Below are 72,089 nucleotides of genomic sequence, written 5' to 3' on the forward strand. Positions count from 1 at the left end.
GTAGTTATGCCTAAAATGTAAGGATTTTACAAAGAACAACATAACTGACCAATAATTATTTTGTGAGGGATATCTTAAAATATTGCATGATTGCCTGAAGCCAATGTCTCGGATAAAAAATTTTCTCTCCCTATTAATAAACAATGTATTGAAATAGTAGTACATTTCCACATTGTGCTAGTAGACCTGCTATTTGTATCTTTCAGTGAGTAAACTCTTTTTATAGTTGTTAATATTGAAATAATCTACATTTAAAACTACAAACTACAGTTTAATTCATCCAGTCACATTTCTAAATCATATATTTTTGCACATACTGCCTAAAATGGCATTTGAACTTTTAACTTGCCACCGTGATCAAGGCTTATTTGATACGACAAGCTAAGTCGGCTCATTTCCTGCCTTGTGGACTGCTGCTGACAATTTTTAAACTAATGGAAAACAAACAATTGCATGTGGATTCTATTTGACAACTACTGGTATAAACGATCGGCTCATTAGTTATCTAAATTCACATTAATGCCACCTGCGCTAAGTAGAAGTAGTAGCTCTTAGAATGTATCCATTGCATTAACTACAATGCCAATAACAGCAATTATACTATAAGTATACTGTATTTTCTTTGCATAAATTGTAAATAGTGTTTTCAAGCATTTCCCAATACCTCTCCCACTGCTCCTCGACTTTGGTGACATTTATGCACTTCCAGTCTAACCTTGACTGTCCAGTAGTTAGTTTTGTTTGATGTGTTGTGCGTATAAAAATGACATCAAATATCTACTCTTTAACATTCAAGTTTGCAATAGACTACTGCATGTATGTGTAAAGAAATCATTCATTACCAAATTCCTAAACTGACATGCATTTGAAAGTTTTAAAGGAAAATGGAATCATATGCTCTAATACTAAACTAAATTTTAATTTACTATGTATTTGTTATCTAAAAAACTGAAATGGATATACAATAGTAGCATAAACCTTAGGTTGTTATTGCTTCTGCTTAATTAATGACTTGTGTGACCCACACAGCCCCCTAGATGTTCACCATTGTTGCTCTTTGTATGTAATCTGTATGAATTATGACTTTCTTTATGATCCATTGCTGAATCTTCCAATGGGCTATATTTCCATTTTGGATATTATTTCAGTGCCTAAACCAGTTTGTAGTAATTTGTTAAACCAATATATTGAATCTAACATCAGTATGTGACTCTCTTAGCCTTCTTTCGTCTCACTTTTAACTATGTAGAGGGTTTTACTATTGCTCGGTAGTGGACAAAAATTTTTTAGTCGTTGTTAAAATTTTGACATTCTAGCCAGTGCAGGCTATCTTCAATTGTCCATTGACAAGAATAGCTGTTCCTCACCAGTAATCCTTCATTCCCTTCTTCCCTGATTGATCAGCTTTGTGATTTTGCTTCAGACTACTCTCCCACCATTGTCTCCGTAGACTTCCTTCATTTATCATCCCCACGACTTTAAGAAAGCCCTATTAGTGAGGCAGATGTTCCATTCTTGTGGCACTTGCTTGAGAATGTGAGTGTCGTAATGCAGATTTGGAGTTGGGATGGTGGGGGGATTGTTGGGGAGAAGGTCCTTCTTGTTTCCCACCCTTTGGGATAATAAACATGTTCTAGGGGTCTTGTAGTAGCCCCAAGTTACTTCTATTGAGTCCATGAAGAGAACACGGACGGGGAGCTGGCGTCAGGGTCAAGGTGGCAGACCGAGGCTAATGAATATGGATGCATTGGTCCATCTGCTGCCTGCAGTGCATGTAAAAACCAACTTTTTGGCTGGGAGAGGGAAGCCACACTCTAGCAAAGTGACCCTTATTGAATATGCTGGAGTGAGGATCACAACTTTCCCAGCCTTGCAAAAGAAGAGCACAAAGCAAACACACGCTATATGTGCACATTATGCAAGGAATCCCGATCTGCTTTGTTTTAACAGTGTTACATACTCCAATCTTGTTCTTGTTTTGTCATAATGTCATTGTTCTAATAATAACTAATCTTATAAACTGATTTCTACATGGATACTGCCCTATAAAGTTGTAAAAAAATCTTTTGATTTGTCTTTGTACTGACATTTTGCTGCTAAAATGTATACCTGTAAGTTTATTTACATAAAGATAACAACCTTAAAAAAAAAACTAAGAAATGTGGATTTGAAAGCTATAGTAAATATAGTAAAATAAAAACCATACTGTAAAAATATGAGTAATACAGTATAGCAGAAAACACAGTTGCAAACCACTTAATGTCCTAATGTTGTTGTGTTCTGCATTGTGCTGTGTCCAATGAGGCACAACGAAAAGAAAATCAAGACAGTTCAGTGAACAAACAATAGTGTAAACAGAATAGCAGTTAAAATTCTCTCTCTCTCTCTCTCTCTCTCTCTCTCTCTCTCTCTCTCTCTCTCTCTCTCTCTCTCGCTCTCCCTCTCGCTCTCTCTCTCCCTCTCGCTCTCTCTCTCCCTGTCTGTCTTTTCTCTACACTCTTTTTAAAGTGAAACATGTGAGCGTTGCAGTGGATAAAATAAACTGAGTGCACATATGGAAGATCTACTGAATATTTAAACTACATGCCTGGGCTTGTATACAAGGAACCATCAGTGATCCAACAAAAGAAGTCATTTCTCAGGAGAGCAGATGATTCTTTATGCACATTGAAAAGCTCCAGTGCACAAACAGATCAGTTATCCTTAGTTACATTGCTGTGAACCACTACTATATTATGCATTTAGCCTACTTCGTTAGCCTCTTTTGTTAAATTTTAAATACATTTTCAGATATATAATTAATATTTTATATATATATATATATATATATATATATATATATATATATATATATATATATATATATATATATACACATTTTTTTTTTTCAAATGATTAAACATATATAATATATTTGTAAAAATACAACAAGAATTGACATTCTAATAGTGTCAAATATATTTTTTTTCCAAAAACATTTTCAGACAGGCATTCACAGGCATTTAGTCAGACTCATCTGACTAAAGTGGTGCATTGTAAAACTATAGGGGTACTAGTTTAAATCTGGTGGATACCAAAAACTATTTAGATTTATACCATTAGTTGAGAAATGGTGTCTTCTGAAATTTAATTGATGGTAAATCTATGACTCATATATGCAACTTTTTGTTAAAATGTTTTTTTTTTTTTGTTTGTTTGCTTCATTCAAACATCATTAATGGAGCATTTATAGTCATCCAGTCTGATGAGTATAACAAACATGCATGGCTGCTCTGTACATATTGCATACATATGTGCATATACATATACATATACATATACATATACATGATTAGCTTAGCCTGATGAAGCATGTCACCCCATGCTGTAATTGCATATGATAAAACAGAAACACAGAAAGTTGAAAAGAGATATGTAGAAAATGTTAAATTATACAATAATTAAGAAATCCAAACATTTTTCCTGCCTGGAAAAGAACCCACTTTTCAACCTAAATCAAGCTAGCTAATTTTGTGGCAACAGATTGTTAGAATGCAGTGCCTTGTGTGTGACTATGAATGCTGTGTGTGAGAATTGCTGTGTCTAAAAGCATTTCCCCTAGCTCCTATTTAACCCTGTGTCACCACCCTGCCCTATCTTCTATAGAAAAGGTCAGCATTCTCTTTTGACCCCAACACAAGAGACATTGTCCTTGCCCCCTCCATTTCTATCTGCATCTTTTTGGGTGGAGTCTGAATAAACACTCACATACAGCTGACTAGAACAATTGGGCACCTTTCAGAACTCTTTTTCTTACTAGCCTTCCTCATACCACATAGAATACATAACAAGTGCAACAAGCCTAATCACTGGACTTAAATGTAGAATGCATTATGGCTGCTAATGGCCCTAGGATTAATCATTTATACATTTAAGTGGGCTCAGGTATGTTAATTTAAAATAGATATTATGCAGCCACTTGCATTTTTTTTAAACCTTGCTTTTTTATGTGACTATTATTAATGCTATTCAAGCACCCCTATTGTATAGGAGTAACAGCTTTATTTGAAGTATTTGCAGGTTGTATTTTAAACATAGTCTGGGATTTGAACAGTTGCATGTTGTTCAGTTGAGACTTACCATATTTACACCAGACATTATATTACCATAGTACCATCTGGAACACTGACAGGGCTGCTTCATCGTTTCATGCCCAGGTTTTAGACATGGTGTGGTAAAGTGGTGGCAGAAAAACCAGGTAATGCTACAATATCATTTTAACAGTCATGAATGCCAATCAAACATATATAATCTGTTATTGTCCAGATGCAAACAGTTTCTCTTTTAAATGTGGTTCCTATGAAATTTTTCTTCATAATTTGTAATAGAGTGCTCAGACATACAATCTGAAGATGAAGTTTGATAGGCAAGAGGAAAGCTTGTTTCACAGGAGTCATTTGTCACCCCACCCATGTGGTCATGTTTTTTATGGGAGCAGAAAACCTTTTTATATAAATTTTCGTCTCTGTACTTGATGTGTTGAAATGAGCTTGCTTTTGCACTGGTGGTTGTTTAAACAACAGCAACAATACTTGTTATTTTTTGTGTAATGTTGTTCATGCAAAAGACAGGTTGGTCTTATTGTTTTAATGGCAATTGTAACCCTCAAGCCAGAATCTCCAAAATCCCTGACCACCACTTCTTGTGGTGGAAATGTGCAGAATATTAAGAGATTAGATTACAGTAGAGTTAGAGAACTTGATTCAGGAGCAGAACTGACACTATGTTGCTTCAATAGAGATATACTGTGCAATTTATCATTAAAATCTTCCCTGAAAATAAGGCTGTTTTTCTAATTAGAGAGTACCAAAGGTTTTTTTCTGAGAGTGTTAAAATAAAGTTGCAGTAATGTGTTTTTTTTTCACTACCTTCAGCTGGCATACAGAAGCACAAAATTTATGCACAGCAGGTTTTGAAGGTTATAATAATGTTAACCCTGTTTTAATGAAAACAAAACATACAAAAAAATCCAAAGCACTACAGCAAAAAAAAGTCTATCTTAATCTCCTCTTTGGTTGCTCTGCTTTTGGTGTGTTCTAAATGTCAGATCCACCATGCAGGTACAGCTGTTATTTTTTTAAATAATGGTCAAGTATTCTGCAGAAATACAATCCAGGACTATTGTAGCTCTCGTTTAGTAACCTTTAGTTCCACCAAAGGGAATATGCGTATAAATAAGCACTAAATCAATCCTGACCCAGTCATATTTAATTTTTTTCTCTATCAACCTTGAGTGGAGGGCACAGATTCCCACACCCTTTAATCTATCTTCATTACAGCCTGTGATGGACAGCTAGGAATGAGAGATCTGTGACTGCATTTTCCGCTGTTTGGTATATCTGTGCCACATGTCGCAGAGAGAATAGCAACAGAGAACAAAAAAGTCTCTCTCTCTCTCTCTCTCTCTCTCTCTCTCTCTCTCTCTCTCTCTCTCTCTCTGTGTGTGTGTGTGTTTGTGTGTGTTTTGGCATTTTGGAAATGATGCTGCAACAGGATGAGATATCATGGAGATATCATGATGTGGTATGATGTTTGTCTAGCAATTAAACAGCTCATTAGTCCAGGTATAAGACAATTTTTACATTATTTACCATACTTTTTCTTCTAGATTTAGTTTTTTTATTTCACTTGTCTTTACAAATTCAAATCAATGTAAAATATTTTTTACCAGAGGTGAGAATGGAAGGTCTAATAAGTAAAATACTCGTTACAAAAACACTAAAATATATATAAAGTGTAAAATGTTATAAATTAAATGAAACCAGGTAAATGCTATCTGGTTTTAAAATGTGTGTGTCATAGCTTTGTGTCTGTTTAAACTATTGTGTATGAGACGCAAAAAATGTGTTTAAATTGCAATGCAACCTACCACATAATTATTGAAAAACTATAACATAACCCTAGAGTAGAAACAAAATGAGGGATTGTATTTTCCAAAACAAGCTGTCTGGTAAAAAAGTGCAGCTGGTACCACAAACCCATTATACTGCATGCTATTACTCAGTTTAGCTAGCATTTTTTTATCTGTTTATTGAAGTATCAATGTTGCTGGGAATTCTCAATATATTCAAGTGCTACAAAATAGCTAAATATAACTGTAACTGTTACTTGGCTCATGGGGGCAATGACGAGACAGAAGGCAGGCTTGAATAACACAACACTCTTTGAATCACTCTTCAGTGCTCTTTTCAACACAATTTCGTGCTTCCTCTTAATTCTTTTTTTTTTTTATTTTTTTTTTTTTATATATAAAAGAGCACTTATTGCTGTGTAAATCAAACCTATCATGAACACTTCTGATTTGGCAGGGGAATGAATTTGGTTGACTGATTACTTTCCATTATTTGACTATGACTTCCAAACCCCAGTGGCTCAAACTGTATTGAACACTACTGAGGCCTTTTTTTGTCTAGTCATGGTTAGAAAGAAATTAAACCACAAAGCAAGGCTTTGCGAGATCCCTGTGGACTGATGGAGGTGCAGATTAGCATTCACAAAGAGACTTTCTCTGCAGATGAGAAAGAGCTTGATAAACAGCACTGTCTAGTCCTCATCTTATTGCCACTAATCAATATCTCCTATCAATATGCATAAGTGTAATGTCATGGGCATTTATGCTGGGCAGGCTTCCAGAACAGCCCATCTCTGCTAATTCAGTTAGCTACAGGTGGCATAGTTGTGTGTAGTATATGCGTTTTATATTATGTATAGTATAGCATTTATAGTATATGTTTTTTAGCTTTGTGTAAGGATGTGTGAGGGGAGATGGCTGCTGAAGGCATTTCCACAGCAGCACCTGCACATTAAAGCTTTCAGGTTATGCAGACACCCACATTCATGACAACATCTGACAGGCCAATCATCTGTCCCATTGTTTATCCTTGCAATATCACTGACATGAGGAGATGAGATTCAGGTATTTATTGGGTTCCGATGTTGCTTGAGGAAAAGTCCAGTATTTTGTATCCCTTTTTCATTTCATCTCTCTCAGATTCTTTCTCATCATTCTCATGAACTGCTCATGTTTATACACTCATAAACTAGCTAATATAAGGATCTCGAGTGTGGCCTGTCCTCTTCCTTGTGCATATACCAGAACAACAAAGGCAGTTTAATCTTCTAGGATTATTCACACCATATGCTCAAACATTCTTCACACTCCACCACTAAATTGCTAATATTGGCACAGGCTCTAGCTGTTATTCTGCCTTCCTGCAGATTTAATATACAGTGTGCCATAGAACAGTACTTAGCTCTCACATGTTATGCAGTAGATACTTAAAAACAGTGTATATGTTTATATTACTCGGCTAAAAACATGCCTAGATTTTATAACTAGAATGAAATTGTTGAGTAAACAATTCATCATAGACTATAGAAGATAATTTATTTATAATGGCACCATCCAGTGTCATCCAGATCAAGAATGATTCCATTTAAAGTCTGGTTTCTTTAAGGTTTTTCCTTTACATAGTTGCTTCTTGTTTGTTTATTAGGGACACTTTTAGATGAATACATTTAAAAAAAGACGTATATGCTAAATTTTCTGCACATTTTTGTGTTTGTTTGCTTAGATAGCTGTATACTGGTGTCATTTTATAGGGAAAGATTGGGGATATGGGGATGGGTTGATACAGATATAAAGCTTTCTGTGTTAGTTAGTTGTCAGCTTTCAGAAATGTCTTGCTGAAAAGGGGGAGTTTGGTGGCAGGGGGTGATGTTTTGGGGAATTTTTGTCTTCTACGCTATCAGGGAAGTTCATAAATATTAATTAGGCAATGAACTGAACATGTCATTGGCTGAAGCATCACTGAGGCAACAGCTCCATGCTTAAGTTTGTTAGCTTGACTGACAGGTTGATCTCACAAGAGAAGTGAATGTTGTGCTGTGAAATAATCCAAAAGGAGGAGTAGCATAAGGGCTTGCTTGAGAATTTATTGAGAATTTTGAACAGCCTGTAAACAGTTTTCAGAGAAACAGATGGTGGAGTCGCATGAGTTGCTCGATGGAACAATGATACAGAATGCACAAGCTGGCAAATAGAATTAAAAGGTTGTTTTACAGTAACAGTAAAAATGGGTGTTTAATCTCATCACACCGTATATACTTAATATGAAATCATCAGCAAATACTGATGTATAATCATTGTGCATAAACATTAAATGCTGTACGTACTGCTAGAATGCTAGAATGTACTGTAAAAAAAAAAAATGTATATATGTCTCTACAGTTCAGAGGTGACAAAAAAGTTCTGTCTATTTTTATCTTCATTGCACAAGAGATTTACTGAAACACCCCGAATTATATCATTGTGATTGGTCTTTGCTGGAATTTATGCTGAACAAATGTCAAATAATAGGAATCATTTTAAATAATTCTCTGTGGTTTTATGTCGTGTGGTTTTAACTGACACTCAATTTGACAAGCATCTAACAGACAGGAATATTAATCTAAAACAATTTAGTACATACCGTATGAACAGGGTTTTATAAGTCACCTAACACTAATATAAATGCAACATTAGCTTTTATTGACTGGCCTGTCTCAAAAACAACCCCAGTTCACTTCTGACAATTGTATGCATTTAAGAGGTTACCAATAATGCACTGACTTTTTAACCTGGATTCAAATTGTGGTATTTGGATTTTTGTACCAGTATTATTCTATATGCTATTATACATGTATGCAGTCAATACACAGTTTGTGTACATGTACATGTCTTAATAAATCAGATTTGTGTGTGTGTGTGTGTGTGTGTGTGTGTGTGTGTGTGTGTGTGTGTGTGTGTGTGTGTGTGTGTATCCTTTATAAATACATGGAAGTTATTCCAACTGATGTTGACTAGCTAGCTAACATTAAAGCTAAGGTTCCTGAAACTGGTCTGTGGTGCAGCAGGTTACTTTAGTGCCTCACATATTTAGGTTCCCAAAAGTTCCATTCATAGTTTTTGAGAAATATGTTTTGTTCCTTTTCTTTATATTCAACAAATTATGTAATTTAACTGTATAAAGATTTACTGAACCAAGCAAATACTGTATATAAATGTATAGATGCTAAACTTTATTTCTTTTTTAAAATCCTCCCTCAGGATAAATAATAGCTTTACACACTCTTGGCATCCTGACAGTTTGTTTCTCCAAACATTCATCTATAATACTTTGCCATGCCTTTTGTAAAATTTGTCAGAGGTGTTCTTCAGTAGTTGGATATTTCTTCCAGACCTTCTGACCCAGGTTCTCCCAGAGCAGTTCAATAGGATTTAGGTCCAGTGACTGGGCAGGCCATTCTATGATAGATAACACTCCATCAGACGCTTGCAGAGCTTTGACATATGCTTCAGGTCATTGTTTGCTGAAACATGTATATGATTTTATAAAGAAAAAATGATATACTAAAGTAACAAGCATATGTCTCAAAAACAGTAAATGAGTAGGTGTTTTTAACATTTATTTTCTTTTTTGACAGGCACAGTATATTGACAATTCTAATCGACCTCTATATGCAATTGGCCTTAGTGCCCCTTGCACTTCTGAATAAATGAATTCAATTGCATAATGGTTTACACAAGATGCCAATTTTAAAATTGGCATAAACTCTGTCATACCACAAAGAGTTCACACATGCAGAAAGGATTTAATAAGCTGTAAGACTTTAAGACTCTGAAGACTCAATATGGTAAATATTACAAATATAAGTGACAAAGTGAGTTTATTTTTACCTAAATAATAACATTAATGCCAGTGATGGGTGCAGTACAAATATCCTGTTTAAATATTGTTTCAGTGAATGTGATAATACTCCAAAAGTATAAATTGCTATTTATGTAGTTAAGTATTAAAAATTCTGCTCTATAAGCAATATTTGTCATTAATGTATGAAATTCAGTGCTTCTCTTGCATGCATTGAATTATCATTCAAGGAACTCAATGAGAGAACCTTGAGAAAAGCTGTGGGGTTGTGGTGGTGGTGATTTTATGGTTTATCCTTTATCTCAATGTATGTATGTATGTATGTATGTATGTATGTATGTATGTATGCTCTTCTGAAATGTAGTGGAGTGAAAAAGCTCAAAACCATCATGAAAATGGGAATAATGATTAAAATGTAGTGAAAGTAAACATTTCCCAACATGATAATAAGTACAGCTACTTAATAAAACGAACAGCAGAAGCACAATCAAATACTTCAGTAAAAAAATAATAAAAATTCGTTCCTGTCCATTCCTGTTTATACAATAAATATAGCAATTGGCCCCTTAAACTGTTTACTCTTTAAATTATATTTTGCACAAACAAACAAACAAATGTGATCAATAACAGGGTCAGGGTTAGAGGACACCTTTCTGTAAAAAAAAAAAAAAAAAAAAAAAGTGCTTTCAGTCGCTAAACAAAGAGATGCTGTCTCATGGGGACTGGAAGAGCACGCACATGTCTTCCATCACAACGACAAGGAAAAAAAGGGAAATGAGGGGGGGACAGGGACAGAAGGCTTGGAGGACGCTCTCGGTGTATTGCCCTCATTCGGGCTTTCTCCCCTCAGCGCGTCTTTGTTCGAATCCCAGCAGCTCTCGCGAAACAGATGGCGTCCCGCTCGCGCTCCCCTCGGCCAATCGCGCGCGCCATAATCAGCTGACTCGCGCGGACAGCGCCAGGTGCGCGAGCTCCGCTATTCTGTCTGCGAAGCGCGTGCTGCTCCAGTGTGCAGAGACCACCGGTGGCGTACCGCTGCTCCTCTCTCTAACCGGACCATGCTCTTTTCTATCAGGGGGAATCCGCGTGGACATAACGAAACGGGTGCCCGAATAAAACATATGGCTTGAAGGCGTCTCGTGGTGTAAAACTAGGGAGCAACGCGATCACAAACACACACAGGCTCATATCGCCTTCTGGATTTGTCCCCTTGTTTGTTGACGTTTCGGTCTGTAAGGACATTGCATGCACTGAGGGAGGAGGCCGGTGTAACTGAAACGTGCACGCCAAAAAAGGTAATATATGTTTTCCAGATTTCTTTGTGCACATATAATGTTTTACTTTTAATGCAAAATAATAAACAAAAAATGCACAAGAATCCACATACTGTAGAATGTATTCGTACAGAAAAAACAGTACCTCTTGGAGATTTGGTTTGTTGCAGTAGGAATTATGCGTGGTGCAGTACATCGTGCATTATCATATTAAACTATCATCTTTTACAATTAAGGTTCATGTGTGTATTTACAAGTATATTGATTGTATATCCATCTGAGGAATTGGTTGTCCCCACGCAAGTCCACACAGCCTTGCATTCATTCTGTAGTTGCCTTTGATCTGCACTCGTAATGTGATTTGCATCCCAAATATGATGGCACAGGCAGATGTCTCGACGGCTCCCTTGTTCGAAATTCAAGGAGACGCAAGAACTTTGGAAGAAAAGAGCAGGAACCCCGGACCATGTTAAACGTGGAAAGGCGTGTTTAAGTGCATGGCAGGGATGCATAATAATAAGGAAAGGATTGTGAGTTGTTCATATTGTCCTTGAGGGACGCCTCCGCCTAGCTGCAGCTGTTGCGTCTGCAGAGCTTGCAGAACTTCTGGGAGGCGGTGACGAGCATATTAATGAAACTGGCGTCCTGAGGCAGCTGGGCTTATATAAACAGTGCCGGGGTTTTATTAAACATGGAAGCTGCTGTGAAAGACTAAGAGAAGTGAGAAGATGCATATATAGGAGAGCATTAATGCTTTTTCTTTCATGAGCTATTTTTGAGGATTTATGAGGTTATGTTCATGCTTGACTGCAACAAATGTTGTTGTTTTTGTTATAAGTCTATTGCTTTTGTAAACAGTGTGCAAATTACAATAACACATCTTTATCCAAAATAGAATTTGACAAAATACTTGGATTTTTGAAGATTTGAAAGGATCTATAAATCCAGATCCCTACACATAGGCATTAGCTTTACAATGCTTACCATTTATCTAAAAAGATTTGCATTTCTATTTTATTTGGTTCTAGTCTATGTAATTATATTGCAAATTTAATTTTTAATTCTACCTTTTAACTTTACTTTTCTAGTACTCTTTAATTTTTATATTTTATGTAATGGAGCAGCTGTAAAAAGCATTTTACTGCATGCTGTACTGTGCATGGTAATTTATGTGACATAATATGTGAAATCTAAATTTGGGAGAGACAATAGTTAGTATGCCCAATTAAATACAAATTATTACATATTACCTTTGAAAATATATCAAGCAGCTTTAATGAAATATTAGTATGAACATGACGTTGTGCTACTCTATTCACTTACAAAGCAGAAGGGTTTTGATGCATTCCTTTAAAAAGACTATGCATTGTCAACATGGTACTGTGCAATCCATTTCTGCTTTACGTTCCATTAGACTTTTTGAGTAAAACAATTTAATTATTATTATTTTATTTTTTTTACATTTTCTGCATTGGCATCTATGACTACTCACTTCACTCAAATTGCACATACAATGTGTGTGATATTCTTTTTACTCTGATAAACCTAAATTTTTTATGCTGATGGAAGTGCTCATAAAAACCTAGTGCTACACAGAAAAAAAAAGAAACCGAAGCAGAGCCACGACTGCACCCAAATGCTTGAGTATTGTATTACATTCTACCCAAAAATAGAGGCGTGTGTCATTTTACACTATAATGTACAGGCGTACTGCCTACTGACATAGATGAGCTTTTTTTATGAGCACTACTGCACTGAAAATTATATTATTTTTGCATTTTTATGTATGATTTTTTATATCCCTTTTGAGAAAATGAGTACCTCATAAAGAAAACTCAAGATTTTAAATCCTAAGAGTACAAAAAAAAAAACAGGCAACAAACTTCCAGACTAAAAAAGTATCTTCTTATGTTCTCATTTTCTCTCCCCTTTTATCTGCTAGGGAAGAACAATCCTTCTTCCATGATGTAAGAGATATCTGGGTGACAAAAACCTTTAAGCATAAAGAATGTAAAACAAAAAAACAGAATAATCACATCAAATAGTAAAGATAGTGTGTAGGGGAACAATCCAGGCTGTATTCTTCTGTATTATTTCCCTAAGAAGTGTGTGTTTGTTGCAGAGACAGGGAGTAGAATAGACCAGGCAGCAGATTGACTAATTCAAGCCATCATGATGTGGTTGAGAAATCTTTTTGTTTAGTGTACATAAAAAAAAACCCACAATGGTTCTTGCAATCAGTGCACCCCACAAATTATTTCACCATTTATAGATTTATTGTCAATATATTTACATATAAAAATAATCATATCTTGGTATTGTATTTTTAGTTTTATTAGCAGCATGTTTGTGAGATACTCTGTTTACACTATAACAGAGTGTTTCTCTTTGGAGTTGTAAAAACTCCTTGAGACTCTTGAGTTTATATCGCCAGTACCCTTACAGTATGTATTTGGTAAAGTGTTCGCTTGAATCAATGTTCTTCCTGTAATGTACTTCCTGTAAGACCCTCCTCCATGAAAACATTTAACATTGCTTTATATGATTGTTTATATAAATCTTAAGACTGAGATAATCATCCAAAAAATCCTTGTTGTTGGTCCTTCGACTACTTGTGGATAATCTAAACGTGTGTTTGGGCACATAATCTTATTATAAGATTCATTTAAGGACAAGTCTTGATTTAGACATTACATTCATCCTTGCAAATCCTGTCAAAGGTTCCCAAGATTAATTCTTTCCCCCATTGTTACCAGAATTGTACTTAATATATATATATATATATATATATATATATATATATATATATATATATATATATATATATATATATATATATATATAATATACCTTTTGAGGGGAATAATAGCCCAGTGGTTAAGGCTCTGGGTTACTAATTAGAAAGTCGGGGTTTCAATCCCCAGCATCACCACATCACCATGCTCACACTTTTGGGCTCTTGAGCAAGGCCCGTAAGTCTCTATGCCCCAGGGGTGCTGTATTAATGATGTTTTTGCGCTCTGACCCCAGTTTCTTAATGTTGCTGAGAAATGCGATTCAAAGGTGATTCAACATCTCGATATATTTGATGTATATTTTACATGCTATTTTTTTACTATATTGACAGATGCCAGTTAAGATACTTTAAGTTCTCAGATTTCTTCAAATGACAATACAGGCTTCATACAGCACAAAGAATCCCGACTCCTTGTTTCAGTTACGTTTTCAGTAGCTTATAATGTATAAAGTGCTAGAAAAAGACCCTAGGGATAATAAGATGATTTTTTTAAAGGACAAAAATAGCTAAAGCAATATTGTGAAAAAGAAATTAGATTTGGGCGTTTAGAGACCCTTGAGGCTTGCCTGTTTTCCACTTTACCCTTTAATTCCATTGGTCTGCTGTCATCTGTAATCAATGAATAGCAAATTCCAATACTCTTGATCAACAAATGTACCATTTGACCAAAGATATTTCTAGTATTTAATACTATAAAGTGTTAATCAATGAGAATCACGCGTAAATACGCTATCATCTCTGTTCCCCTATTGAGATGCCTCTGGGGTGCTGAACAGAATTCCATTATCATTCATTTCACAAACTTCACTTCTCTGTAATGGTATCAGCTTCAACCACGACTCCTTTTTTTTCGTTCAGACTGTGCTGTAGATCTCCCTTGGATTTCATTCTCTCCCTCTTTTTTTCTGCTTGCTTAGGCAGTGTATCATTGCTTCATTTCCAACACATTTTTGCCTACATGGATTAGTGTTTAGACAAGCATGGATAAATACTCCTTCCTGAGAAAGGTGAAACATGTTCAAGGTTATTTTTGGACCCGAGTAGAGGATAGGGGACAATGGTTCCTCAGCATCTTTCTGCCCATAATAGCAGTGTATTTTACAGCTCAGGCTGCACTCTATTCACAAGTGACTTACTAAAAATGAGCTTGAAGTGTGTTTTCATTACAGTTCTTTTTGCACAAGTTGTTTTACTGGTGTGTTGCAGTTGATAAACACAGATCATTTTGGTACCAGATAAAAGGATCTGTTTTGGAATGGATTATAACTTTAGCTTGACATAAATGCATTTGTCATGCGCTTTATTAGAACACAGGCACTTGTACAGATTTAACATTTTAATACACATTTTTGAAAGTTATTAGCAAGAGAGATCAAAGAAAGGTCAGTATAGGGTGTAAGAGAGAAAGAGTGAATGCTCTGACTCTGTTTTTAGTTTGACAGACACAATGTGATGCCCCCCCCCGCAATCCTGAGGGGGACAGAGGGGAACAATCAAATGGCAGATGGTGTCAGCAGATTTTTTATGGCTGTCAATTATGATTTAAAGCAGAAAGATGCATTGGAAAATGGACAATTATAGTAAGAAGTCATTGTGTAAAAGACCAGCCTAATAAAGCTTGAGTAGTATAAACAATCATTTACTTCTATTTTTCTCAATTAAAGGATGCCAACTTCTAGCATTCAACTATTGAATGGATGATTGATTTACAGTGTTTTAGGTGTATTTAAGAGGTGAGCAGCAATACAGAAATATACAGTGTTATACAGTATATATTATTTAGATTTGCTTGGATAGAACAGTGAGCTGTTGGTGTAGTATATATTTTACAAATGTGTCTTGGTACTTGAGGCTTTAACTACTTCACATCACCAAAAATCAATGTTCACGTTGTCTACTAACAGGTTTGGAACAAGTTCAAACAAATCAATAGCTCTTTCCAACAAAGCACTAAAAGCCTTTTTATTTTTTTTTTCTGGGCTGCTGCCAGACAAGTCCAGCCTCAAGGTTTACACTATATATCTAACTACAGATTTTAACTATAGGTTTTATCATACTGTTTGGCAAAACTTCAGAACGCACTGGATCAGAAAAGAATTAATTTGCTTTAATGTACCATTGCATTAAATACATTCATTCATTTTTTATCTGTTCATTGGAATTCTGGCAACACTGAACAACTCCGCTGTTAGCTGTTTCTGTTTAACTGACTCGGACGCAAGAAGAGTCTTATTAACTAATAAACCGTTAATTATTACTATTCCTATTTTTTACTAATCAAATGTATAAACAATATTTCTTTCATTCAATCTTTTTGGTCAGAATATTCTGCAATACTAAGCTTTGAGCTAAAATGCTGGACCCATTTCCAACCGAAATTGTGTGGGATGCTTCGCTGTATCGTTTTTCATCCTTCCGAGTGTTTTATTCCTTTTTGTGTTAAGTACCTGAGCCAAAGTGCTGAATCTGAGATTAACCTCACTATGAAGATATTATGAAGATTAACAGGCAGTGAAATATTAATACTAGACATATTAAAACAAAATTATTCCTATAGATGATGCTGAACATAATGGCATGCATAACTCTTGTTTCAGACTGGGCATACTGAAACTGGTAAGCTTTAGTTTATCCTCTAGTGATTATGATTCAAAATACAAACAAATGCAATATTTATTTTAATGTCTATCCCCATTTAATAACATTACACAAAAAACTGCATGAGACTACAACGCCTTATGCTAACGAAAAAGGCAAGCTTTCTGAATTAATAGGCATCATGATCTTGATAGGCATCCATGTCTTGATTGATTGTCTGTTGTCATTTATTGTTTACAGGGCTCTGTTGATTTTTCCTACAGTGCATCTGGACACTAAGGCACCGTAGTACAATGTAGCCAGAATCCTTCAGGAAAATTAATAAGATTTGATTTAGGAAACAGAACACATGGCCAGATATGAAGCAAATAGGACCTTTAGACAAATAATGCATTTCCAATATCAGGATTTTTAGACAAGTCACACAGCACACATGGTCACAATTAAAGAGTGACAGATTCTTTCATGTGCTTTTACATGGCACATTCATTCCTTGCTCTTGATTTGCTTGATTTCTAAATAGTTGATCTAATTATATTTCAACTCTTAAAACCAGTACATACAATTTTGCCATATTGCCATAGAATGTATTTATTTATTTATTTTATTTATTTACCCTTGCTTTGGCAAAAAAATCTTTTTCTGCAGATTCAGCTAAAGCAAAGGTTAGACTTGATGTGGACACAGTTAGCACAGTGGAAAGTTCAATACACTGCATTGGCAAAAGACATGGAACATGGAATTATGCATTTGTGGTTGCCTTCACTTTGTGTAACCATAGACATTTAGTATACTTAGAATTTGCAAATACTAGTTTTGGGTTAGGCAGAAAAAAACTTAAGCATTTCACTTTTCTGTGTCAATAGAAATGAATTAATTGTTGCTTTTGATATGCATCTTATATTTTTCTCATTTTTAGAGTATTTTTTAAATAATAGCTATTGGAAAAAAAATAATTTTTTGTTGTATGTACAATATATCAATGAAAAAATTATTTTTATATTTTCAAACATTTGTTTTAAAAAATGCATTACAGAAAAAAGAATATTAGTAAAGCAACATCAATCATCAATCCAAATAAAAATCAGCGACTTCAGTTCTGCTACCTCCAGCTCAACCTCCTGTCTTTTACTCAATGCCACTGTCTCTAAAACATACAACATCTCAAGTCTCACCACAGTCCTATAAACTTTCTCTTTCACTATTACAGATACCCTTCTATCACAAATCACTCCTGCCACTCTTCTTCACCCACTCCACCCTGCCTGCACTCTTTTCTTCACTTTTTTAACACGCTCTTCATTACTTTTTACTGTTGACCCCAGCTACCTGAACTCCTCCACATTCAACCCTCTTCTCCCTGCAACCACACCACTCCACTGCCCTCCCTCTTTTTCACACACATGTACTCTGTCTTACTCCTATGGTCTTTCATTCCCCTTCTCTCCAACATGTACCTTAACGTTTCCAGGCTCATCTCAACCTGCTCCCTCCCTACTCTCACCACAAATCCAAAAATCATAGTCAATAGAGACTCCTGTCTGACCTCGTCCGTCAACCTGTTCATCAGCACTGCAAACAGGAAAGGGCTCAAAGCCGATCCTTGATGCAGTCCCATGTTTTGTAGAAATATGTAATTTTAGTATTTTTACAGATATCTATACATTACAGCATTTCATAACATGTTCAGATATGTGAACAGTATATTATAAACAGGATTACATTTCAGTGGTTCACAATATGGTAAACTATTAAATGGTGCAAAAATAAATGTTTTACCTGAATGGCAAATGTAAATACACTTAATATATTATTATAAATGTGTCTTTTGTTCAAATAAGTTTTAAGAACATCAACAATTTACAGAATTTAACTAAATTATGCAATGGATAATCCAGTTTGTCTGATTGGGTATAAAATTTGTTTAAATTGGACACAGACTTCTTTAGAGAATATCTTATCCACAAAAAGTTGTTATAAAATAATTTTTAAATAGAATCTTTTGGTTACATTTTTGCCTGCATTTTCCGTATATTATTGTTCTCTACTTAATATGCAGCTGTAATAAAATAATTCTTGCTCCGCTAGGTTTGAAAGAAAATCTCCCTCTAGGTAAAATCTGATTCATCACTAACTAGGAAATTGTGTTTGGATATTATGTGCAATTCAGTGTAGGCAATTTTAAACAAACTCTCTTGGGCTGTTTTGGTCTTGCACATGAAAGCATCTGTGGAGAAATAATCTACATTCAAATTTGTAAGCTAAAAACAGTCTGGGTGTTATTATGTGTTAGACAGAGCAAGCACCTGGCTGGTGAGAATGGACATTTGCTCTACCATATGGCGCTGATGCTGAGTCAATCATTTTAGCAGCAAGAGTATTAAAGCAGGAGTCTTGGAGGCAGTACTGAATGCCAAATGTTATTTGTGAGATGAATAAACATAATTGTATTTTACTGAACACGGGACCAAACCTATTGTTTTTGCTATGATATTGATGCTCGTGTTATATTAACAGTTTACTCTGATTGTGCAGCTAATGCACAAAATGTAGGCAATGAAAGATGATTCAAATTTAAGGTGGTGATGTTTAATCGTTACATTCAACACCACGTGGATGTGATATTGGGATGAGTATTATGAAATGACAACCTTTAACTTAAACCATAACCACATTAATGAGGCCTGGTGTTAATCGCAGTTATACAAAGTATTCAGGGGGTTTATTTCATTTTCTTTTTTAATTAATGTCATCTTTGGCAAACCATGTCCTAATCAATCTCACTTTGTGCACAAGTGCATTGTCATGCTGGAACATAGTTGGGTCCTATAATTTAGTAAACTGTAATGCTACAGTACTCAAATACATTCTAGACACTTGTGTGCTTCCATCTTTGTGGCTACAGGTTATTTTTATTTTATATTACATACATGTACATATTCATATTTAGTTTTGATATATACAGAAGTTTTCATTTTATATAATCTGTCATATAATGTTATATAATGTCATGTGGGCTGTTTTATCCTGTATTTTGACAGAACCTTTTCTTTTGTTTCCAGACCCAGTTGTGTCATCCTAAAATCAGACTGTGGATCAGAAACAACCCTGTTGGTGTCTACAGGGATTATAGTGGGAAACTACCGTTTGAATTTCTGTGCCACTGTTGCTCAAGTTTTTACAGTAAAAAAGGATGATGCAGTTCTGAACACTTGATGAAAGTCTCACCGTACAGTCCATATCTTTTTTGCTTCTTTGGGAATTCAGACCATTTTTGATCAGAGTGGGTAAAATGGCTATAGGGACTGCATTCTGTGTTGCTCAGCCTTGCTTTATTTTGCTGTTGGCAGTACTTACATTCTCTGCTGTTGAATCTACAGAGTGTCCTCAGCTATGCGTATGTGAAATCCGGCCATGGTTCACACCCCAGTCTACCTACAGGGAAGCGATCACTGTAGACTGCAATGACCTACGTCTTACACGTATCCCTGGAAATCTGTCAAGTGACACACAGGTGTTGTTGTTGCAGAGTAACTATATTGCAAGGACCACTGAGGAACTGGAGCAGTTGCTAAACTTGACTGAACTGGATCTCTCCCAGAACAACTTTACCAACATTCGTGATATAGGCTTGACCAACATGTCCCAGCTCACCACACTCCATCTGGAGGAAAACCAAATTGTTGAGATGCCTGATTTCTGCCTTCAGGACCTTACAAACCTTCAGGAGCTTTATATAAACCACAATCAAATTAGTTCCATTGCACCTAATGCATTTGCTGGGTTGAGCAGCTTGCTAAGGCTACACCTGAACTCAAACAAACTCAAAGCTATTAATAGCCGCTGGTTTGATTCAACACCTAACCTGGAGATCCTTATGATTGGAGAAAATCCTGTAGTTGGTATTCTGGATTTGAATTTTAAACCTCTTGTTAACCTTAGAAGTTTAGTATTAGCAGGGATGGAACTTACTGATATACCTGGCAATGCTTTTGTAGGACTTGACAATCTTGAGAGCCTCTCTTTCTATGATAACAGACTTGTGAATGTTCCTCAAAATGCACTCCAGAAACTACCAAACCTGAAGTTTTTGGATTTGAACAAAAACCCTGTACACAAAATCCAGGAGGGGGACTTTAAAAACATGCTAAGGCTTAAAGAACTTGGCATTAATAATATGGGGGAGCTTGTATCCATTGACCGTTTTGCACTGGACAATCTGCCAGAACTGACCAAACTTGAAGCCACCAATAACCCCAAGCTCTCATACATTAGCCGATTAGCATTCCGTGATGTTCCATCTCTTGAGAGTCTAATGCTCAACAACAACGCTCTAAACTCAGTTTACTTGGCAACAGTAGAATCTTTACCAAACCTGCGGGAGATCAGCATTCACAGCAACCCACTGCGGTGTGATTGTGTTATTCAGTGGATGAGTTCAAATAAGACAACCATAAGATTTATGGAACCTCTATCAATGTACTGTGCAATGCCACCTGAGGTCAGAGGCCAGCGAATAAGAGAGGCACTTTCACATGAATCTGCTGAACAATGTTTGCCAATGATATCCCACGATACGTTCCCTAATCATCTTAACCTGGATATTGGCATGGCCGTAGACCTTGATTGTCGTGCAATGGCAGAGCCTGAACCAGAGATATACTGGGTAACACCATTAGGCAACAAGGTCATGATGGATACTGTGTCTGATAAGTACCGTCTGAACAGTGCTGGAACACTGCATATATCAAACATTCAGGCTGATGATTCTGGTCGCTACACATGTGTTGCTCAGAATACAGAAGGTGCTGACACTAGGGTGACTGCGATCCGAGTCAATGGTACTCTCCTGGACAACACACAGCTTATGAAAATGTATGTGAAACAGACCGAGTCCCACTCAATACTCGTCTCCTGGAAGGTAAACTCCAATGTAATGACTTCTAATCTCAAGTGGTCTTCAGCCACCATGAAGATCGACAACCCTCATATCACCTACACAGCCAGGGTCCCTGTAGATGTCCATGAGTACAATCTGACCCACCTTCAGCCAGCTACTGAATATGAGGTCTGTCTCTCAGTGTCCAATATTCACCAACAGACTCAAAAGTCTTGTGTAAATGTCACAACTAAACATTCAACATTTGCTGTGGAAATATCTGACCAGGGCACCAACACAGCTCTTGCTGCTGTCATGGGTACAATCCTCGCTATCATCAGCCTGGTGTTCATCTCTGTCTACATTGCCAAGAGATGGAAAAGGAAGAACTATCACCACTCTCTCAAAAAATACATGCAGAAAACCTCTTCTATTCCCCTTAACGAGCTATACCCTCCCCTCATCAATCTGTGGGATGTAGACACTGAAAAGGACAAAGATGGCTCCCTGGAGCCAAAGCCAAGCCAGGTTGACACAACAAGAAGCTACTACATGTGGTGAAGTCCATCAAAAACTTGTTTTGGAGCACAAAGACACATTTTATTATCTGTGCGAAAAATGAAAGTGAATTTATTCTCTGCATTGCTTACTGGTAACAACTACACTGCCAGTCAAAAGTTTTTGAGCACTGAGTTTTTTTTTACAGTTACATAATTAAACAAGTGATATGATTATAATGCTTTATTAAAGGCAAAAGCACTTGTTTGGTGAACCGGTCACCTCAAGCTTATAGTTTAGTGTGAATTGGTTCCAAGCCACAAAAAAAGGCAGTGGGAGCAAGTGTTTTTTACGTTCATGTGGAAGAAATAACAAGACCACATTTACATGGAAGTGTAGCAAGTGCTCACATTGCACAGTGTTGATTTATTAATGTTCGGTAACTGTTCTAATTTACGGTGATGTTGGTTTAAGTAACTAATTTGTACATATTTTGAGAAATAAATCATGTGGTCTGCAGGAGCAGCCAGAATTAGTCACAAGTGTCTGCAGGTAATAATTAATAATAATTTCTTTAGGAGTTTATGAAAGTGGTTAAAATAAATACAACAACAACAAAATCCCCCAACCATTTCTACTACAAGTGCCTAATAAGGTTTTCCAGCCTTTTTCTTTCAGTTAGATCCAAGTTTACCCCAATAAAAGAAAATGTTAGAAATCTTTTTTAGTTCATTTATACCTATTTTTATTTAGATTTTCTTACTTAATGCTAATTCTAAAATATTTACCTTGAACCATTTTTTTTTTATGTTCAACCAAATGTTTTCAATTTGAGATTCAGAAACTTTTGCTTGGCAGTGTAAATAGACTAATGATTCACATATTTTGGTAGAGCATCTTTTTTTTCCCCTTAGCTCAGTATTGCAGCTTTGTTTAGTTTCTGAGAAATGTTAGTAGCTGTGCTTTTTATGTTCCATATATTTAACCAGCACAGCATAGATATTGTCAAAGATTATTTTTGGGTCAGTTGATGCTATAACAGTTTGATCCAGGACTGTACAAATGTCTTTGACAGTATTCACATAGAATGTACATTTTCTTTCTCTCTTTTGTAAAACAGTTTATCTGTTGTGCACCGAAATATTTGAAGAACTCTGTCCATGGACTACAGTGTAAGCTGACAAAATGATTTTAGACTTGAGATCTATTGTCTATTAAATGATGTTAGCAATTGTTCTGTAATGTTGTATCAACTATAATTTTAACTTTTTTTATCAACATTAAAATTTGCGTTAGAACTTAAAGGAATAGTTCTTCTATATATTATTTTTTTTATTACCTATTCATATTCAATGATTAATAAAAAATTTATTAGTAGCATTTTTTACTTTTATGTATGTAGTTTGATTGTCAGGGTCTAGTTCTATTGCCACCAGGGTGCTTTCTTGCTGAAACAAGGATGCTTATTTCCTAGAATACTCAAGTCAAGTCAAGTCAAGAAGCTTTATCAAGAATACTAAAAGCAAAACTGTCACCTTGTGACCATAACTTCACAGACGTAGCCAATAAATTGTCGAGGTACATCACAGTCACATCATGGTAAGTATTCATTCATTTTTATTCATCACTGACTCAGAAAGCAGTCGCGTGGGTTGTTTGTGCTAACATGCAGCAGCTTGGAGTTAATCTGAATTGATTAATATAGGTTTTAAAATTCAGAAGTAGTTTGAAATTCAATTTGAATTGTAAATTTGTTTATATTTTCAAATTTCTTGATCTGATAGGAACAAACAATAAACAAGCATATTCAACAAACATTTGCCCTAATTGCAGAAGTATGCTAATTGCAATACAATAAGCATGCCTCACAGGCCTTGGATAAGGTGCTGCCTATTCAGCAAACATCCTCTATTGCCTTGGGATTTGCATGACATAGCAGGGGCCATTTATAGGCTGCACAATTGTGGTCATAGTTGTAATTAAGAAGTGATTTTATTAAATCATGTTGCTATTAGAACTCACCTAAGAACACAAGCATAAAAAGCACTACAATTTTTGAAAGAAAGCCACCCTGGTGGTCTACATGTAAAATCCACTTATAAAAACACATTTTTTTTTTTTAGCTTAGTTTCAATCACAAGTGTAGTTAGAAGTTTAGTTTGTAGATAAGCAAAGAACAATTCATATTTTACAAGCAATTTTTATGCAAAGTTTAACAGTAGAGGTTATGCTGGCATTACTTAAAAGCTGTCATAGTTACATACTGTAGAGGTATAAACACCTACAGTTGTTGTAAATGCATTTATAACATGGCAGAAGCTTAAAAATTATGTTTTCAATTTTTGTATAAGCTTCACTGAAATGGACACAGGATGTTTCTTTTTGTGCTTTGCTAACTAATAGGTAGCGGTCATACCGGACATTTGTCTTTTTTATTTTCTTTTATTTAAGTACCCAATTGCAGGCTTATGGCAACATTCTTGATGCAGATCTCTCTTTCTCTCTGATGTCGATTCTATAACATTGACATGGTCTAGAAAAAAAATAGAAGTGTTGTGCTTCATAATGCTCTTGACCCTTTGGCTAAAAGCAGCAATGCAGCTTTAATGGAATTTCTCCGCCACACATTCCGCCAGGATTCTCTGCAATGTAACCATTTGTACCACACAAATCGGACAAAATTGTCCATTGTAATGAATGGCATAGTGGAGATGCACATGGACATGTGCTATTACGGTCGCATGGAACACAACTACGGAAAAAAGAGTCAGTTGTAAAAAAAAATTATACTTTTCCAATTTGGGCAGGCAGGTTTGATATTTCCTTTCATATCAGTTGTAAAAGTGTAAATAGCAATTTTTATACTGTATCTTATGCTCAGATCTACAAATGTCTACGAAAAAAAAGTAAAACTGTTTAATTTCACTTGTAGACAGTGTATTATTGTGGATTATCTGACATGAATCAAATTCTGTTAATTTTGTTATAATAAAGTCAGCTCCTATTCGGCTGTTTGCTTGTTAATCCGTGCATTCTAAATATTAGTTTAATAACCTATGTTTTATGAGCTGTTAGCATGGACTTACTTTGTCCACAAACATGCGCCAAGGTTTTTGTGTTAGAATTTTTGACTATTTGCCTGCTATGCAATATTGCCACCTCTGTCACCACACATTACTTATTACTTATTACTTAGTGCACTGTACCTGTTGAATAAAACCTATATTTCTGTAATAATATTGTCAGTTTATGCATTTAAGTAACTACATACAGACAGAAAGAAATAGAGTACCTGAAAGAACTACCCTGAACACATTGGGAAAGATTAATTGCTTACATTAACATGCTTGCATGTTAAGGTCCAAACGGAAATAAAACACTGTTTTCTTTTGATATTTCCATACCGAACATTTTTCAATTGAAGTGTCAGTTTTCTTTTGCTTTGCATCATATTATTTATTGAGATTTCAACATCATTAATGTAGAGAGAAAATAGTCCTGCAGTCACCATACCTCTCACCAGATTAGTGACTAGTAGTAGATGAACCATGAAATAGAGATTTATACCATCTGCTGAAACTTATAAAAAGGAATACACTGAAGGTGTCATTTAATTTACATGGTTATATCTTGAGAATAAGCATTGGCTGCAGATATTTAGTTGAATCCTTAAGGTGCCATTAATCCTTAATGACACCTGTTTTGTTCTGTTCTTATACAAACAGAAATTTGAAAATGGCATCTACAACATTTCTTAACCATTTCCTTTAAAGCTGCATGGCCTGTCGTGAACACAGTCTTGTGTCTGCTTGGTTTAATTATTGAACTGAAAAACTAGATGAAATTAAATAATGATGCAGGAATGGTACCCATAATGGTCATAATATTAAATAGTAAAACAAAGCAATAATTGCCCAGAGAGTGCTTATAATCAGTCAGTTAGATGCTCCTGAATTCAAATCAATTGTGCACATCTCAAAGTCCTGCCCACCATTAATAGTCTGTTTAAGCATTTAAATCTAATATGAGAAAGAATGGAATACATCTATGGGTAATGTACTTCAATTTGTGCAATCATCAGTGACCATACTTAAAGAACTCCCCCAGTAATAAAAAAATTAAAACAACAGGATTTAATCTTTGATTAATCAGAAACATCTCAACTCAGCAGTGGCATCTCTTTGAGCTGTTGTTTCAGATAGAAACAATAACCTTTACTTTTTTTCCAAGAACAAGAGGGCTTTCATATAGCATTGATGTCTTCAGATACCTGCAATGCAGCATATTTATTTGAAGTAAGGGGAATCATTTGGGAAATGCTGGACAGGAACAGGATGCTCTCTTCTTGTTTTTTTCGAAAGCTGGATGCTTTTGTGAAATGCATAATTGAGCCCTGGATAATTTTTAAACTACAATTACTTATAACCCACTTAATGTAGCAGATGGAGACTATGAACTCACAGAATGGAAATAATTACATTGACCACTTATTTTACATTCATATCTTAAACATAGTCTGTGACCAAAACATTATACCTGTGTATATATAGTAATAAGAAGGAGTTCTAAAATAATTTTCCCCTTTGTTTCAATAGCAAGGCATTAGTATTTGTTCTGCTTCTGCGCTGGTGCATTTGTGCCTTTTCGCATCACGTTTTAGTGTCAGACCAGTGAAAGGTTTGAAATGCTACATTTGCCCACGGGCTTTGTTAGCATTTGACCTAACACCTGGCTGGGCCGGAGAGCTTCACTAATTGACAGGTTATGCAGACTGTTGTTTTGTAGAGCTGCCAAAAGAAAAGGTAAATGAGTTCTTAATACAGCTGGATATGTAGGTTGTGACCTCAGATTCTTGATTTTTTGCTGAACTAGCCTCCACTTTATGCCGATGTTGATACATACAAATACATAATAAAAAATAAAAAAATCTGTATGGCCATACACTGTAAAAACTAACATCTAAGCAAGTGAAAATATTGTGAATAAAGTGAACCAAATATAAGATGATCAATATATTCTAGGCACATTTTACTCATTCGTGGTATAATTTTTTGTTCCCTAATTCCATGCATTTATTTTTTGAAAGAAGTAAAATGAGAAACAGCATCTAAAAACACACTGCTTACTTTTGTATTTTGTTGCATCAAGAACTACTTATTATATTTAAGATATTTTCAGGTGCTTAGATAACCATTTTCTTGCTTTCAAAATGTCCAGATAAAAATGAACACACACACACACACACACACACACACACACACACACACACACACACACACACACACATATTGAAGTGATTTTATAGCAGGCATAGGGGTCATGGTAATGATATAGTGATTATAACTGTGATCTTTTATGGCCCATTATGGTCCTGATTCAACATCATTGTCATGCAAATAGGTTCAGGTCATGGCCATATCTTTGATATATGTGATAGATGTGGGAGAAATAGGTAGCTGGGGTTCTGGATAAAGAAAAAAATATATATGTAGAATCTTAGAAACTTACTTGTACACATACAAATGACATGATGTATGTATACATAGGCAGCAATTGCATCTCTTCACTGAGACCACTTTAAATATGCTACTTCAACTATTTATTGCCTAATGTGTCTGGAATAAGAAACAAATTATAGCTTGTACTTAGTAAAGTACTTTATAATTTCAGCTTTTTAATGATCACTATGTATTTTGATAGTGTTGCTATGGATATTCTCCTGACACCATGATATTTTTAAATGTCAGAAAATATCACAAATCCAGCTGGGAGAAAACGAAAAGCTGACAAAGGACTTTCGTACTGTGCACAAAAGGCTTGTCTGTCCTTAATACAGAATGGTGTATGAATATCTATCTATCTATCTATCTATCTATCTATCTATCTATCTATCTATCTATCTATCTATCTATCTATCTATCTATCTATCTATCTATCTATCTATCTATCTATCTATCTGTATAAATAGACAAATTATAAATTATTCTGGAAACCAATCATAAGATTCATATGCTCGTTTTAAACATTCCATTCCACATTTAGTCCCCCGAACATCCACTTAACCTCCATTTTTCTGGGAAGATGTTCCACTAGATTTTGAGGGGAGATCTACTAGTGTGTTTGATCATTTGTGATCATTCAGCCACAAGCGTATTAGTAAAGTCAGGTATTGTGCTAATGTCGGCTGAGGACTCCTGGGGGGCAGTCAGCATTCCAATTCATCCCAAAAATGTTCAATAGGATTGAGGCCACTGCTCTGTAGATGTCAATTCAAGATCTTGCAATTCAACCCGTGTAAACCATATCTTCATGGAGCTGGCTTTGTGCACAGGGGAATTGTCATACTGGAACAGGTTTGAGTCTCCTAATAAAAGTAAAGGGAAAATGTTATGCTACAACATCCAAAGACATTCAATACAATTGTGTGCCTTCTACTTTGTTTGGGGAAGAACCACATACAGTATGGCTGGAAAATTCAGAACATATATACTAGTTATATACATGTGAGTAGTGTAGCAGTGGTAATTTTAATTAATTCCAGTAAAAGAAACATTTTTCATGGTCCCATGGTCATACCAGCAATTTTTGTTTACCTTTTGAAAATGATTGAAGCTGTTCTGTAATTCTAAGAATTTGCTGCATTTCCCTTTTCTGGAGGCCCTGTTTCCTAGGCAACCCTTCATGTCTCCACTTGCTAGAACTGGGAGCAATGTCTGCAAGATGCCCCTAAGTGCACAGACAGAAATATCACTGACAAGGTCAACTTGAGCCAGGTAAGGAGTTGTGAAAAACACCATGTAGTCTTTCAAAACTGTGAAAAAAAACCACACATTCACAGAAGAGACAGCCTGAATGGCAAAACAAAAAGACTAATTAGACATTCTAGCACATGTCATGGCTCTATGAACAGTAAAAAGAAATTCCAGGGGGAATGTGGTATATGGTACAACCGGGATTTCATGGGGATGGCAGGTGTGTTAGAACAGAAAAAGTTGAAATATGCACCATGGATGGAATTAGGTACATACACTTAGAAGCTCTCACAGCCTTTGTAACTGATATAACCAGGCAGTCTCCGTAGCATAATGGAACATTTAATTACTGTAATAAATTAGGAAAACATTTCAACATTTTAAGGAAGAATACACTATATGGGTGGAATATCATTGATCATATTTATTAGGCAAAAGTGTGAATAGAAAAAGTTTTCCCTCATACTTTATATATAAATACTGTAGACGTTACATGGTTTAGTTGACCTCCTGGCTACTCTCCGGATTACAGCCATGCTATCTCATTTCAGAAACTAGGCTGGAGCCAATGGCTCAAGATGTCAAAAATTAATCAAAATTTAATCTCTCTCCACAGTGTGTGTGGGTGGGGGGCAAGACTCCAATCCACATGACACTCTTCATTAGATCACCATACTTATGCACATGAAAGAGAGAGAGAGACAGAGAGAGGGGAAGATATGGTCTGTCTCAGTTTTGTAAGAAGGAGCGACTGAATCATTATATGAATGCAAAAGATACAGTATTTTAATAATTCTCTTTGTGAACTGGGGCACTGCAGTAGCTGAACAACATACTGCATTAAATACCAGAGTATATACACCTATCATCTATAAATAGTTTTATATGCACATACAGTGCAAACCCATTAATGCATAAAGACAAACACCACTTCTATGAATCATACTTTATATTTGCAAACCAGTAAATGCATTTCTCAACACAATTTGTACAAACAGCACAACACATTGGACTTCTTGCAAAAGCCTTTACTTTTCTCAAAATCCTTAGTTCATCTCTCAAAAGTAAGTGTCAAGAATGTCAAGTCCTTTTATCATTGTTCACAAACAAGATCTTCAAAATGTTCAATCATGGTGTCAGTATGACGGTGCACAATTTCAGTATTTCCTGATGTAAACTATGATTTGTATTACAATGATTGAGAAAGCACAAGGCAGATTTTTGTTCTGTAAGGCATCTATGGATTTCAAAAGCACAAATGTATTAATTTGATTGCATATTTGATATAGAATATTTGCAAGAAATTGTACAGGATTTACACGTTTACTGTACTGTAAAAGTGTCCGTACTTTTCTTGGTAATGCTTCTATGAAATTGTAATTGTCTGGTGCATATAATATAATGGTGCAGCTTGATAAAAGAGACTTTTCTAGGACATGGGGAGCGTAATAACACTTTATTATAAGATTACAATTTTTCTCAGTTGCTTTTGAGGGTTTCTTAGATCAAAAATGAAATTCTCAAAACTACCTATTCAACCTCCACATCATTAAGTCACTTGTGCACATCATAAAAACATTCCTTGTTGCTTTGATCAAATTGCAAATGCTTTGGTACATTCATTTAATTGATTGTGTACAATTGTCTGCTATTTTCTACATTATCACTGTTTGTCATAAAAACATATTATACTGATTTCACCTGAATAGTCTTAACCCCAAAAACATCTCGGCATCAGTTCATTGCATGCAAAATGGTTAAACCTGTTGTCATCATGTCATGTGTTTTTATTGCAAATGTGATTTGAATTGATTAACTGGGCAGTATGTATGGCATCAGATCAACTAGTCCTGTAAAATAGGTCAAAGGTGAATCTTGTGAGCCTTCATTAGCAAAACACAGAATTTCTGAAAATATATGAACAACCAGGAAATGAACAGACACTATTACAGTTCAGTAAAAAAATAAATCCTATCTTGCAATCAATATAAATTAAATATGCAATCAAATAAATACATTTTTGCTGTTGGAATTCATAAACGCCAAACAAGAAATTCAGCTTTGAACATTGTCAATCATTGTAATCCAAACTGTAATTTATAGCAAGAAATACTGAAACTGTGCACCATCATACAGACAACATGACTAAACATTTGACAATTTTGTTCATGAACAATGACAAAGGGACTTTTCATTCTGATGGCAATGAGATGTTCATTGACACAAATACTTACTTTTAAGAGATGAACTAACTTGTTGAATTGTGCAGATGAATCTTGAATGTCACTAATAAAGGAGAGTGTATGGCATCAGATTAACCAATGGTCAACTAGTTCTGTAAAACAGGTCAAAGGTGAATCTTGTGAACCTTCACTTAGCGAGCATATGACAGACAGAGCAAAAAGAATTACAATTTCTGAAAATGGATGAACAACCAGAAAACAGACAAAAACTATAACAGTACAGTAAAAGTGTAAATCCTCTCTGCTCTCTTGCGATCAATATAAATCAAATAAAGTTTTTCTAAGTTGCTTTGGAGAAATGAACCAGTATGTGCAATTTGATCAAAGCACGAGAAATGCTTTTATGATGTGCACAAGTGACTAAATGATGTGGATGTTGAACAAGTAGTTTTGAGAATTTAATTTTTTTTGATCTGAGAAAATGCTCCAATGCAACTGAGAAAAACTGTAAATAAATTTGTGCTGTTGAAATCCATAGATGATTGTAATCCAAACCATAATTTATAACAGGAAATACTGAAACTATGCACTGTCATACTGACAACATGACATTTTGATTAAGTGGTTTGTGAACAATGATAAAAGGACTTTATAATTTGAGATTATGAGATGTTCACTGACACAAATACTTACTTGTGAGAGATGAATTAAGGGTTTTGAAAAAAATACAGGCTTTTGCAAGAAATCCAATGTGTTGTGCTGTTTGTACAAATTGCTTTGAGATTGCACTGTAAAATGCTCCAAAGCAACTAAGAAAAACTCAAAGAAAAAGTGTAATGTAACAAAGTGCAAAGTGATCAGCAGAGGCCGCTATGAGGTCTAAAGTGTTGACAGCTTTCTTCTTAGCTATCTCTATGGCCAGATAAGTCTGTGTATAGCCATGCCTTATCTAACAGCACACACTGCCTGAGTTGAAGACCATAGTTCAGCCATTTCATACTGTGGCCTTGCCTTCCTGGCACCATAGCACGGTAATATATCATTCTAGATTCTTCAGTTCAGAAAGAGTCCACAAATAATGTAACATAGAAGTGAGGTGCAAAAACCAGCTGTTCTAAAGACAGGTTAGCCCGTTGGGTAAAGTAAGGGGATGCAATTGTGAGCACAGTGCAATTAAATTTTATGTGTACTGTGGCTTCCTATACAGCAGTAAAAGGCAGATCTTCAGATTTTGTAGACTGAATGTTGCTTCATTACTTTGTAGTGAGTTTTAGTGTTTCTCCTATTTAAAAGAGTAGAATACCAGGACTTTGAGTCACAATTCTCATCTATAATAAAGAAAAGGAGAGGAAAACAAACACATTTTTACATGGCATTTTTATTTGTTTTATTATTGAAAAAATATATATTGTTTTACTTAAAAATCAAAAGTGAAGTTGAATTTTTTTAAAATATGGAATAAACTATTAATACATTTTGTTTTGTTTAACGACAATAAACATAGTTTGATGTTCAATGAATGTCACCATTTAAATATACTATACTCCTGCTGTGTAGTGAAACTGTGTTGAATTTATGCAAATAACTTGTCATTTGTAAACTTGTAACTTGTAAAAATTTACATTCATATAAAATCCAAGCTTACCTGGTATTTTAAACTGTTAATAAGAATAAAATGTATAGTAATGACACAGTCAACACATTTTATACAAATTTAAATGAATTTTAAATAAAACAAAAAAGTTGATAGTTTTCTTTAAAAATGTAAATGTTTAAATTTTACATGGCCTAAGATGATAAATTATGTTTTAGGAATCATTATTGTGATTGTGCTTTTGAGGTAGTCTCTCCAGGGGTCTAATTAAAAAGTTACTGTGTGTTTTTCCTCTCCCTAGAAATACACTTAGACTAATCAAGCATTCATATGCAGCCTGTGGTAAGATAATGTGCCTAATGTATTCCCATCCAATGTGAAAAACTTTATCCTCCAACATAAAAAAAGATTTAGTGTTTAGTGGCATGCTCATTTCATACTTTCACACTTCATAGCATAAATATGCATGCGAAACAAAGTTTACTCTGCTGAATGGTGAAATCTTGTTTACTGTTGGCTGTTAGATCAAACTGATATTATAAACTGTATAAGAAAGCTGCTTATATGATAAACAATTGTGCATCTTGCTAGAATTAATGAATCATAAAACCGGACATATTTGATAGAACATTAACTGATTTTGAATACATCGTACAACAACATTGTACAAGAACATTACATTCTGTGGTCTGAAACTTACATAAAATATTATTATTGGGCACAGTATGAACAATATTTGAATGTGTTTTTATGTGAAAATAAACAGCATAATAATGCATGCATGTAAGTGTAAATATATAATTGAATGTTTAACACTTCTCTGCTTAGTAACAGAATAACATTTCAGTTCAAAGCAGAAGTCCGACATCTTAACCACTGAGCTACCACTTCCCTCAGGAGCAGGAGTTGTACAAGATTAAGATAAAATAATACAGATGAAACCATGCATATTTAAATAAATCTTTCACACCATTTCTGAGCAAAAAAGGAAATTAAATCTTATTTGTCCATGAAGTTTGACCTTTATAACAACGAAAAACTTCATACAAGTCATCATGACAAAAAGCAGAAACCTGGTCTCAGACACAAACGCTGTGTCAAAGGCAGGAAGTTGCCAAATAGTTCTGGGATGTAGAAAAAAACTGGAAAACCCAGGGGGGAACATGAAAAAAACATGAAATTCCACAGAAACAGTAATGCAGAAATATTACTAGCTGTACAATCAGTTGATTGGCTGCTTAATATCTCCTTTACAACAAAGCATTTTTGAAGGGATAAATTATTATCATAATTGGAGATTAGACTGAACAAGAAGGGTCACAACAGAAGTGAGCAGAGGTGTTTTCATATTTGGAGAGAAACAAAGGTGAGATGAGACTATTTTGGAAAGAGTAATGCATCCACAGTAGTTTATTTGATACCATTTTTATTAAAGAATTATGCAGACAGTTTAAATGATTTTTAGTTGAGCTATTATTTTCAGAAATATTATAAATTCTTACATGACAGAATGCAAATTGTGGAGCTTGATTATTGGATAGGTTAAGTAAGTTGGAAAACTGTTTTTTTTTTTCCTCACAGGTCTACCTTAATGATGAAACTGCCGAAAAATGCAGGGGCGATTCATCAATCCTCACCTCCCACCTTCGTGTGGAACTGTCACTCATACCTGTTTTCCTTTCTGCACTGCAGTATTTATGGCTAGGAGGCTGAATGAGAGGTGGCTCCATTACATTACATTTTTAAATCCCCAATTCCAAAGGGAAAACAGAAAACATTTATGTCACCTATGAGGGAGATGGGAAAAGATGTCTTGATGATTTGATCAAGTTGATTTTTCTTTCTTATTTCTCCTTTTTTCTCTCAGTTTCTAAATGCCTGTTTTTAGCCTCTGTATGTGTAGTATTTGTGTGTCTTTAATAGCATATATAGGCCAGGGTGTAACTTTGAAAGAGTCCATGGAGTGGCTTGTATGCCCTAGTTTTGCTTAATGAACTCTGCACTTGCATTCCAAAGCCAAAACCTTTGCTTAACAGTGAATGCAGGTGTTTACAGTGAATAGGCAGGCAGCTGCATCATCCATTCCACAGAAGATTAATTGTCTAGTCATCTGCAAGTGCTGACCACAATGTCCATTATAGCATCCATTTCAAGTCGCATAATCATGTTAAGTGAAGTGGCCAGTTTTTTTTTTCTTTTTCAGTGCACATTACATTTCTTATAGCAAGATTTCATGTCTGATATCAGGATTGTTTAACAGATTCAGCTTCTCTCAGACAGGGTGTTATGCTGTTCTGCAGTGAGCTTGATCATTCTTGTGAGGGCATAGAACCTGTTGAGGAACAACTAACCTTCAAAACAATCAAAAGGTATACTAAGAAAGGATACCTTGGAGTTCTGAATACCATAAGATGTGGATGGAATAAACCAGGTTTGGAAAGATATCATTATTGAATAAGCTTGCAGAGCCATTTGTCACTGGACTCTTTCATTGACCTGGCCATTTGTCTTGATTAACTGTTAATAGAGAGAAGACAAAGTGCCATTACTCAATGCTTCTCCCTCCAAGGAGAGAATCAGACTCACTAAACCCACGAACATTAGTCATACTCAACTTATTCTGTTTAAGCATCTACAATACCCAGCAATGTGTTCTTGTTTTTACAGTTTTGACTGTGCTTTGTGCTCAAACCACCTGCTTATATAATGGGGCAGTTTTAGTCTTTACCTGCAAGATAATTTTTGCTTAATGAGGTATTGCAACATTTATAGATCACAACCTGGATCAACAATTTTGTATTGAGCTGCAACTACTGGAAACATTTAAGTCCTTGTTTGTTGACCCATAGGAAATGGAGTCATCAATTACAGCTCTCTACCAACTGTTCTGGAAACAAATGTAATAATTTCCTTCCAGTTAATCATATCATCCTAGGATTTCACTGGTCACACAATCCACCCGGGGTTAGAAGATCTTTGGTCATTTATTAAGGTCTAAACCAAAAAACTATATCCCATTCCCATGCCATTTGCCCTAGAATGGAATTCAAACTGTAAAAAAAAAAAATAATAAATATAGCTGCAAGCAGCGATGGCGGGCCCTCGCACATTTGTGTATCGCTATACGGTGCCTCCCAGAAAACAATGCACGGTGGGCAAGTGCATCAAGTGGGTAAATATCAGTGGACTATTGTATGTTGTTACTGGCCTATTTGGGGACTGTGGGTAAAAGAAACCCCACATTTAAAACAAACGGGGGCGCTAGTGAGACACTTAAGAGACACACACTTGTCCGACCTTTTTGTCCACACCTAACAGCCGACAAATGTGATGTATGTGTCAAATTTCAAGTTAATCTTAGCATGCCAAAAGCCTTAAATATGCCTCAAATTAAAGTTAAGTTTGACGCGTTGCCATGAGAACAGCGTTCGAGATATCAAAAATCACATTGCAGTTTATCATCTACAATGTCTCGGCATCATGTTGCTTAAGTTTGGTGTCAATCGCATGAATATTCTAGGAGGAGTATTTAAAAGTTCACCGCATGCACTTATAAAACAACCCAACATGGCCGACTTCCTGTTGGGCGGAGCTAATAGGTTTGATTGTGAAAGTTGTTCGGGTCTATGAGATCTATATGCATACCAACTCTTGTACATGTGCGTACATGTTTGCCCAATTTGTGCACCGATCATTTTTTTTGCATTACAGGGGGCGCTACAGAGCCCTATTGCCACGTCTGTGCCTAATCTCCGGTGTTTTTGAGCATGTTAAGGCACTCAAAGTGCATGCCAAGTGCTTAATTACGCCTGAAAATGAAAGTAAAGTTTGACGCGTTGCTATGGGAACAGCGTTTGATATATCAAAAATTCCTCCTCAATTTATCATCTACAATGTCTCAGCATCATGTTGACCACTTTTGGTGTCAATCGCATAAATATCCTGGGAGGAGTATTTAAAAGTTCACCACATGCAACTGTCAAAAAATCCACCTTTTGTGACTGAAACACTTCCTGGCGCCTGTTGGTGGCGCTATGCCCGAGATTCACAATAGGCACATTGATGCGATCGGAATCCTTGTCCGAACATATACACAGCATGTCATCCAAATAAGACATTTTTTGCTTTAGATATTAGACACTAACTTTTTCACTGAATTCGCCATAAATTTGTTGCCTCGCCACGGCAGCACCGTTCAAAATATCAATTTAGCAAGGGCAATGTCTCGGCATCATGTTCTCCATGTTTGATGTCAATTGCATGAATTCCCTAGGAGGAGTATTTAAAAGTTCACCAAATGCACTTATAAAACAACCCAACATGGCCGACTTCCTGTTGGGCGGAGCTAATAGGTTTAATTGTGAAAGTTGTTCGGGTCGATGAGATCTATATGCATACCAACTCTCTTACATGTGTGTACATGTTTGCCCCATCTGTGCACCGATATTTGTTTTTGCATTACAGGGGGCGCTACAGAGCCCTATTGCCACGCCTATGTTCCAGCCTTCGACCGGTCCTAATGGCAGACGATTTTGACGTCTGTGCCAAATCTCCGGTGTTTTCGAGCATGTTAAGACACACAAAGTGCATGCCAAATGCTTAAATATGCCTGAAATAAAAGTAAAGTTTGAGGCGTTGCCATGGGAACGGTGTTCAAGATATCAAAAATCCCTTCGCAATTTATCATCTTCATGTTGACCACGTTTGGTGTCAATCGCATAAATATCCTGGAAGGAGTATTTAAAAGTTCACCACATGCAACTGTCAAAAAATCCACCTTTTGTGACTGACACACTTCCTGGCGCCTGTTGGTGGCGCTATGTCCGAGATTCACAATAGGCACATCGATGCGATCGGAATCCTTGGCCGAACATACACACCGCTTGTCGTCCGAATAACACATTTTTTGCTCTAGATATTAAACACTTCCTGTTCTCCAAATTCGGCATAAATTTGTCGCCTCGCCATGGCAGCAGCGTTCAAGATATCAAAAATCCCTTCGCAATTTAGCAAGTCCAATGTCTCGGCATCATGTTCGCCACGTTTGATGTCAATCGCATGAATTCTAGGAGGAGTATTTAAAAGTTCACCGCATGCACTTATAAAACAAACCAAAATGGCTGACTTCCTGTTGGGCGTAGCTCATAGTTTAGAGGGCGAAAGTTGTTCGGCTCGATGAGGTCTATATGCGTACCAACTCTCGTACATGTGCGTACATAATTGCCCGATCTGTGCACGAATGTTTGTTTTTTAATTACAGGGGGCGCCACAGAGCCCCCCTGCCACGCCTGTATACCAGCCTTTCTAAGGCCCTAGTGACAAAGGACACTGACGTGTGTGCCAAATTTCAAGAGTTTTCGAGTATGGTAAGGGACCTCTAATGACCAATGTGTGTAAAAAAAAAAAAAAAAAAAAATAAATAATAATAATAATAAATTCTAAGGAAACCAATAGGGCTTCGCACCTCTGGTGCAGGCCATTCTGGCCTGCTCCTCGGTGCTCGGGCCCTAATAATAATAATTTCAGAGGAAAATGTAAATGTTTATAACTCTTATTAGGTAGCGGGATGATTGGAAGGCCATCTAGCACAGCCAAAGTGCATGCTATCATAAACAAAAAAAATTTGTAAAATTACAATTTGTAAACATTCTTGAGCTTTATAAATTTAAATTTCATAAAAGTGGTTCATCATCAGTTTTAAAATAATCGCAATGCCACTCACTTTGCGGTGAAACACAGAAATGAGTTTGTAAACCAGTATATTGGCTAGCATTTTAAGGCATTAAAATCCCTTACTACCACTGTGACTTGAAGCATCCTGACCTCCATTCTGTAGTAAACAATCCAGTGAAGGCCCAGACATCTACATACAGTGGGGCAAAAAAGTATTTAGTCAGCCAATAATTGTACAAGTTCTCCCACTTAAAAAGATGAGAGAGGCCTGTAATTTTCATCATGGGTACACTTCAACTATTAGAGACAAAATGAGGAAAAAAAAATCCAGAAAATCACATTGTCTGATTTTTAAATATTTTTTTTGCAAATTATGGTGGAAAATAAGTATTTGGTCAATAACAAAAGTTCATCTCAATACTTTGTTATATACCCTTTGTTGGCAATGACCGAGATCAAACATTTTCTGTAAGTCTCCACAAGGTTTTTACACACTGTTGCGGGTAGTTTGGCTTATTCCTCCATGCAGATCTCTTCTAGAGCAGTGATGTTTTGGGGCTGTCACTGGGCAACACGGATTTTCAACTCCCTCCAAAGATTTTTTATTGGGTTGAGATCTGGAGACTGGCTAGGCCACTCCAGGACCTTGAAATGATTCTTACGAAGCCACTCCTTCGTTGCCCGGGTGGTGTGTTTGGGATCATTGTCATGATGAAAGATGTTTTAACAATGCCCTTGCTGATGGAAGTAGGTTTTCACTCAAAATCTCAAGATACATGGCCCCATTCATTCTTTCCTTTACACGGATGTACACTGGTCCCTTTGCATAAAAACAGCCCCAAAGCATGATGTTTCCACCCCCATGCTTCACAGTAGGTATGGTGTTCTTTGGATGCAACTCAGCATTCTTTTTCCTCCAAACACAACAAGTTGAGTCTTTACCAAAAAATTATATTTTGGTTTTATCGAACCATATGACATTCTCGCAATCCTCTTCTGGATCACCCAAATGCTCTCTAGCAAACTTCAGATAGCCCGGACATGTACTGGCTTAAGCAGGGGGACACGTCTGGTAGCCTTTGTTACTTTGGTCCCAGCTCTTTGCAGGTCATTCACTAGGTCCCCCCGTGTGGTTCTGGAATTTTTGCTCACCGTTCTTGTAAACATTTTGACCTCATGGGGTGAGATCTTGCGTGGATCCCCAGATCTAGGAAAATTATCAGTGGTCTTGTATGTCTTCCATTTTCTAATAATTGCTCCCACAGTTGATTTCTTCACACCAAGCTGCTTACCTATTGCAGATTCAGTATTCCCAGCCTGGTGCAGGTCTACAATTTTGTTTCTGGTGTTCTTTGACAGCTCTTTGGTCTTGGCCATAGTGGAGTTTGAAGTCTGACTGTTTGAGGTTGTGGACAGGTGTCTTTTATACTGATAACGAGTTCAAACAGGTCCCATTAATACAGGTTACAAGTGGAAGACAAAGGAGCCCCTTAAAGAAGTTGTTACAGGTCTGTGAGAGCCAAAAATCTTGCTTTATTGTAGGTGACCAAATACTTATTTTCCACCATAATTTGCAAATAAATTCTTTAAAAATCAGACAATGTGATTTTCGGGATTTTTTTTTTCTCATTTTGTCTCTCATAATTGAAGTGTACCTATGATGAAAATTACAGGCCTTTTTCATATTTTTAAGTGGGAGAACTTGCACAATTGGTGGCTGACTAAATACTTTTTTGCCCCACTGTACTTTTCCACTGACTATTCAAATCTGTATCCAGTTACATTCTTCTCTAGTAAACTTTCTATACTACTAAATTTGAGGCAAGTTAGACAGACCTTATACTTCCAATTCTTCCAACAGACAGATTTTGATCAATGAATGATGTTTTTAAGTCATAACTTCCCATACTAGAGAAATATCCCATCACTCTTTCTTATTGTTCTGACAACCACATGCTTTATATATGCCAATTAACACATGGTGACACATCAATCACCTGGGCTCATTTATAGATAGCCACAGGATATCCAGGCACTACCAAGCCCGACTAGCTTCTTATAAGTCATCATGTCAGATATACAAAAATGGATGAAATCATGCTCCACATGCATCATATGCACAAAGACAATTTTTTTATGTTGCAGAAAAGCTTGTTCTACTTGCCTAAATGTTCTTGTTCTACCATTGCGTTTGATACATTTTCCTTCCTACAGCATTTGAAACATCTAAAATATTTTCAAATACTTTGACTTTGCTGAAGACATTGTTTCAGAGATTCGCAAATCTGAAAAGCATTTATAGAGGACAAAATATTTCTCATTGTCTTTAATTAACATTCAATAAGAAGCTTGCTGGATGAGAAATTGCTCAACATTAGATTAGATTATACCAACTATAGAGTGGCATACTGGATTGAAAACACCAGTGTTCATGCATTTGTTCATTCATCTTCAAGAAACACTTCACCCTAGTCACAGTCACAATGGATTTAAGTGGGTACCATTAACTGTCCATGAGACAGAAATCCACCCTGAATGGCACAAAAGGCATGACAGAGCACAATGATACATAGATTTACACACTCTTTGGTGTAAATCTCTCTGGGCAATTTAGAGTCACTAGCAAAACCTGGAAAACATGGAGATATGAGGTGGCAAAGCTTCATGTTTCACTGCCATGCCACACATACTCCAAGGTTTATCAATCCACTGTCGATCAACTTTATCAGTATTATACTATATGGACAAATACCAAATAAAAAAAGCAATTAGTTGTGGTACTTGTTTACACAACCTGGTATTGTATGAGAAAGAGAAAGAGAAAGAGAAAGTCAGGTGTGTCAGAGAAGTATGTGAGGGTGGTGCAGGACATGTATGAGGACAGTGTGACAGCAGTGAAGTGTGCAGTAGGAACGACAGACTGGTTTAAGGTGGGGGTTAGATTGCATCAAGAATCGGCTCTGAGCCCTTTCCTCTTTGCAGTGGTGATGGACAGTTGATGGACGGTTGATGGACGAGGTCAGACAGGAGTCTCCATGGACTATGATGTTTGCGGATGATATTGTGATTTGCAATTAGAGTAGGAAGTGGGTGGAAAAGAGTTTGGAAAAGTGGAGGTACACGCCGGAGAGAAGGGGAATAAAAGTCAGTGGGAGTAAGACAGAGTACATGTGTGTGAATGAGAGGGAGGGCAGTGGGGTGGTGCGGTTGCAGGGAAAAGAGGTGTTGAAGGTGGAGGAGTTTAGGTACCTGGGTTCAACAGTGCAAAGTAATTGAGAGTGTGTTAGAGAAGTGAAGAAAAGAGTGCAGGAAAGTCGGAGTGGGTGGAGAAGAGTGGCAGGAGTGATTTGTGATAGAAGGGTATCTGCAAGAGTGAAAGGGAAAGTTTATAGGACTTTGGTGAGACCTGTGATGTTGTATAGGTGTATGTATAGGTGGAAGGTGGAGCTGGATGAATCAGAGCTGAAGATGGGATTTTTATTAGGAGTGATGAGGATGGAAGGGATTAGAGCGCATGTAGGACGTTTTGGGGACAAAGTGAAACAGGCCCGATTGAGATGGTTTGAACATGTGCAGAGGAGGGACATGGTGAATAAAGACATGCAGGTAGTTGGTGTGGAAGAGGCAGATGTAAAGGACAGAATAGTATGGAGATGAATGATCCGCTGTGGCGACCCCTAATGGGAGCAGCTGAAAGAAGAAGTTGTTCACACAACCCAGATGACGGAGATAAGAATGAAAAATGATGGTGCATTCTTTTAGTATTTTCAGTGTGTTAACAAACTATTCATATTAAATGAAGGAACATTAACCACATTAACAGTAACTCAAAGGATATTTAGTGCTACTGCATTTTGAGAAATAGAAAATAATGTGAAACAGGCCTGCAATGCCCTCAAACCTTGCAGCTTTGTCCTGTTGTTTTTGCTGACATCGTCATGATCATTTACATACTAACCTTGGGGAATTCACACTTGCTTGAGCAAAAAACTTTTAGTGCTTAATGTCAGCGATACACCAAATACACCAAAAATACACCATGACTTTATACAGTATATGCTTCATAAAAGCTCTGTGTAGCCATTTAACCCGTAATAGTGGACATAAATGTAATTTGCTAAAGGTTTTCACATGTTCTTCTTGCTTTCATTTAGGGTTCTCTGGTTTGCTCCCTTATACCCTCTAAATATTTGAATCTGTGCAAATGACTGTGCACTTGTGTTACTGTGAACATTCTTAGCTGTTAGATAACTGCTAAGGCTTTGTTATAACTGATTGTTTATCGTATTGCTGACACTGGATCTAACAGGCCCAGTGCTGCCCAGCATAAACATTAGTCATACTTCTCAAATTTTTATGTTCTCAAATGTTTGGCATTCATTTGTGTTAGTTGTAGCAGCTATAAAAACCGTTTACAACTCATTTTATGATGTCATTATGCTGCAACAATTTCAATATGCCTGTAAGTAAATCTTATTGACTAAAATTATTTAATTTATTTTGCTTCCCAGTCCTACCTCTTCAAAGCTGCAATGCCTTCAGTTCATTGTATATGAAGATTTATGAGAATAAAGAGAAAACAAAAAAGAACTACACATTCTTGTCAAGTGGACACTGTGTGTGTGTGTGTGTGTGTGTGTGTGTGTGTGTGTGTGTGTGTGTGTGTGTGTGTGTGTGTCTAAAAACCCTACTCTTTTATGCTGAAATGATTTAAAAGCATGTCACTTATTAATTTAACATTTATTCATATGATATATTAATTTTAAAATGTTTTAAAGTGTTTTAGAATCTTTATTGAACCATTTTAACACAATTGTAAAAGCTGTCACTGAGCTAGTTTTTTATATGCTACTATGAGTTTCACAAATTGCTGATTTTTCTAACCACTATTTACAGACAAGAAAATATACTGTACTCCAGCTGCTGACAATAAATCTCTTTAGAGGACTCAACGCTATTCACTGGCATAAAATACAATAAAGTGATCCTTGGTATCATTTTGGCCTGGCATGGTGTATTTTACCCTTTAGAAACCTTAGATCAATTTGAGCAATTTGTTACATTTACAGAGCCCTTGCCATGTATGTCCTTGCTGCTTCAGAGCTGCTCTGAGTGCAATGACTGGGTTGTGATTGCTTTAGACTGTGAGCAAGCTTCTTTAATCATTAAAGGTGCTTTAAAGGACAATTTCAAGACTTCTACAGTAAGTAAACTTGCTGCTGCCTGCTGAACTTACTTAGAGCCTTTTTTATGTTGTGAGCTTAATAAATAATTTATAGATAAATAATAGATAAAATAATTAACTAATTAATAAGTAGCAAATACAACTGTTTATTTAAATAAATAAAACATGTAAATAAAAAAATCTTATAAATTTTTATATAAATAAATAAAAAGTTTTGTGGTCAGATGAATCGAAATTATAAATTATTCTTGAAAACCATGGGCTCTGTGTGCTTTGGACTAAAGAGAAGAGGGATCATTTGACTTGTTTTTTAGCACTCAGTTCAAAAGCCTGTATCTCCCAAAGGAATGGGCAGCTTGCACATTTGGAAAGACACCATCAATGCTGAAAAATATATACAGATTTTAAAGCTGGTCCCAAAAAGTGGTACAAGAAATGTGCTGCCCAGTTTATAGATGTCCATTGAGACAGCTTTATCGAAGCAGTTGTCTCTGTGTTTTTCAAGACAACCACCATCTTCCCTTTAATGAAGATGACATGATTGTGGGCCTGTTAAGAAACAATGATGAGTCAGCATACAGGGAGGTGTGAACCAGCTTGCAAAAAGATGCAAGACTCCAATCTATCTCGCAATCATGGTAAGGGAAAAGAGATTCGGGAGAACACAACCACTCCCCACTGCATGTAATTAGAAATTCAAACACAATAAAAGCTTTTTTGTTGTGCACATGACAGAGGACATCATTTGGACTCAAAATCACTTGCCTGGCCAAGAAGTATCACTTTCAGGGAGGTTGAAGTGGTTGAAAACACCAGCCTTGCTCCTTCCATATTCACAACCTGTTTGGCTCAGGAACTAAACAGTATGCCAGCACTTCTTGCAGCAGATTGTGAGAACCAACCCACTAACCATAGTCACCTTGTATCTATAAACACTACATCTGCACCAGCATTGTGGATGATCCCTCCCACCACTCACATGCAATCCTCACACTGTGGCAAAAGGTATCACAGCATCAGTGCCAACACCAACAGACTCCAAAACAGTGTCCTCTCTGAGGTGGTCAGATTACTCAGTACCCTGCTGCCTCCCAAATGCTCATGTGGGCTAGTCAAAGCTGTAGCCCAGTATGACTCAATACCCCTACACACCTGCGCTTTGTAGTGCTGCATCAGAACATTTATATTTATATGAGAGGTTTTTTAACTGCTTATATTGCTGCTACATTTTTTCTACTCCATTGCACTAGCTTTCCTAAACAAAACTGTAGTGCTGTCACTGTACTGTACTGTATATTGTGTATTCGCTATACTGTGTGTTTTGTCCTGTATATTTATTGTCTCACTCTCGTCTCACACTGTTGTCTATCTGCACTTTATGTAATCTTTTGAAATAAACTATTATACTGGTTCCAGTGAAACAACATTTAATTCTGATGTATACTAGCTTTATACCCAAGTAGCAGGTAAGACTTCTGGCCCTTAATTGGCATGAAGCCGGCACAGCCGGCATTCAGTCGGCACTGGCATACAGACCCTGAACCAAACATGGCCTGGTTATGGTGGAGATGGAACCCTTTTTAAGGTGGCAAACAAGATATGGGTCAGTTGTTACATGTATTTTTTAGCCCTGGTGTAAAATATGCAATTGTGGGCCACATATGTGTGGCCAGTCTTATCCCACAGTTAAAATTTAATTTCAGATATTTTAGATAGTAAGGTATTTTCATACACACAGCTGTTTCCCCTATTTCTGTTTGCAGTATAGGTTTTTTGCTCTCTATCAACAAGATTTTATCAAACTTTTTATCATTTTAATTATGAATAATGGTAATTTATTGATACATTTTATAGTAATTTAATTATAAAACACTTTATAGTGTATAAAAACATTAAACTTTTAATATTTTTTTCTTTTCAAGACAAGGCCATTTTTCATAGTTCTCTCTTATAATATTATGGCAATAAATAAATAAAATATATACATTTTATAAATCAGAAAATTTGGTTTAGAATGCTTTAACCAAGATTTTAAAAAAGACATAAATCTAATGAGAAAACTGCTCAAACCAGCGCTGCTGAAGAAGTGAGTGTTCACTAATGCACTCTTGAGGCTGCACTTTACTAACCGTTGTGAACTTCTCAACTCTGGAGCAAAGCACGAGAAGTTTGGTAAGTGATAATTGAATATTTATACGTATTTGTGACTTGTTTGGATGTTGAATTATGTGCCCAATGCCACTTGTTCATGAAATTTTCAAGAGCTTTTTCATACATTGCATTGACATTCAAATATTGTTTTTTTTTGTTTGTTAAAGTGTTAAATGTTGTGTTTAAATGTAAAACAATAAATATTTATTTTAGAATACAGTCGTTCAGTTGTATTTCATCTGGGTCAAGCATGTATATAAAGTGACTAGATTAAGTTTATGTTGAGGCTGACATGTGGAACCAACTTGTTTGGTCCTACATAGGACCAGAATGGGTCCAGCTAGCGTCATACATTTGGCTGAGATATGGCTACGCCATGGGCCACATGTGGCCTGAGTTCTGGCAACCAGACCTGGTCCAGGTATGTATCGAAATTCATTGCTGTATTTTGGCCAAATGGAAGTAGTTTGTGTAGCCAATCACTATGCCAAACGAATTTTGCTATGTGGGTAGAGGAATAACAATAAAATAAAAAATAAAATCCTCCATTACTCATGACTAGGGATGGGTATTGTTTACATTTTATCAATACTGGTACTGATACCGATACTGCTTATCGATACCGGTAGGCATTGATACTATTATCAATACTAATCTATAATTTGATGCAAAAAAACAAGATGTGAAAAGATGTTGAAAAAAGTACTGCAGTTACAAATGCTCTAAGCAAACATAAAAACAGTACATAAAGCACATTTTTTAAAATAAAAAGGCTCTTCAAAAAAAAAGGAAGAGAGAGAGATTTCCTCAGCATACCACAGCACAGCATACAGTATTTGAACAGCATGCACATAGGAGCACAACAGAACGTAAAAGAGAATTCTGGCATCTAGCAATTAGCCTTATCTGAGGAATTAAACTTATCTATTGCCTACTTTACCTTAACCTACTTGACTCTGTTGTAGTAAAACACACCACTATGGTGAATGGGCTGCTCCTGGGTGTCTGAGACTATCTGAGTTTTTTTTCTCATTTCTCACTGATGGTGAAACCCTTTCTACCCTAGTGTTTCTTGTGGGGTTATTATTATTTCAATTTACATTTTAAAACCGATGTGGTTCCCCTAAAAACTACTACTAACTAGAGGTCAACCAATAGTGGACTTTACTATACCGAAAGGTAGGTTAGATGGTAATTGCAGATAGTTTTATAATAAAATATATAAATATAATATAGAGCTGTCTGGGCACCATGCGCTCTCCAGGCAGCATGTAGTCTCACAAAAAACTATAGATTTTGTTCACCTCAAATACTGACTAAAGACTTATTTTATAATGTTGCATACATTGGAGGCTGTAAAGTTGACAGAGACATAGTAAAGTCAGCACATTTCTTGAGGTGGATGGCACGTTTTGTTTGTGATTGTTTCATTATATTACATGTTATAGTACACTATTTCTAGTGTAGTGTACTCCCATTGTTCACTATTACACTACTGCATATATTTCATCTGACACTGGTGTCTGCTTAGTTTTGTAACATGAGACCACACTTTTGAACCTTGACACCATAAACTGATTGCACACAAACACGCACCCACACGTACATCGAGCAAACGCCGGCCATGCGATGACATTATTTAGGGATGAATAATAACAAGACGGCATCTTCTAATTCGCCATTAACTCAGAATTATTTAGAGATAAAACAACACAAGTACCGATAACGGTATCATTTGTCCTATAGGTAGTCAGGTATTGACCCAATTATGTACCTGTTCAAAAAATGCCGGTTCTTGGTACCTATTGCTAATCATGATTTATAAAATAGCGGATTAAAAAAGATTTAAAAAAGATTTTTGTTTTTTAAACCACCCAAGCTGATGTTTCTATAGCTGTGTTCATGATAACAGACAATAGGTAAATAGATTTGTGTTCAGAACTGTGATGTCCTGAGGCTCTGTCTCCACACTCACACAGCAGACAAAATGAGTAAAGCCTCTGGCAATGTCAAATGTAAAATAAAAAAATCAATAAAAAAAGTTATGGTAATTAAAAAAAAATATATCAGCACATGTAAATACACTGCAAGAAATAAAAAAAAATAATAAAAAAAAAACATATAACCCTTCATGCAATACGGTTTTAGCTACATTTTACAAAACCCCCTGTTCTGCCTGATCAGGAATGCGTGGGTGTGTGGATCGCATACTAACTGCCGTGTCTTCTCAGCCAAGTAAACAACTTACGATATGCACACGGAAAGTTCTAGCACCATGACCGGTAAAAAAAACATATAGGAACGAGAGAGCGGAACTTCCACATGTTGAGCTGCAAATTTTGTGGTTTGTGTGCACTTTAAAACTAGCTTAATAAGCTACAATGTTTAACAGACCATTGCACTGCACCTTGCAGAAGCAACAATTTGTTTTTGGTTAAATTTTTATATATATATATATATATATATATATATATATATATATATATATATATATATATATATATATATATAAGCTTTACCTCTATTCCATTTAACCATTAAGTGCATGGCCTATTAACTGCTTTGGCCAGGAAAAATTCAGAAATCTCTGAGGGTGGAAAAACAAACAAAAACCAAAATTGCTATACCTTTCACAAATTTCTAAAAATAATTAAATGAAGGAGCTATAGATAACAGATACATATCTTTTTATACAAGCTTTCATTTCTTTAGCACAAAAGACATATATTGCTCTCTAAATAACATGAGCATAATAGTATACTCTGGAGAATATGCTCTTGATATATGTTCTTGATGCTTTCTGTGCTTTTTTAATGTAACAGTAAAAAACCCTAAATTAAAGATTGAATGTTTGTTGGTTATAATTAATATTTAAGTACTTAAATGTAACAATTATTATGAATGATTTCAAATTCTTTTATCCAAATTCAAGTAAATACATGACAAAGTATCAAGGCAGCAGTCTCTATAACTTTTTATTTCAATTCATCAGGTAATTACTTCATATATCTCCATCAAATCATTTACCACATTTGCTTTTCTAAACCATTTCTTTTTCAGCATTAGCAGAGTTGATGGATCTTGTTATGAAAAACATCGTTGGATGTCCAACTTGTCCCATTTGCACTGTCTTAAAATGATGTCATGTGAGAAATGATGCGTTAGTTGCTTAGCAGCAGACCACCAGAGGCAACCACCCAGGCAGATATCAGCCTTGGTCATCTCCTGTTAGCACATTTAAAGCAATGGTGCAATTTATAATGTGTTACGTTCATTTCTCTTTCATGTTCCTGCTCTGTAAATCAATCTACTCATCTACTTATCTACCTTACATCCTAGCTATCTAGCTTTTCCACTTCCTTTATTTTTTCACTGATTGTTTCTGGTATTTTTTTACTGCTACTATATTTACATTTGCTTGCTCATGTAACAAAATACATTATGAGCAGCTTTGGAAAAACACAAAACAGCCCTTTTTTCCTACATGATGGGGAGCAAGTGGCATCTATAAAGTACCTACGTGTTGAGATCAGTCGAGACTTAGCTACATTAACAAGAACTTTGATGGCCTACCACCTATTCCACCTATTTCTCTTTAAAGGAGAGAAGGTTAGAAGTCTCAGAGAGGTTTGTTCCCTGATATTATCATCTCTAGCTTGTTAATTACAGATAAACATATAGGGATTGACATCTGAATGTAAATTGTATTAGTAGTAGTAGTGTTTTTATTCTATTACTTTCTGTAAGGCTTTGTTGTGATAATCTTCGATGTTTAAAAAGCACTATACAAAGAAAATCTATTTAAATTAATTGAACTGGTCACCAAAAATATTTGACAGGATTATACATGCTACAAGACGTCCCTACCTAGTACTGTTCTTATAAGACAGGGGTGTCAAACTTAATTTCACAGGGGGCCAAAACTCAAAGCACACTTTAGGTCACGGGCCAAACAGGAAAAACATTTAGTGATCACACTAAAACTAAATGTTTTTTTTTCTTACATAAATATGAATAAAAACAGACAGGAATATTATTCCAGAATAAATCAACTTAAACTTTAAATAACTTCAAATATTTTTGTTAGAAATATGAACATGCCGCAAAAAAAACCCTGAAAAAATAAATAAAAATTGTGCTTTTATGTAAACGTTAAAATAACAACAAATCAAAACAATCAGATTTTTTTGCTCCTATGCCATTTTTAAAAAAAAATACATTTAAACTTGAAATAACAAAACATTTTGCTCTCCATAAAATTATATCCTGTCAAAATTACACAAATTCAAAATATGAACATGCTGCAAAAAAAACCCCATTAAAAATAAATACAATTTATGCTTTTCAGCAAAAGTGAAAATTTTGCTCTGGTGAAAAACGTCCGCTGAAATGTCAGATTCTTCTTTAACTCTTCTACTTTTTGTATCTTCTGCTCTGCATTCAGGTTTTTCAGTTTCTCCTGATGTTTTCTTCCGTAGTCTTAGCCATCTTAGATTTAATTCCTTAATTACAGTCACATTCGCTCCACAAATAAGACACACGAGTTTACCGGCAGTGTCAGTAAACATATACTCAGAATCCCATTGGTTTTGAAAGGCTCTGTTTTCAGAATCGACTTTTTTCTTCTCCATTGTGAGGGGCTTCACAATAACTTTAAAATAGGGTTCAATACATCAACAGAAGCTTTACTTGATTGACGCGGGAATGTTCCCAGGTAGCCTAGTGTTCGGTAAGGCAGCTGAAGCGCTGCATTGTGGGATCTGTAGTTTGTGTGTTATCACCGCTTCATATCGCCGGGCCATTAAGAACAATAATAATAGCTCTTTATAAAATCATCTCGCGGGTCGGATATAATTGTCCGTCGGGCAGGATGTGGCTCGCGGGCCTTGAGTTTGACACATATGTTATAAGGCCTTTTACCATCTCAGTGTTGCTGCTACTCAATATGGAGCAATAGGCAATTTGTACAACAATTGTGTCACAAACTCATCGTACCTTTTTTCAGGATGATAATATAACTTTTTTCTAGATATCTAGAATTCTAGATACATCTTTACATATGTTCTTATACTAATGTGTTATGTATACTTGTTTTCATTTTATTGCATTGTATCAGTGTTTATTAGACTTTCTGTCTGTTTGTTTTTTTGTGTTATTTGAATGTACAAATCATTTTCATTTATGCACCTGTATGTCATTGTGATGTTTTCTTTTCTTTAATTTGAGCTTCTTTATACCTGCCCATCTCTCTATTATTGACATCTTTTTCAGCCTTCAGCAGCAATAATTCTGAGCTGATACTCCCTGTGGATCACCAGCAGTGGATCCAGGATCTGTGAAGTACTTGAAGGAGAAGCTCCACAGGAGGCTACTAAGAAAAGCTAGAGCAATTGGCAAAGGGATAACCAATGTAATCAGCTTCTCAAGCTAATGAGGACAGACAAGAGAGGCTTTGAAACCCTGTTTCTTCTCCAATGGCTCTAAGATCACTGGAAAAGGATTTTGTTTGTAGAGATTTTTTTATAGAGGCAGTGCTTCCAGTAATTTGTGGTTAAATCAATCAGCATGGGAGGGTGATGCTTGTTCCTGGATACTACCAGACGTTGATATCTGTCTACGGAGTTAAAACTATTCATCTTTCTTTAGTATTTAAATGATATTTCACGTTGATTTTAAAAGATCTATCTTGTGTGTATTGTAATAGCACAATAAAAATGTCATTTATAAAAAGTGGATATAAAAAGTCATTTACTAAAATTGTAGGTTTTTGTGAGGTTAATAAACAACTAAATAAATAAATAAACAAATAAACAGAGATTAATTATATCTATTTTTTCTACCTTGAATTTGATACAGCAATAAAAAAAAAGTTAAGGTCAAAACAAATAGAGGGAAATGTAAAACCTTACAATACCCTGGTTGCATAAGGTGTCCATTCCCTTTATTGGAAACATGGAAACTCGTGTGCAAATGTAATTATCATACATCTGTCATCAATAAAGTAATTTTGATTAAAGCCAAATAACAATCAACTGCTTTTGAAGGATTTTCTTGACATCCTTTTTTTATAGTTTCTGTCTGCTTAAGCCATTGTGCTCGAAAATCTTACAAAGGATATACACTGTAAAATGGTATTGTTCACAAGAGGGGTGTAAAAAACACAATAGATTTCTACAACATTAGCTATACCATGAAGTACCATGAAGGCGACTGTCATGAGAGCTACAGAAATTTATTTTATTTTCTTATATTCTCATACATTTTTACATTTAAAAAATTAAAGTCCACCTATATGACCCCAAATCGTTTGACAAAATTTGTTATGGTCTGAGGAGACCAAAGTAGAGTTAATATCATTCTTAAATATTTTTGGATGCAAAAATGGCAACATGATGACACGATATGGAACCACGTCTAACCTTTGGCTGGCTCCGTAAAGTAAATAGACAGAATATTAGATAGCTCCAAAACCAACATGTTTTGGCACAAAAATACAGGCTACTAAGAGAAGATCTAGAAATAGCAGAAGATACAGCTGAAGATGTACTTAACCTTCTAGCACAATAAATCACAAGTCCAAATCCAAGTAAGGAATAGCTTCAGAAGAGAAAGGTCAACATGTATGAATGGTCTAACTCCTGCCAGAACCCTGTAAAAAGACTCGAGGTGGGCTGAGGAGAACCTTGCAATTTGATAGATCTGCTGCACTTTGTAGGTAGAGTAGAAATAAAATTACCAAATGCTACATTGGTAAACATTTCTCCAGAAGTCTGAGTGCTGTTCTACAAGCAAAAGTGTTGTACAAGTTTTGTCCCTTCGCTATAGCACATGAAAAGTTGAAAAATATCTGAATCGATTTCGATAGGTTTCATGAAAAGTAAAGAAATATCTCAAATTCTTTTTACAGAGTTACATCACAAAAAAATGCCATTGTATCTTCTGAAACTATGGCAAGAAACAATGTCACACTCATTCAATTTTCAAAAAATGTAATCTTCCTTATACAGTAGCTGAAAAAATCTGTTTACATCTTGATAGTTATCAGTAAAGGAGATGGAACAAGATGTCTCTCTGGCTGTCCTGGGCTCTGTAATCAGCTGCATTAATCAGGAACAGTCTCATGAAGTTAATCCTCTCTTCCTGTGAATAATGTTGTGAATATTTAATTGTGAATGAAATATTTATTAGACTGACTGGATAGTTAGTAGAATTCTGACAGTCTTAGATTAGACTGAATGCTGGCGCAAAACTGGTTGTTGCTGGTCTTGAATTTGTATAATAGGTTTACCACTATAGATATAAACAAGTTTTTTTTTAGTTGCCTACTTGTAATATAAAGAACACTGGATTTTCTAAATAATGACACCCTGAGGTTCCAAAATCCTCTCAACACTGGCTGTTTTCTTTAGAGTGGTTACCTTTTTTTTTTTTTTTTTTTTTACTCATTTTCTTGTAAAAAGCAACACATTGCAGATAAATGTAAACAGCAAACTTTTGAACAGATGTCAATATGAGCCATTAAAAAAATCTTCATACATGATTTATATACTGTGCAATATTTTTTATAAAATAACGCAAACCTAGAAGCATTGGAACAGTCCAAACACAGCCAATATCGGCACTAGAGGAGGGTATTACGAGCTTGTACAATTCCTCTGTTTTGCTGTAGGCTAATGGAATAACAAGAGCAAACTGGTTCTATAGAGAAAAAAAACATGAAGATGAATCTTAACCTGAGCATGACAAAGTGCTAGCAGTGGCTAATTCTGTTTTCAGCCTTTCCAGTTACCATTATTCTCCATAGCTGTTCTAATGAAAAAGAGAGGAGATCTAATTGAACGCAGGAAAGTGATACATCTTTGTCATTTATGGAGAACAAGCACTAAGCCTTTACAGACGGAGAGCCAAGTATAACCCCTTTTTGATTTGGGGCCTCTTTTTCTGAGTGTTCATGGCTCAAAGCTTCATCTCTGTCAACATAAGCTGAAAATCAGTTGGCTCCTTGTCATTTCTGTACCTGCACTCCACAATCACTGCAGAGTCAATGCATTACTCAGATTACAGGCAATGAAGTAACCAAAAGAGTTTACTTCATTTTATCACCTAACTGATCTTAAGTCATAAAATATAAGCAGGTTTCACGTTCGTCTTGTGCATTAAAGGAACTTGAAGCAAATATATACAGTGAAATTCTTGTAAAACAGTTGCACACTTGTTCTCAGACTGTTCTACAGCTAATTATAAACATTGGCTACAGACAAATGGCAGTGCAAAAATTAGGGATGTGCTCTAAACAAATGGAAATAATAATACATTGTAAGCTTTGTGAACATTGTGTACACATACAATACAAGGAGAGTTAGAAACTGATATCTTTTTAGCCATCCGTCTGAGATGTAACTGTAAATATAAATGATTACACATGATAAAAAACAGTGAAGTTATGACCCTGGTCACTGCCGCTAGGACCAAAACATTCCTAACAAGTTGGAACATGTGAGAATATGAGAGTTTAGTGATGTAACAACCCCTGGATAATCTGTATATTAAAGAATCCACCATCATACATATTTTATCTATGACTAATACTGATGGTGAATAAACTAGACCATAGATATTATTCCAGTAAAAGAAAAAGTTCCTCTTTTAGCCATTTTAACTTGCTTTTGAATCGATCCCCGGTCAGGGAAACAACCCCAGCCATTAGGGTTGCACAAGCCTTAGTGCCGGTCAACAAGCCCGGATAAATGGGGAGGATTGTGTTATGAAGGGCATCCAGCGTAAAAACATGTGCCAAATCAAACATGCGGATAATCCGCTGTGGGGACTAACGGGAGAAGCCGAAAGAAAGAAAGAAAGAAAGAAAGAAAGAAAGAAAGAAAGAAAGAAAGAAAGAAAGAAAGAAAGAAAGAAAGAAAGAAAGAAAGAAAGAAAGAAAGAAAGAAAGAAAGAAAGAAAGAAAGAAAGAAAGGAGGAAAGAAGAAAAGAAAGAAGGAAGGAAGGAAGAAAACTTGCTTTTGAATGTTATGATTATCAAAAGTAAAAGTACTAAATTATGAGAACTATATTTTAATAATGAATGCAATTCAATGTTCTATCCTCACATTATAATGTTTGTAAGGAAAGTGTTTTCAATTGTTACAGGCACACAGTGAGAGCACACATACTCCACATAAACTTCCATGAGAATTATGGGGTTATGCTTTTGGTTATGTGGCAGGTAATTATTAAATACAGTCTATATATTTACTTAGTTAAAAGTAAAGTATTAAGCATTAAAAGTCAAAGTTTCCCAAAATAAATATGATCTGATAAAATACAGATACTTACAATATTTTAAGTACAATAACAAAAAAATAATAATTTCTAACTGTCTACCACCTACTAAGAAACATAGCATAACAAGGAGAATGGCCTTAAACCCAGAATCAGAATGTACATGAACTTTAGCAGGCCTGCTTTTTCCCAAGCAATATTAGGTTTATGAAGGTTATAACTGACTCTCACCTAAGAAATACTAAATCACACTGCACCAAAATGTATTGTTTTAATGTATTTTTAATGTATAATATACTATTGATTAGTGTTTCAATGGACTCAGAACCTATCCCCGGAAATGAGAGTAAGGAGGGAATGGGACACCAATCCATCACAGGGCACTATGCTCTCACACATTTGCATACATGTTCATACCCAGAGGAAATTTAAGGCTGCAATGCTGCCATCTACATCATTCTGCTGCCCTGGCAATGTATTATAACATATAGTCTGTATTATGAATTCTACTTTGGTTATTCACAAATCCTGGCATTTATTAAGCAATTGATGTATACAGTATGTATTTGGCTAATTTGTTAACTTGTGAAAGATGTGACAGCTATTAATTTCAATTTGTTGACACCAGTGGATATTTTAAATGTTTTGATTGTCCGAAACATTATCATCTTACCTTAGGGTTCGTAAGTTTGAGTTTATAGATGAGTTCTTTTTTGCTACGTTGCCTTATTTCATTACTCCACTTAGAACAACAATCTGTGCAGAGTTGTGATCATCGATTCAATTCAATTTGGTTTTATTTATGTAGCAACAATGAACATTGTCACAAGGAGCTTTACAGATTTAGAGCCTGGTGACAAGGAAAATTAACATGATGAAAAACCCTTGAGAGGAATCAGACTCAAAAAGGAATCCATGCTCATATGGGTGACACAGTTCTAATTTATTACGCTTCCTCAACTGCATGCTATAAAGTCAAACTAAGTGTATCGAATGGATCTCCATTACCAAAAAAACGAAAGCTTTTTATTTAAATTTGTTTAGAGTTTTAGCTTTAAATCTATAGTATCCAAGTGAAGCTGTCTAATGAATAATGTATGAGAGTTGGGCATACACTGCCTTCAGTAAGTGCAGTCTTTAGGCTGTTCAAGTGAACCAATCCACAGCAGTCTTTAGAGAATCCATGTGGTACTGTTCACATCAATTTTAAAGCTATCAATGTGGGGACATCCTCAATAGCAGCGAGTGATTCTCAGATGAAGGAAGCTAAGAGAGGAAGAAGTGTGTGAGAAAAAGATGGGGTTTAAAAACAGATTATTATGTGTGATTGTGTCCTATGGTAGTTGGACAGAGTATGTAAAGAACTGTGCAAAAGCTTAAGCAAAACATACCAGCCTAAAACAAGACATATTGTGCATATGACTACTGGTTTTGTCAATTTATTTCTGTTTACAGCTTTTTAACTCATTTTTCTATAATTTTAAGGGGTATCTTGCTTTATTGCATTCCACCTCATGTATTTTTGCACAGTACTGCACAAAATAAGCAGGGACTCCATGTGAAATCTGTCATTGTTAAGGTAGAAAATTGACACTGGGCCAACAATGTAAAGGGAAGGCCAGCATAGCCAGCCAAAATAGATGGTGAGCCAGTGTCAGTTTGCTACCTGGGAAAGTGCTTGAAAAGATAATCTGCATCCTTTCCTTTGCTGAAAAAAATCAATAGCAACTATCACAAAAATTGTAATATTTTCCACTGTGAAAACCATTACAACCCTTTATCTTGTTAACCTATTAACTGTTTAAACCCATTACCAAATGGTTTCCATTATGTATTGTGTGTGTTTGTGAACATATTATTTTTTTTCATTAGAACAAAGTAACCACTGCAAAAACTGTAGTATCTAGTTGCTTAATGATGTCCCAATGGTCCTTCTTTGTGCCCAGTAGATATTAGAAATTGCCAAAGGTGTTCTCTAGATGGTAACCACTAGACATAGCACATCACCAGTAGAGACAAAGGAACCATTAAAATCTCCATTAAAGCCAATACAATTCCTATTACATCCATTAAAACCCTTACAAATTCTAAAAGGGTTTTTATTGCTTTTTGTTAACAGGGACAGCAGAGACAATAAAAAACTCCTGTGATGATGCATAAGGAGTAATAAAAGATCATTTAGGGTCTTTCAGTGGCTGTTTTAATGGTCAATGAATGTGTGGACCATCTTTAATGGTTGAAACATTGTTAAACCTTTATGGTATTTAATGGTATTTAACATTTCACATTTGTCTTTTATGTAGAAGATTTCCTTTAAAAGAAAAGCAGCCTCAGGGTCATCCTGTTGAATAAAAAAAAAGTGTTATTTGTTAAGTGTTATTTGTTACTGTTTCATTACTAAGTTGATAAGTGAGAACAGAGAAATCCACTCTATTTACCCTAAGTGGATTGTGTAAAAGTCAGCAAATTTATTCTCTCAGTAGTGCTGAAAAGGGCCAGGTACGACCTTTGAAAGATATGACCTTTGTAGGAATCTCATAATTATAAAAGGGTCCAGTTACTTACTTTTCTGGAAAAGTCTTCACCTTGAAGAAGACCTGTCCGAGAGCATGAATTACTGGAACCATGTTCTTTGGTCTGATGAGACTAAGATAACCTTGTTTGACTCATATGGTGTCCAGCATGTGTGGCAGAAGTGAGAAGTGAGAAGTACCAAGAAAATTGTGTCTTGCTTACAGTCAAGCATGGTGGTGATAGCATTATGGTCTGGGGCTGATTGAGTGCTGCTGGTACTTGGGAGCTGCAGTTCATTGAGGGAAATATGAATTCCAACATGTACTGTGACATTCTGAAGCAGAACTGGTCCGAATGGCAGTTTTCCAACATGAAAATGCCCTGCTGAAGGTGAAGGCAATGGAGTGGCCAAGCATGTCTCCAGACCTGAACCCTGTTGAACATCTGTGGGGCATCCTCAAGCGGAATGTGGAAAAGCATAATGTGTCAAACATCCAGCAGCTCCGTGATGTCATTATGGAAGAGTGGAAGAGGATCCCAACAACAACCTGTGCAGCTCTGGTGAATCCCATACCCAGGAGGATTAAGGCAGCGCTAGATAAAACAGTAAATGTATTTCTGAAAACAATTTGTACAAACAGCACCACATAATGGATTACTTGCAAAAGCATGTACTTTTCTCCAAATCCTTAGTTCATTTTTGTGTCAATGAGCAAAATCATTTCTGTATTGAAATTACCAATGTAAACTACGGTTTGGATTACAATGATTAGAAATGCATGAATTTTTTGCTGTATGTTATATATGAATTTCAACAGCACAAATTTACACATTACTGTATGTGAGATATTGATTGCAAGAGACCGGACAGGATTTCCACTTTTACTGTACTGTAATAGTGTTTGTCTGTTTTCTGGTTGTTCATCCATTTTCAGAAATTGTAATTCTGTGTTATGCTCTCTCATATGCTGCCCAGTTGAAGGTTCTCTAGATTGACATTTAATCTGTTTTAGAGAACTAGCTAATCATTGGTTGATCTAATGCTGTACACGCCCCTTCATTAGTCAAAGATTTATCTGCACAATTCATCAATTCAAGACACATTTACATAAAAATACATAAAAATTTGAAGAAAACAAGCTTGACATATTATGACAGCCGGTTTAACCATTTTGCTTTCAATGACTTATGCATTGAGCTGATGCCTAGATGTTTTGGTTTTCAGGTAAGAAACAAGATAATATATTTTGTGATGATGTAGGAAACAGCAAACAATTGTAAACAATCAAATAAACGAATGTACCAAAGCATTCGCATTTTGTTCAAAGCAGTGAGAAATTGCTTTTAGTTCTAAACAGAAATTTCTAGATAACTGAGTGTTGTAAGAGTGCCACCTCGTGGCCTAGATAATTTACTGCTTTTAATATCTATTACTTTTTCTTAAAAACCGGCATATTCTTGTGTTTAAACTTTTTTCATATTTAATGTTTAACGAAATTTTTGTCACCAAATACGATGCACAACACGGATAAATCTGTTATTTAGCCTTGCGAAATGGTACTTTAATTTTGACAGTGTTGCTCAGGAAGTGACGTGTATTAAAAATAAAGAAATAAATAAAAAAGAAAAAAGAAAGGAAGAAAAAAAACTCGACAGTGCAAAAAGATGAACGAAAGCAATTCCCCAGGTCAGGCTTTAGAGCGCTTAACTTTCTGCACATGTCCAAGATCTATGTAAAAGTTTTATGTACAAAAGTACGCAAAACAATAGACAGGGTACAATCTTGTGAAAAAGAAAGTATGCCTCTTTGAAATCTGTTTATATATTTATTTATTTATTTATTTATTTATTTTACTTTAAGCTATTGACTCATAAGGTGTACTTAATATTTCACACATGACTTTGCTATTTAACAGTGTAACATGTCATGTGCACTTCATCTGAGGTTGTTTACCTCATTTTAAGACCAGATAAGGACCAGATGATCTGAAAAATGTACCAGATGTCCTGATATTTAAAACCATAGAATTCATAGAGGGTATACATTCATATTCAGATGACTGTATTTACAGAAAGATGAATAGAAACTAGGATATGCTATTCATTTATTATTATATACAGTTGTATTTATATAGAGATAATACAGGATAGACACAGGGTGGAGCAGAACTGCATGATGGTTACAGGCAGCAAAGCATAAGTGAGACATCAGTGCCCGTGTAGTTTAGTGTAGTTTAGTGTGATTTAGTGTAGTTTAGTGATGATGGTTATACAGAAAAACTGACTCTAAATCTTCTGGTTTTGGTGCAAGCAGTCCTGGATCTCCTCCTGGATAGGAGGAGGTTGAGAAATCCCTGATGATGATGTGTGGATTGTAATTCATGGGTGCTGCTATGCATAACATAAGAATAGCTTCCTATCAGAATGACTTACTACTCACAATACTGAGAAAAATCCACCATATCTATATGACTATGTGAAAGCTACAAATGCACTAGTAGCAATAGCAAGGAGCTCATGAACAAGAAACTCATGCATATCACTTCATCAAGCTCCCTGTGAAGAATGCTACTGTTTTCTGTACAAGCCCAGATCATAGTTATTAATAATATAAGCAGGACATATCATTTACTTTAATTACTTCATAATCATACATAGCGATAGACATCACATATCTCCACACACTCACACTGTATCTGCTCTATAATTTGTTATGTTTATCACCTTACATAATTTCCTCCACTAAATGTACCTTTTACATTTTCAATATGGAGCTAGAAATGTTTAAAAATGCAATTCAGGGCCTTTTGTTGCAAATGTTAGAGCATATATACTGTATAGATGATTGCACTAGCACAAAAGATGAGCCAATGATTATAGGTACAAAATTCATCAGTCAATCATTATTCACACAGTAAACAGGTTTAGTGCAGTCAGACCCAGCATGATACATTGAACTGTTTGAGTTCAGAGTAAGCGTCAATATTCTTTACTCCAGGAAGTGCTGGTAAGGGCCTGAATGAAGAACTAACTTTTATTTGATGAATGTTGTTTATACTATCTAGGTCAATGTGCTGTATGCCTTTATATATTATATTTATCTATGAATGGTACTGTTGTGTTTTATAATCCCATAGTTTATTATTGCTCAGACAGTAAAGGACTTCTTTTTCATGTCATCTCTGACTTGCTCATTAGGGATTTAGATTTGCATTTGATTTTCTACATTGGATAAGTATCTGTTGTTAAAGGTTTTACATAATTCAAATAGATTTAATTTCAACTTCTATGAAAGTGAGCTGGTGTTGATTTGCGAGCTTTAAAATCAACATGAAACCTGGTATCGTTTCATGCAGAGTGTTTTTATAATGCTGTTGTAATGCAAATAGAGCGATTGAAAGTTATATTTTACAGTCCATAATCAGTACATATTCTCCTTGAGTTAGTAAACTAGTCTTTCTGTGTCATGTAAGTGATTTACTCTGTATAACAATGTACTCATTTCCACACATAAATCAACAATCAGTGTAAGTGCTGTGCAATAATACATCTTTCAGATTTTCAATTTTATCTTTATTGTTTAAAATATCAGGAGGATTCAGTTCCTGGGGAGTGTGGATGAATTGATTGGTCCATGGCCCAACTCCTAACACTCTCTCACTGTGTTCTCTACTGGAGACCTCGATGGGTCAGAAGCATGTGTTCATTAGAAGAGCGAGCTCGTGTCGTCTTTGCTGCCGCTTTGGAGGGAGTGCAGCCAGACAGTGTGGTGCGCAGAGCATTAAAGCGACAGGGTGATGAACTGGTGGTGGCTGAGCACAGATTCAAGCTCTGTCATAACCTTCATCTGGTAGGATTTGGAAAGGCTGTGCTGGGGATGGCTGCAGAGGCAGAGAGGATTGTGGGAGATCACCTGGTTCAAGGGCTAGTTAGCGTGCCTCATGGAATTCAGGAAACGCTGCAATGTCATAGGAAGCTGTAGGTATCCTTATAGACCAAAAGATACATTTTAATTACACTTTTTCATGTGTTTAAATGATATTTAATTGATCTGTTCTGTAATTTCAGGAATATGTTGCTAGACCGCAACAGTAAAATCAAAGTGATGGAAGGAGCTAAACATAACCTACCAGACACAGATGCCCAAAGATCAGCCGAAAGCATCCGTGAACTCGCCAGCAAACTCACTGAGAGCGATCTGCTGCTTGTCCTTATCTCAGGTACAATATTAATTATATTGTGAGTATTCAAACATTCACCAGAGTTTAACATAAATTTGAATGACCATTTAAATATTTTAATTAGATGGCATTAATTTTTATTTTGTAGGTGGTGGCTCTGCATTACTACCTGCTCCAGTTCCACCAGTAACCCTACAGGAAAAACAGGAATTGACACGTCGCCTAGCTGCTGCAGGGGCCACAATTCAGGAGTTAAACATAGTGAGGCGAGCCCTGTCACTTTTGAAAGGTGGAGGCCTGGCACTTTGTGCATTCCCTGCCCAGGTATGACTATTTAACTTTCCACTTGATACAAAGCCATTAAACAGAGGCTGCCTTCATATTACGCATTTTTTTTGTTCCATATCAGATACATCGAGTATACATGGTTCTCTTATCAGTAAAGAAATCTAGTGCAAATTCATCTGCATGTTTTTCATCAACTTGTGACTTGTTGTTTATGATGCATTTGAGTCATGTATGTTCCACTGTTGATTTCAGGAATGTGTAAATGCATGTCAATTCTGGGCAAAGATCTGCTCATAATTTTTGAGATATGACTCACTGATCCATGGTGACAAGAGCTATATTATGTGACTTACTGACCTCTGTAAGCACATTAGTTATATTTCAAATTCAAATAAAAAATGTATTTGTCACATACACACAGAGTATGACATGCAGTGAAATGGTTTATACGACTGTCCGACATTTAAACAGGAAAAAATAAATCGAATGTGAGAATCTAGAATATAATACATTTTTAAAAAGTATAAAGTATAGAAAAATATATGTATATACATAAATTCTAGAGGGGATGGATGAGTGTGGCAGATATAGACAGAGTACAAATTAAAGTATTAGCAAACATAACATTTAGTGTGATTGTCCTAAAAGTGTCCATGTGCACTATGGTGTGGTATAAAGTGACAAGTTCAGTTAAAATGACAGTCCAGAGAAAAGGTGTCATATAATAGTGCAAAACAGTTGTGCAGAAATAATTGTGCAGTGAAAGAATAAAGTGACAGTGGGAGAGAGAGAGAGAGAGAGAGAGAGAGAGAGAGGTCCAGTACTAGATCCTGGGTGTTTCCTGGTTTAAACTACGAATGGCCTGTGGGAAGAAGCTTCTTCTTATTCTCTCTGTGTATGCTTTTAAGGAGCGAAAGCGCTTCCCTGAACACAACAGAAAAAAGATTCCATTGTTGGGAAGGCTGAGGTCCTCCACAATTTATTCATATTCACAATATATTCATGACAGCACAGTCAGAGGATTAAGGAAATATGTATTTCAGGAAAGGATGTCTAGGAAAAGCACCTTTTCTCCAAGTAGAATATCTTAACAATCCACAAAACCTTTGGACTGATGAAATGTTCGGTCATCATTTACAGTGCCATATTTGGCAAAAACCACAGTATCAGTCAAAAAAACCTCTCATGCCAACTGTTGTTAAGACAAAAAAGAAATTTGACCAGCAGCTTAAGCTGGGCTAAAACTGTGTCATGCAACAGGACAAGGATCATAAGCATGCCAGCAAATTGACTGAAGAGCTTAAGAAGACAAAGGGGTTGGAAAGGCCAAATTAAAGTTCAGATCTCAAATCAATTGAAATGTTGTGGTAGGATCTTAATAGAGCTGGACGTAAACAAATGGCCTCAAATATCAATGAAATGAAGCAGTCTTGCAAAGAAAACAGGGCCAAAATTCCTCCAAAATGAGGAGACCCTAATCAGTTACAGAGTATATTTGATTTGCTTGTTGTAAAAGGTTAGTGCTTCATGTTACTGAACTGTTCATCCTATAGGATGAAGTTATTTTTTCCCCATCGGATCTCTGAATGTTAGTTTACTTATTTGGGAAAAATAGCCACCTAATGTTATTTGTTTGTATGTATGTTGGTGAGAACCACACAACTGTTCTTTAGATCCCAATAAATATTTTTATTTTTTTATTTTTTTATTAAAAGGAAAGCTGTACTTATTCACAAAGAATTTAGTCTTTCTCTGGTATTACTAAATACATTTTTGTCCACTACTTTTAGGTAGTGGGGCTGATTCTATCTGACATCATTGGAGATCCAGTAGATCTCATAGCCAGCGGACCAACAGTACAGGGGGAGACATCACTGGATGAAGTTTGGGCCATCCTGAACCGCTATGAGCTTTCTGCTGCTCTTCCGTCATCTGTGAAAGAGGTTCTGAATGAAATCCAGCACAGAGGCAAGCTAAAGGATCATCCACACCAAGTCAAAATTCTCAACACTGTGATTGGCTCCAATGCTATTGCCCTGCAGTGTGCCAGCCATAAAGCAAAGGAGTTAGGCCTTCGACCACTTATTCTATCTCCAGGGGTGTGTGGTAATGTCCAAGATGTTGCCAAACTCTATGGCTTGCTGTCTCGCTTTGCTTGTTCTCCAAAGACAGAGTCTTCAGAGCTCAGAGATCAGATTCTCAAACTGGGGCCAGAGGTTGGGGTGGGGAGCTTGGAACTTAGTTGCACAATGAAACATTTGAAAGAGGCTCAACAGGAAAGGTGGCATGCCACATGCCTGCTGGCTGGAGGTGAACCCACTGTCCAGCTACTGGGGAAAGGCAGAGGTGGAAGGAATCAAGAGCTAGCCCTGAGGGTGGGGCTTGAGCTCAGCAGGGCAGCAGATGGAACCAAAACTGTATTCCTCAGCGGTGGAACCGATGGCCAGGATGGCCCTACTGAAGCAGCTGGTGCAGTTTGTGATGGAAACATAGAAGCAGAGGCCAAAAGTCAGGGACTGGACATTGACAGATTTCTTCGCAACAATGATTCATTTACATTTTTTTCATCTCTTTTTAAGGGGCAAAAGTTGCTCCTGCCAGGACTCACAGGTACCAATGTAATGGATGTTCACATAATGATCCTGCCTCCACCACGACCACCACCAAAGTAACTTATCCAAAAAAAATGTATTGGGAAAACAGATAAAGCATAAAAAAAATAGATGTGTCTATTAGGACTAAGAGTTCCATTGTGATGAGATGTTATTGTATATTGTAGAAAATTCAACACATATTACACATTTTAAGTGTATATATTCTGTATAATTGCGCTAAGACAAATTGTAAATGCACAAAATTATACTCTAATAGTTACCAATAGGGCTGCAACTAATGATTATTTTGATAATCGATTAGTCGGATGATTTTTTATTTTTGTAACTTATATGTTTTGCTTATTATAAAAACCTAATTCACGGTATTCATGTATAAAAGTATACTTAAAAAATGCAAAAGTCACATAGTGAGTTTAACTTACTTTTATTTAAACATGTTAAAGCTTATAGTGGCTGCTTGTTGAAGAGTGCATGGGGGTTTTCTTTGAACGAATTCCTAAATGAGTCTTGTATAATAATTTAATTATATATACATAAATGAAACATACAAACATTAAAAACAAGCATTTGAACATAGTAAAGCCGCAGTAAATTACATTTAAAAACAGATAAGTTAACTGTTGTTGTAGACAAATGCTATAAAAAGAGAATGAAACGGAGAAATGCAGCAAACTAACAAGCATGATTAAAAAAAATTGTGTCCAAACTTTTGGTCTGTACTGTATATATATTATATATACAGTACAGACCAAAAGTTTATATATATTATATATACAGTACAGACCAAAAGTTTATATATATTATATATACAGTACAGACCAAAAGTTTATATATATATATATATATACAGTACAGACCAAAAGTTTGGACACACCTGCTCATTCACAGAGTTTTCTTTATTTTCATGACTATGAAAATTGTAGAGTCACACTGAAGGCATCAAAACTATGAATTAACACATGTGGAATTATATACATAACAAAAAAGTGAACTGAAAATCTGTCATATTGTAGGTTCTTCAAAGTAGGCATCAAGAGAATGCCAAGAGTGTGCAAAGCAGTAATCTAAGCAAAAGGTGGCTACTTTGAAGAACCTACAATATGACATATTTTCAGTTGTTTCACACTTTTTTGTTATGTATATAATTCCATATATAATTCCACATGTGTTAATTCATAGTTTTGATGCCTTCAGTGTGACTCTGAAGTCATGAAAATAAAGAAAACTCTTTGAATGAGAAGGTGTGTCCAAACTTTTGGTCTGTACTGTATATATATATATATATATATATATATATATATATATATATATATATATATATATATATATATATACCACATCAGTGACTAAATATGTAATCATTTACTGCTGCTGTTATTTGCTCATTTACTGCTTTTATATTAAGTGTTTGTTTGCACCAGTTTAATCCATCACTATGTCGCAAGCAAGCTGATTGCTCAACCTAATGCTCCCGACGGAACAGATCCGTTGCGATTGTCCTGAAGTTAGCTAACACTTTACAAAATAGCACTTCATTAAACTCTACCACTGTGTTTTATTTTTGTGTGCTTGTGTATCACTGTGGTACTTCCATGCCACACAAGCTCTGCTTTGCAATAACTTGCAGGTACAGTTTTCTTTGTTGCATTTAATATAAAATGCTCCCATGCCTTTGATGACACTTTTCATGCTGCCGGTTGACCCTGTACTGTCCGCCATTTTCGCAAGTGGCTGTGTTATCTTGCCATCACACTTGATCAGCCCAACTAATCAATAATGACATTCTTTGACAGCAAATTTCATTATCGAATATTATCAATGAGGGAAGACATGCAGGTAGTTGGTTTGAAAGAGGCAGATGTAGAGGACGGGGGTATGGTGACGGATGATCCACTGTGGTGACCCCTAATGGGAGAATCCGGAGGAAGAAGAAGATATATTAGTTGTTGCAGCTCTAGTGACCAATAAATTCACTTTAATTATCTCATCTGTAAGATTGACCTGTTGTTGTTTTGGATTTTATTCAAAATGCATAGGCATATGTTTGATGTGTCTGTTTTCCACAAAAAGAAAAAAAACTGGTTAGTGGACAAAGAAATGTTTCAGTTTTTTTGCACCTGCAAATCACCCTGCTTGTTATTTATATTCAGTCAAGTATAGAGTAAAAAAAAATGCTAGAAATTAGGGTGAAGCCCCAGTATTTTCAGTAAGAATTGCAAAACAATGCTGCATGGTTCTGTTTTTCTGGGTCATCTGTTGAATACAAAGTAGTTGCGTGGTGGTGTACTTATAGCAAACTTTATCCGTTATACAGTTCAGTCTGGTAGGTTTTGATAGGTTGTTTTTATTTGTTATTTAGAATATTCTTTTGAATGAATTTTTATCAACTACATAAAATATCAAGATATTTATATTAAGATATTTATAAATATCTTGATATTTTATGTAGTTGATAAAAATTCATTCAAAAGAATATTCTAAATAACAAATAAAAATGTCATGGACAATAATAATAGGACCTAATATGTCATTTAGAGGCAATGCTTGCAAACAAGGAATTTCTGTAGATCTTAGTGAGACCTCTGTACCTGTCAACAGGGAGTATAGATGTTTGTATGGTTTAGAGACAGTGGCATTGAGTAAAAGACAGGAGGTGGAGCTGGAGGTAGCAAAGCTGAAGATGTTGAGGTTTTTGTTGGGAGTGACGACGATGGACAGTATTAGAAATGAGTTTATTAGAGGGACAGTGCATGTAGGACATTTTGGAGACAAGGTGAGGGAGGTGAGATTGAAATGGTTTGGACATGTGCAGAGGGACATGAAGTATATCTGTAGGAGAATACTGAGGATGGAGCCGCCAGGTAGGAGGAAAAGAGGTCCAAGGGGGAGGTTTATGGATGTGGTGAGGGAAGACATGCAGGTAGTTGGTTTAAAAGAGGCAGATGTAGAGAACAGGGGGGTATGGAGACTGATGAACCACTGTGGTGACCCCTAATGGGAGAAGCCGAAAGAAGAAGACCCTTTTGAAAGACCCATCAGCTTTGAATGAAATGGAGAATGGAATAATTTTGAGATTTTATTGTGCCCAGTACAGATCAAGACTCCCCGTACCACATGCAGCCCCAAATCTAATCAAGCCTCCTCTAAGTTTTAGAGTATGTACAGTGCATCCGGAAAGTGTTCATTATCTTCCTCAAAATTCTACAAACAATACCCCATAATGACAACAAGAAAGAAGTGTGTGAAATCTTTGCAAATGTATTCAATATAAAACGAAAAAACATCACTTATATAAGTATTCACAGCCTTTGCCATGACACTCAAAATTAAGCTCCAGCGCATCCTGTTTCCACTGATCATCCTTGAGATGTTTCTCCACCTTATAGATATGATTTGGAAAGGCAAACACCTGTCTATAGAAGGTCCCACAGTTACCAGTGCATGTCAGAGCCAAACCAAGCCAAGGAGGTGACCAAAAACCTGATGGTCACTTTAAAAGACAGCGTTTCTCTGTAGAGAGAGAAGAACCTGTCAGAAGAACAACCTTCTCTGCAGCACTCCACCAATCAGGCCTGTATGTTAGAGTGGCCAGACAGAAGTCACTCCTCAGTAAAAGACACATGACAGCTTCAGAGTGAACTGGACCTCAGACTGGGGCAATGGTTCATCTTCCAACAGGACAATGACCCTGAGCACACAGCCAAGATAACAAAGGAGTGGCTACAGGACGACTCTGTGAATGTCCTTGAGTGGCCCAGCCAGAGCCAAGACTTGAACCCGATTGAACATCTCTGGAGAGATCTAAAAATGGCTGTGCACTGACGCTCCCCACTGCCATCAAAGGTGCTTCAACAAAGTATTGAGCAAAGGCTGTGAATATATTTGTACATGTGATTTTTTTTTTTTTATAAATATGAAGACTTTAAACAAACTTCTTTCACATTGTCATTATGCGGTATCGTTTGTAGAATTTTGAGCAAAATAATTAATTTAATCCATTTTGGAATAAGGCTGTTACATAAAATGTGGGAAATACTTTCCCAGATGCACTGTACTGTGGTAGGGATGTAACGGTACACAAAATTCACGGTTTAATACGTACCTCAGTTTTTAAGTCACGGTTCGGTTCAATTTCAGTACGGTTAGGGAGAAGAAATGCAAAACAAAATTGCTTGTCATTATTATTAATGCTGTTTATTATTATTGACATTTGAGAACAAGTTTACATTTTTCAAACAATTTTAAATAAAATTCCTGCTTGAATTAAATAATATGTAAAATAATATTTAATACAAAATGAAATATATACAACTAAAATTGAATAAATCAAATTAATGCAATACACTTTTTTATTATTTACATTAAATTCAGTAATCGGTTCAATTGGCATAAATTAAACTGATTAAATAACATTAAATAAATGGAAAAATTGTATTCATTTGAATTTGGTAATGTGTATGTGTTTTACATTTAATAATTTTCTAAAGGCATGTTCTACATAACTTCATTTCAGCATACTTTAACAAATGTCTTCATTCCTTACATCCATTCACTCCCTCGATATGCAGAATTGTCAGTGGTCAGAGTATTACAACGCACTACAAATCGCATGAAGTGAGAAGCAACTGACACTGCGCTAAATCTAGTTTCTTTCTATACCACTGGCATTGTTGAATTTTTCATGTTTAATAATAATATAAAAAAAAAAAAAAAGGACACTGCATTTAAAGTGTGAGGAGAAGAATACACTTAATACATTCCTGTTCTGCACATGAAAAAGATTGCTTTTGGTACACGTGCATACCGAACCATACGCCCTGTACTAAAAAGGTTCGGTACGAATACGTGTACTGTTACACCTCATATTGTGGAAAATTCCTTTTCATCTTTAAACAGCTAAAAAGCTTTAGTTTTGTCTCATCTGTCCACAGGACATTCTCCTATAAGCATTTAAGCTTGTTAATATTTAAATAATAATTATCATTTCTTAATAACAATAATATTAATTTCAACAAATTTCAGTCTGGCTTTTTTTTTTTTCGTTTGTTTTTGTTTTACATGGAACCCACTGTTCAAAAAGCAACGTGATCAGACACGAATGCACCTTGACCTTGGAGTTGACACATTCAGGGAGGTTTGGTTACAGTCCAGTGGACCTTAAAATCCTTCCTGATATTTGCAACTGTACTTAGAGGAACATAAAGCAGAGATGGTCTAAAGCAGGGGTCACAAACATGGGGGTCCGCAGGCACCAGGTCACCTGCAAGGACCACATGAGTCTCCCGCAGGCCTTTTCTAAAAATAGCTCACCATAGCACCACATACCAGTGAGCTGCATCTGAATTTCTTTGTTGCTATTCTTTTTCAAATCACACATGCATTGGTATAAAGTTATATATATTTGTAGAAGTTATATAAAGTTTTGCATATTGATATTTATGTTTCCTACCTCATTAAATCATTGTTAACTATTGTGAGAAATCATTAACATGATCAGTGTCTTCACATAGATGAATATCATTAATTATTAACTAACATATAATTAAAGGTAAATTGAACAAATTTGTTATTTTAGAAGTGTGTATCAAACTGGTAGCCCTTCACATTAATCGGTACCGAAGAAGTAGCTCTGAGTTTCAAAAAAGTTGGTGACCCCTGCTCTTAAGCATTTATCCATAACGTGCTTGTCTAGTATTTTCTTTCTCGCCTCCTCAGACAGCTCTCTCCTTTGTTTTCCTTAGCCCATGTTCAGTGTGGTGTACACAGTGATCACCAAACAGCAGAGTGACTACTTTTCTCCATTCGCTTTACATTACAAACAGTGTTTTCAGCAAGTCTGCTATATGTCTTAAAAGTCAGTCATGGTCCATGATTCCTCTTCACCAAGCCACAGACCTGGTTCCTTTAATAATCCCTTGATTATCTTGTGCCAGAATGCACAAATACTTCTCAAGACCTTCATATTGCATGAGCATCTCTGGAATGTCCTCAATCTTCAGGCAAAATGTGAACACCGCTGGTGTTTGATCACTCGTGGTGTGACTTTAAGATTTCTCTTGCAGCATTGTCCCTGAACAGACAAAAATAATGATTTAATGTCAGACAGTATTAAGAGAACAATACTAGATGTAGGTGTTATAGTTTATTCTAGGTTTATTTATTTAATTTTTTCTCCCTATGTGAAGAAATGTTGCTATTCCCTGTTAATTAAGATAAATAAACTGCTATTAGTGAATAAAACTGAAATGTAATTGTTGGTCTGCCATTTAATGCATCAAAGCTAAATTAATAATCACAAATAGTTATCCTGTGCATATGTGTACCTGGAAGCAAAGCTGTCTGGACACCTACCATCCACTCAGGTGAGGTGCTGTATCCGGTGTGCCACCATTCTGTCCACCAGTTCCTGATTAATAAAAAAAAAAAAAGATGTTTCATGGATGTTTGCAAAATAATTCAAAAATGATTGTCCATCTGTATAGTCCACAATAATGTTTATTTATGATATTTAAATTACAGTGAAGAGAATAGCAACTGACAGTTAATTAATGACAAACATACACTATATTGCCAAAAGTATTGGGTCACCTGGTCATAAGTTTGGTATGTGATTTTTGAGTATTGCATTCCACATTTAGTCCAAATTTACTCTTATAATTCCCTCCACTCACACTGCTTATGGATATTTGTGTTCATTAGCCACAAGGGTATTATGAAGGGCAGGTACTGATGTAGGTGAGGAGGTCTGGGGTGCAGTCAGTGTTCCAATTCATCCCGAAGGTGTTCAGTACGGATGAGATCAGAGCTCTATAGCAGGCCACTCAAGATCGTCCTCTCCAAAGCATGAAAACCAGATCTTCAACACTTTGTGCACAGGGGCATTGCCATGCTGAATAAGGTTTGGGTTTCCCGGTTTAAGTGAACGCAAAACTTTATTATAGCAAATCTTAAGATGTCCTTTACAATTGAGTGCCTCCAGCTTTGTGGTAACAGTTTGTAAAAGAACCACATACAGCAGGAAATATCTGGTGACCCAATACTTTTAGCAATATAGTGTATGAGGTGAGATGGCTAAAAACTAGGAATGAGACTATTAGGGTTGAGCAATAAATGAACTGTCATCGAATGTCACTTAAAAGCAGATTGTGATTTCTGTTTAAGTGCTTCAATTGTATTAAGTTTTACCAAGTTCATATCACATTTCCTCTAAATATAAACACAAGTCAATCACATTTGTTACACTTATTTTAATTGGTCAGTGTGTGCTTAGTCTGTCTTCTTATCTCCAAATGGTTGATTGGGGTGTTTGTCTAGCAACCCGAACCGTAACAAAACTGTTACGGAAACAGCAAGTAAGCCATCGGGCCCTTGGCAATGCGCTTAATGGTGCGGGAGAAACAAAAAAAAAAACTGGTGGATGGAGGGACTTGACTTGAGATGGTGATTAGGTAAATAATCCACCTCGGTCATTGCACGTTCCTTACACTTGTGACACTTTCTCAAATCACTCCTTATGACATCTATTCTAAAGCATGTTAGCCCAAGGGTGGAGAGCAGATCCTAGAGGTAGTTTACTCTGTGAAATCACTTGATACAAATTTCACACATAAGCTTTATGAATCTGCAGTCTGGGCTAGAAAAATAAAATCCACCCAACCATGCATCTTCATAACATTCTGTGTACTTTTCCTTCAACCAGCATTTGGTCCAGAAAACAGATGCTTACTATAAAAGAGCTGGCCAGTCACTGCACAATGAGCTAATGCATATAAACATTATGCATCACTCTCATCAGTGTGTTATGGCAGTGGCAGTCATACTGTGTGTGAATGAAAATTCAAGCAAACGGTGGTCAAATCGACCCAGCACATCATTGTTACCCAACTACCTGCCATTGAGCACC

At 35.9% G+C, this 72,089-nt stretch overlaps 3 protein-coding genes across 5 annotated transcripts in view; 2 read left to right on the forward strand and 1 right to left on the reverse strand.

The window, feature by feature from the left end:
* Nucleotides 1–10,514: 10,514 nt before the first annotated feature.
* Nucleotides 10,515–23,078, forward strand: lrrn1 (leucine rich repeat neuronal 1). Its single transcript, XM_046859896.1, has 2 exons — nucleotides 10,515–11,023; nucleotides 19,460–23,078. Exon 2 carries the CDS (start codon nucleotides 19,690–19,692, stop codon nucleotides 21,835–21,837), a length of 2,148 nt encoding a protein of 715 aa, XP_046715852.1. The 5' UTR covers nucleotides 10,515–11,023; nucleotides 19,460–19,689; the 3' UTR covers nucleotides 21,838–23,078.
* A 35,642-nt stretch (nucleotides 23,079–58,720) lies between these two features.
* glyctk (glycerate kinase) lies at nucleotides 58,721–64,956 on the forward strand. 2 transcript variants are annotated; one of them, XM_046854468.1, is made up of 5 exons: nucleotides 58,721–58,789; nucleotides 60,695–61,080; nucleotides 61,171–61,322; nucleotides 61,432–61,607; nucleotides 63,362–64,956. In XM_046854468.1, the coding sequence occupies exons 2-5, from the start codon at nucleotides 60,737–60,739 to the stop codon at nucleotides 64,241–64,243; spliced, it is 1,554 nt and encodes a 517-aa protein (XP_046710424.1). In that variant the 5' UTR covers nucleotides 58,721–58,789; nucleotides 60,695–60,736; the 3' UTR covers nucleotides 64,244–64,956. The 2 variants fall into 2 exon arrangements, with proteins under 2 accessions (XP_046710424.1, XP_046710345.1); XM_046854389.1 differs by lacking the exon at nucleotides 58,721–58,789 and adding an exon at nucleotides 60,012–60,109.
* A 5,102-nt stretch (nucleotides 64,957–70,058) lies between these two features.
* The window catches only part of tcta (T cell leukemia translocation altered), a 3,619-nt gene continuing 1,588 nt past the window's right edge, over nucleotides 70,059–72,089 (reverse strand). The window contains exons 2-3 of one of the 2 annotated variants that reach the window (XM_046872363.1): nucleotides 70,538–70,592; nucleotides 70,059–70,256 (exon numbers count right to left, since the gene is read on the reverse strand). In XM_046872363.1, coding sequence (XP_046728319.1) covers nucleotides 70,214–70,256; nucleotides 70,538–70,592 — 98 coding nt within the window. In that variant the 3' untranslated portion in view covers nucleotides 70,059–70,213. Of the gene's footprint in view, nucleotides 70,257–70,509; nucleotides 70,593–72,089 lie in introns of both variants that reach the window. The other variant, XM_046872991.1, reaches the window with a different exon arrangement.

The sequence above is a fragment of the Silurus meridionalis genome, chromosome 1 (genome assembly GCF_014805685.1).
Source record: "Silurus meridionalis isolate SWU-2019-XX chromosome 1, ASM1480568v1, whole genome shotgun sequence".
Lineage (NCBI taxonomy): Eukaryota > Metazoa > Chordata > Actinopteri > Siluriformes > Siluridae > Silurus > Silurus meridionalis.

Excerpts from the sequence above, each read along its gene's own strand:
- lrrn1 (XM_046859896.1), top strand. The coding sequence starts at position 19,690 with ATGGCTATAGGGACTGCATTCTGTGTTGCTCAGCCTTGCTTTATTTTG.
- glyctk (XM_046854468.1), top strand. The coding sequence starts at position 60,737 with ATGGCCCAACTCCTAACACTCTCTCACTGTGTTCTCTACTGGAGACCT. Across the intron at positions 61,081-61,170 it reads CTGCAATGTCATAGGAAGCT|GAATATGTTGCTAGACCGCA; the intron begins GTAGGTATCCTT and ends CTGTAATTTCAG. Across the intron at positions 61,323-61,431 it reads GCTGCTTGTCCTTATCTCAG|GTGGTGGCTCTGCATTACTA; the intron begins GTACAATATTAA and ends TTTATTTTGTAG.